We start from the raw sequence: 68,264 nt of genomic DNA, 5'->3' as shown, positions 1-68,264 counted from the left end.
CAGCAGCGGCCCAAAGTCACACAGCAATTAGGCTGCTTTGAGAAACCAGGACCGGGGCCCTCTGAGCCCTGGACACCCCCACCAGCATCACTTGGCCTACATGCCACTACAAGGGCAAGGAGCCCAGCCAACAGGGTGTCCAGCGTTCACAGAAGAAGGCAGCTTAGAGAAAGACTTCTGGGAAGGTGAAATCTCTCCTGGAGAGAAGCATTCCCAGAGGCAGCTGCTCCCATACTACTGTGTGACCTAGGGCAAGTCACTTCACCTCTCTGAGCCTCAGTTTTCTTACCTATAAAATGAGGATGATGAACTTCCCTGGTGTCCAGGGGTTAAGACTCTGCGATTCCACTGCAGGGGGCGCGGGTTTCATCCCTGGTCAGGGAACTAAGATCCCACATGCCGCGCAGCGCAGCCAGTCAATCAATCAATCAATCAAAATGAGGATGATAATATTAGCCACCTTTTCCAGTTATCAGGAGTCAGGAGAATTGAACAACCGTGGAGGTGCCTTGTACACAGTAGTTACTCATACTTTCTCCTCCTTGCTTTCCTCTAGGAACCTGACTTCCCCAATCCACAGGAGTGCTTAGTGAAAGAAATACACAGAGGCACGCCACAGTGGCCAGAAGTCCCGAGTGGCCCACCCTCTTCTGACCATATTCTTCTCCCCAGTAAGAACCTGCCTGGGAGTGAGAGTGCTGGGAAGGTTTCTCTCTCCCACCTGACTGGAACACTCCTTGGAAATGGGAGAACTATATCTGTCTTGAGCAAACAAATCCTTCTCCCCCAACAGCAGCCCACTTAGGAGGGGCTGGTTCAGGGAAGCCAAGCCAAGGCCGGAGCAGTGGGGCGGGGGTCTGGCTGGGTCGGGTTGGGGTTACAGTGTCTGCCCCTGTGCTGCCCGGCAGGCAAGGCCCTTGGGGAACGCCCATCAGGCAGGACCAGTCCTGTGCTCTGCGGGCCCCAGCCATCAGCCGCTACTCATTTTTGAAGCCACCTTAAATTATGAGCATGCTAATCAATCCCAGCACCCAGGCCAGGCCCCACGCAGCAAAGAATCTCTTCTGCATTCAAAACTCTCCAAATGAGGCCCCATACCTCCACTCAGCCCTCATTCCAGGGGCCACATTCCTCTCCCCACCCCGCTGCCCACCCCCAGAAATCCTTTCCCGGACCTGTCCTGAACTCCTGCTGCAACTCAGAAGCCCCTTTCTCTCCTTCTTGAAAACGATCCCAAGAATCTCTGGTTTGTCTCAAAATCACCTTCTCAGAACCTTTATGTTTCTTTCCCAGATTCAAATATTAGGCCAATATGGAGATAAAGAAACCGAGTCTTCAAAAACGGCAAGGTCGGGGGTGCGGGGAGGCTATGAGTCTGGCTTTTTCCTTCCCTCACCACCCTCCTCTCCTTCCTACCCCAGGAGTTCCTTCCAAATGGGCTTTTTAAAGAAGCCACTACCCCCACCTCCTCCTTTTCTTTTTCCAGAAATCTAACTTTTGAAATACATTTTAAAAATATTTGCCTGTGTAGGAGAAATACATTTATTTGGACAGGAAGGATAAAATTTTTTAAACGTCTCAGTTACCAGTTTTTCCATGAAGGCTTCCAGCCCACAGAGGTCTCTCCCTTCTATAAATACTTCAGCACAACTTGGCTTTATTATATACTCTCCCGTTTTATAATGAAATAAAAAACATATTAAAATATGTAATGCTAAAACACACACACCTTTGTGGCTCGTGGTGGCAGACTGAGATGGTGGAAGGAACATAGGCTCAAGAGGCCTGGGATTGACACTGGTTCCAACTATCACCAACTATGTGACTTCAGGGAAGTTACTCACCTTCTCTGGCCTTCAGTTTCTTCATTTGAAACAGGAATAACGACACACCCATCTCACAGAGTTGTCATTAAGAGTGCATCTTTGATAGTAGATATAAGAATGCAGCAAGGAGTCTGGCACGTAGTAGCAGACCTGCCATTTCCACACAGGAGGATTTGGGGGAAGGCAGGGCTGGGACTTTGTCTTGAAGCTGCACATGCAAAGTACTCACCCTGGCTTTGCCAGCCGGTATGTTTATCAGGGGGCTTGAGGAGCTGCACAGATGAGGGCAAGTTCACCTCATTATGTCATGACAGATGTCCAGTAAATTTCAAACCTCTTGTTGTCTCCTTGACCCTGTTAGTCAGCAGCCAAGCCAGGACCACAGCCCCAGTCTTCTGACTCCCAGACCAGTGCTCTAATTTGTATGCACCATATTGTCCCTTCATAACTTAGCCTCTCCTCTTTCTACACAAATTCCAGGAACTACCACAGAGCCCACATGGCAGATGGGAAAACTGAGGGGAGAGAAGGTCAACTCCTTTCACTGCTCAGGAGCTAGGACTAGAGGGGAAAACAGACACCCCAGCCAAGTGCTGTCCCACATTCTGGGAAATTCCTAAGGGAGAGGACAAGATTTTGCCACAGAAAGATGGATCCTAGTCTGATGGGGAAGCAGGACACAAGAGGCCTCCCTGGAAGAAGCGAACATGGGCACAGTGTGAAGGGAGAGACAGGACCAGGCAAGGCAGAGAGAAGGGAGGGTATCCCATGGAGGAGAAAGACTGACCTCAAAGTTCACAGGGATGGGGTGGGGGCAGGGTTGAGATCCTGGGGGTGCAAAGCCCCAGGACCCAGGACAATCAACCAGACCCTTAGTGGTGTTCCCCATATGCCCTTCCATCTCAAAGTAGCAGAAACTCATGACCCAACTCCACCTAGTCAGGGAGACACCACTCCACCTCACCTCCACCCTGGCCCACTGCAGGCAGTGGTAAAAGGATGTCAAGGGGGTTCCCCAGCCCATTTGGGCCCTGAAGGGGCTCCCCTGTCCAGGCCCCAGCCCTCAGTGAGGAGAGGGGCTGTGGAGGGGATTCCCTTTGTGGTTCCCTTCCTTATCCTGAAGATGGAGAAATACCTGGCTTGGGTCCTCCCACCACTCCCCAGGTTTAGGAGCAATTAAAGGGCAAAAAAAAAAAAAAAAAAAAAAATGGGGGCACAAAGACAGGGCCTTCCAGGGGCTGTCGCAGGGATCAGGGCCTTCTACGGACAAAACCCGGATGAGAGTACTTGCTCTGAATTACATAAGGACGAGGAGGGGCCCCGCTGGGAGCTTTTAAAAGTGCCTCCACATTTGCTCTTCCGTAGTTGCCATGGAAGGCCATCAGGGCCAACGTGAAAAAGTGGCCAAAGTCACCAGGCTGGAAGTGACAGAGCTGGAATTAATGTCAAGATTTCTCCTAAATCCAAGCCAGGCTCTTTATTAAAAACAAACAGAAATCCTCTGTAACTTATTTTTTTAATTACAAAATCAAACAGGCTCGTTGTAAACAAATGCAAAACGTTACAGGACTGCGTGATTTACGAAGTGAGAGGCCGGTAATCCACTCCCAGAGGAGTCGAGTTTGATAATCCTCTGCTGTCTGCTTCCAAATTTCTCTCCACGTCGCCAGAGATCAGGTCTGGCCCAGCGGGCCCTCCCAGAGGGTCTGGGACCGGAACGCTAGGCCGAAAGAAACAGGGCCGGGCCCCGCTGCAGCGCTGCGGCCTCGGCAGTGCCCCACGTCGCGTTCCCGGGGGCGGCCGCGCTGCCCAGCGCCGGGCCGGGGTGGGCCGGGTGGGGCCCGGGGAAGCCGCTACCTCACGAGGCGGACCCGAGGGAGTACAGCGCGGGGTCCAGCCGGGATTCCGTTGCATCACCCGGCTGCGCGGAGCCGCGGCCGTGTAAACACCGCTGCAAACCATTGGCTACCGGGCCGCCCTTCCAACCAATAGCACGAGCGTATGCAAATCAGCCATGGGGCTTTTGCTTCCTTTGGATCTGATGTATGCAAACAGATCTCTTTGCCAGGGTGGGGAGACCCTGGGCTGAGGAAGAAGCGTGTCTCGAATCCGTAGGGGGGCTGGTTTGCGACTTTCCATCCCAAATCTGGTCCAGCCACTCCTATGGGAAATAGAGTGTAATTAAGGGTAAGCGCCCTTAATTCTTGAGCTATCTTTCCAGTTAGACCCTGCTTCTTGGAGATTCAGTGAACCTAAGAAATGATGCAAAAATTAAGTCAACTTGGAAACGAAGAGAAGGAAGAAATAAGAAATACAGAGATATACAGAAAGCTGGATCGTACTTTGGAGAACATCTAGGCCAACCCTCTCGCTGGGGACACAGCAAAGAACAAAACCTGTCTCCGCCCCTACTTACAGCCCAGTGGGGGAGACTGCTGTTAAACCATCTTGCAAATAAGTACTAAGCGATGTAAAGAGAAAACGAGTTGCAGGGTGCCAATGCGATATTTAATGTGGAGCTGTAATTTACAAGTGGGGTGGTGGATAAGGGAAGTAATTTTTCTCCTTCCTCAGGAAGTAAGTTTTCAACTGAGGAATATTGATGAGGTGCAGAGTGGGGGCAAGGGCCAAGTGTTCCAGGGAGAGGCAGTATGTGGGAAAGCCCAGGGGTGGGAAAAAGCATCGTGGAGGGCCGTGTGCCTGACACTGTGCTGAGCACTTTCCTTGCTTTGTTTCTTCTTCCTTCGTTCAACAGCCCCCTCAGGTGGGTACGATTTAGTACTGAGAGAATTGAGGCTCCAAGAGGCTAAATAACATGCCTAATGTCATACAGCTGGGAAATGTAAAGGGTGGATTTGCATCCAGGCTGATGTGGCCTCAAGTCTATGCACTGATCCACTAGTTATTGCCTCCCGGATTAGAGTCTGAAGCTCAGAGAGGTGAAGTGATTTGCCTCGAATCTCGTGGCTGCAACAGAGCTAGGACCTCCAGAGAGGTCTGCAGCTTTTTCACTGTGTTGTGAAGGAAGGTGGGGCTCAAGAATGAGGAGCAGGTCAGGGAGGGAGGGGAGGGAGGATGGGGAGACAAAGGGTCCTCCCTGCCCAGACCTTGGCCTAGAACTTGGGGTTTACTGAAGCGAAAATAGGTAGAAGTTGTTTTTAATTTTATTTATTTTTGGCTGCACTGGGTCTCCGTTGCGGTGCGCGGGCTTCTCCCTCCGGTGGCTTCTCTTGTTGCGGTGCGCGGGCTTCAGTAGTTGTGGCATATGAGCTCAGTAGTTGTGGCTCACAGGCTCAGTAGTTGTGGCCCACGGGCTTAGTTGCTCCGCGGCATGCGGGATCTTCCCGGACCAGGGCTCGAACCCGTGTCCCCAGCATTGGCAGGCGGATTCTTAACCACTGCGCCACCAGAGAAGCCCAGAAATAGGTAGAAGTTTTTAAGCGTCTTCCTCTGGGGGTCTGCTGCTAGCCAGCAGACGGCTGCCCTGGAGACTCTAAGGGGACTGGCCCGCCAGATCAGCCCAGATTAGCCGAATCTTGTGTGCTATTCAGGTTGCCAAGCGACGCTGCTCCTCCTCCGGCTCTCACCAGATGATCCAGCTCTGGTTACCAGTGACAACTCCCAGGGGAGGGCCTGGAGAGACAGGGAGGCAGGCAGGAGAACACGGGAGGCCAAGCCCTTTCGTATACTGGTTTACCTGGCAGTGGGGGGTGGGTATCCTTTAGCTCTCTGGCGAACTTTGGGCCTGTCTCCCCGTGCCATGGGCTCAGAAATCCAGGACGCGCAGGTGCACAGGAGGGTAGCAGAGCATGCGCAGCGCCTTGGCACAGGTGGGGCCTTCCAGGGAGAGCTGCTGTAGGAGCTTGGGGAGGGGGTCCTGTCCCCACACCTGAGCACCAAGAAGAGCAGCCGTGTGTGTGTGTGTGTGTGTGTGTGTGTGTGTGTCTATATCTGATCATTGAGCAGGGAATCTCATCAAGCAGGAGAAGCAACTCACCAGCCTTCCATTGCTCCTTTGTAAAATTTCCCACCCTTCTCCAGTTGGCGGGTTCCTACCTGTCACAGGGTTCTGGAGTCACGGAGTAAAGAGGTCCTAACTCCCTGGGAGTGCCCATTCCACTGAAGGATTTGGGGGAGAATAATTAGGCGATTTAACTGTTAGGTAATTTAAATCATTTCTGTACTTTTAGGGAGGGTTTTTTTTTTTTTTTTCTTTTTGAGGGGTAGGAGTCTTAAAGACTAAGAATTGGAATAGCCATCCTCATAATTCTTACCGTATGATCACCCTACACTGGGAGAACACCCTCCCACACCCTGGGTGGTCTTTGAAAGTCTGCCCAGGGTGATCTCAGGAGTAGGAGTGTATGTGCCTTGCCTCTGGAGGGCTGTGTCCTTTCCAGTGGGCATCAGAGTGTGTGGGCACCTGCTTGGGTCCAGGGGTCATGAGCGTGGTGACAGAGCGGGCTGTGACATAGAGGCATGGGGGTGGGAGTGGAGTGTAGCCCTGGAATAATGGAGCCTGCAGCCTCCGGCCTCCCCCTTCCCACCCCCAATTTCTCTGGCTCCTCTTGCTCTCCTCTTGGGGCCCTGAGCAGAGGACGCCGAGGAGCAGAGATCCCAGCCTTCCCTGGTGCTGGCTGCAGAGATTCCAAAACACTTTCTCTGGGCGAGGCGCTGGCTCCCAGCACCCAGGGTGGCCGCAGTGGGCGCATTGTAGCTGTGAGCTGCCTCAGCCACTCTGGCTTGAGAGTGGGACGATCCCTCAGACGCTCGCACCATAAATGTCCAGACACAGAGTCACAGAGGACAGGCAGGGCCTCCTTCCAGAGAGGGCTGGGTAACCTGAGCTGCCGGCAGGCCCTCAGGTCACTTCAGGAGAGGTCAGCTGATGTGCCTGAAGACCATTCATCATGCCCCCAGCCCAGCCCGGCCCTGCCACGGCTATTTCCAGCCTCAGGGTGCGGAGCAGCTTATGTAACAGGCTGGCAGCCAGGGGCTGAGCTGGGGGCACTTGTGGCAAGGGATGGGGCTGCTCCCATCTCCCACGGTCAGGCCAGCCCCTCAGAGCCCCTGTTCCACGTGTGGACGTGTGCGGCGGGAGCTCACAGGCCTGGGTGGAATCGCTGGGGACAGCCTGGGACACTTTCACTTCCTCCCTCCCAACCTGGCCCAGAAGATGACCAGTCTCCTTCCTCCCATGGACCTGAGGCCACCAAGCAGCCTCTCCTTCACCCCTGAGCCCTGCATGGCCTCTGCTCTCTCACCCTCCCCTGAGGCTCAGAGGAAGAGCCAGGTGTGTTTGCTGCTGGCCCCTCTAACAAATGCCTCTACCCATCCCCGAAGCCCCTTTCCTGACTCCGGTGGGGACTGGGAAGTATCCCTTGGAGGTTAAGCAGGCTTCAGATACACGTGTTCACATCACGACTTTGGGCAGGCTTTGTCAGCTTGCTGAGCCTCAGTTTCCTGTATGGGAAATGAAAAATCATATCTCTTTTTCCATGTGCTTGTGATCACGAGGGCTTAGGAACCCAGTCTGTCAAGAGGCAGATTATTCAGGTTTGAACCCCACCCAATCTGTGTGGCCTTGGGCAGTTTATTTAAGCTCTCCATGCCTCCGTTTCCTTGTGTAGAACGCAGACAGTGACACAGCCCATCTCCCTGAATTGTAAGGGTCCCATGAGTTTCTACACATAAAGCACTTAGTGCCTGGCACAGGGCAGCCCCATCTAAGTGTTGGCTATAATTAGACAATGTTTGGAGATCACTTTCCTCAGCCTTGGCTCCTAATAAGCTCTTGGTGAAAGGTAGTTATTTTTAACTTCTTTCTCCTTCACTATTTTAATCCCCTTCATAAACCCACCTTCACTTAGCCTTGCAAGTGCCCTCTAATCTCTCCTCTTTTGTTGCTAATCTGCTGCCACTACCAATAAAGGCATGTGTAAATTATATTCCCAGGTGTTTACATTCAGAAAACATTTCACACACATTCCTGTTTGGGCTTCACAGCAAACCCAGGAGCCAGCCATGCAACTCCTGTCATTGCCCTCATTTTGCAGAGCTCAGGATAGGGTGTGATCTGTCCAGAAGACTCAGCTGCTAAGGGGTGTGTCCAGGACAGCAGTCAGGGTATTCCGACCTTGGGCACCGGAGCACACCCGATGAGGCGGCCAGCCCATGCCAGCACCCCACTGCCAGGGCAGATTAGCACAGGGGTCTCTCCTGCTTCCGGTCCCAGCCTGACTGAGCGCCCACAGAGGGGGAGGAGAGAGGCCTGTGGGCTTTATAAATACCAGCCCTGGGAGACCCCAAAATGCTGTGTGGTGGTGCCCTCTACTGGACAGAAGTGGCTTCTACTGGGCTGCTGCCTCTTTGAAGGAAGAAAGGCAAGTGGTAGATTTATTCATATTCGCACAAAAATCTGTCCAGGGCCTATGTGCCAGGCAGTCTCCTAGGAGCCACAGAGGTGGAGAAAAAACTCAAAAAGTCCCTACCTTCCAGGGAGATACATTTGGTGGGGAGATACAGATAAAAACATATGCAAACTTATAAGCTTTTGTACAGCAAAGGAAACCATAAACAAAACAAAAAGACAACCTACAGAATGGGAGAAAATATTTGCAAATGATGCAACCAACAAGGGGTTAAGTTCCAAAAAATACAAACAGTTCATACAACTCACTAACAAAAAAGCAAACAACCCAATTGAAAAATGGGCAGAAGACCTAAATAGACATTTCTCCAAAGAAGACATACAGATGGCCAATAGGCATATGAAAAGATGCTCAACATCACTAATTATTAGAGAAATGCTAATCAAAATTACAATGACGTACCACCTCACACCAGTCAGAATGGCCATCATTAAAAAGTCTACAAATAACAAATGCTGGAGAGGGTGTGGAGAAAAGGGAACCCTCCTACACTGTTGGTGGAAATGTAAGTTGGTGCAGCCACTATGGAGAATAGTATGGAGGTTTCTCAAAAAACTAAAAATAGAGTTGCCATATGATCCAGCAATCCCACTCCTGGGCATATATCCAGACAAAACTATAATTCAAAAAGATACATGTACTCCTATGTTTATAGCAGCACTATTCACAATAGCCAAGACATGGAAACAACCTAAATGTCCATTGACAGATGAATGGATAAAGAAGATGTGGTACATATATACAATGCAATACTATTCAGCCATAAAAAAGAATGAAATAATGCCATCTGCAGTAACATGGATGGACCTAGAGATTATCATACTAAGTGAAGTAAGTTAGAAACAGAAAGACAAATACCATATGATATCACTTATATGTGGAATCTAAATATGACACAAATGAACTTATCTGCAAAACAGACTCACAGACATAGAGAACAGACTTGTGGTTGGCCAGGTGGGGATGGGGGTGTGGGGGAGGGATGGAGTGGGAGTTTGGAATTAGCAGATGCAAACTATTATATATAGAATGGATACACAACAAGATCCTACTATATAGCACAGGAAATGATATTCAATATTCTGTGATAAACCATAATGGAAAAGAATATGAAAAAGAATGTATATATATGTATAACTGAATTACTTTGCTGTACAGCAGAAATTAACAAAACACTGTAAATCAACTACACTTAAATAAAATAAATTTAAAACACATACGTAGGACTTCCCTGTCAGTCCAGTGGTTGACTCCGCTTCCACTGCAGGGGGCACGGGTTCGATCCCTGGTGGAGGAAATAGGATCCCGCATGCCCCGAGTCGCGACCAAAAAAAAATATGTAACATAATGCCATGTAATGAGAAGTGCTATGAAGAAAAACAGAGCAGGTCTAGAGAATGACTGGAGGCTGCTAATGGTGAAGGAACAGTCAAAGAGACTTCCCTGAGGAGGCAACAAGTTAGCAGGGACCCCAGGGAAGTGAGGGGAGGCAGAGACCTTTTCTGGAGAAAAAGCTAAGGAGGCCGAGGATGAGTTGGAGGGCCCCAGAAGGGGAATTTCTGGGTGGGCTGGAGGAATAATGAGACAGACCCACGTGGCCAAGAATGGTGTCAGGGTGGGGCAAGCTCGGAGATGGAGATTTCTCCCTTTCTTACCATTATAGCACATGGAGAAGGGACAACATCATAAGTGCTCTGAGAATCAGGCGGCTGGAGAAGAGCACTGCGCAAACCACAGGCGGCACGATAACACCGGCTAACAGGTTCTGAGCTGGCTATGCCCAGGGCTTTACCGCAAGCCTGTGAGGTGGGTACTCCTGACATTATCACCATTTTGCTGAGGAGGAAACTGAGGCTGAGAAAAGTAAATGTTATGTGGTTTGCCCAAGGACGGAAATATAAAGTCATAGAGCAAGGACTTGAATCCGGGTTTGTCTGACTTCCAGAAGCCAGGCTTTTACGATGATTTGTGCCCTTGGAAAAATAAAAGACAGGACATAAAACAGCATGCAGAGTATGGTCACACATGTGATATATATGTTTGTTATATAATTATATTTGTATTATATAATAAATATATTTAATGCAAATGTGACCATATATATTACATGTATATTATTTTTTTAAGAAAAGACTGAAAAGCAATGCATCAAAATGTGGTGATCCCAAGGGATGAATTAAGCCTCTCCTTCCAGAAGGCGGGAGAGAACGCCCTTAGCTTTAACAACGACCATACCTCATCCTCAGATGCTCCCTTTCAGTTTACGAAGTGTCTTCTTTCACTGTCCCGCATTTGGACTTCACGACTGCTATTTCACCGGGAAGGAAGCCAAGGCTCAGGGAGACCGCGACTCTGCCGCAGACAGCCTGTAACAGAGTTGGAACCAGGACCGACATATACATAGTCGAAGTCCTGCAAGGGTCAGGTCAAGGAAAGGACAGAGAAGGCCGAGAAGTCAAGGAAGGTCCGATAATAAGTGGCCCAGGGGGCAATGAAAGGACGCGGCGACGGAGGTGAAGCAATTCCCGGGTCTGCCCAGCAGAGGGCGACACCGCCCCAAGCTCTGCAAACTACCCGGGCCACTCCCCCCCCCCCCCCCGCAGGGACAGCCCCTCCCCGAGACCCAGGGAGCCGGGCGGAGCGCAGGGGCCGCTTTCCCCGGATTCTGAAGGGTCTGCGGGCCGTGGGGCAAGGGATGAAGGGCGGGCCCGCAGGAGAGGCTTCCGGGCGCGGGGCGCGGGGCGCGGGGCGGGGGTGGTGGGACGGGACGGTGTGGGCGTCCGCAGTGGGGTCAAGGGTGCTGGGGCACCGCGCGCCGCTGTGGAGCGAGAAGGTCGCGGCGTGGGCGGGGGGAGGGGGTGCGGCGTGTCTGTGGGACTTCCTGAGGCGGCAAGACTTGCTTCTCCGGGGAGGCGGTTACTCGCTCAGGCTTTGCCACCTGCTTCCCTCCCAGCGAAACGAAACCCGGAGTCCCCTTCTCCACCCCCAACCCAGCTAATGGCGGCTGCACCCCTTGGCTGGGACCTGCCTCCGCAACTCAGCCCTCAGCCGCTCGGCCTCAGGGTGGGCGAAGGTGGGTGCTGCCCAGCTGACTCTAGTTTGTGCACCGAAGTGGCGCTCCCACCCCCACCCCATTTCAACCAAGCCCAGAACTTGAAGGTCAATCCTGAAGCCCCTCGGCAGCTCATGGGGCTGCTCCCCCCAGCACCACCACCAGTCTGATCTCCCCCTGCTTGACGCTAATTGCTGGTCTAGACATGAACCCCGGCTCAGCCCCAGACTCCTCTCCCCTTCCCCCACCACCACCATTGGCTACACCCAGTCAGCCAGCAGGTCCTGGATACCTGTGTCGTGTCCCTATGCCCCACTCCAACCAAGGCAGGGACACAGATGTGTCCAGTGGGCTCTCCTTGCTCCCCAAGAGCTCCCAGTTTGGGGGGGAGGGGGCGGAGGCAGGGGAGTGGCCACCGCACACCCCAAAACTTACACCGTGAAGCAGAAAGTGTTTCTGTGCCAGTGGGAGGCTCAGGTCCTCAGCTCCCGCAGGATGACACGGATGACAGGACCTCAGGGGGGGCCTGAGTTCAGTCAGTATTTGGAGTGCCAAGATTCTAGGTGGGAGGGAGCTCAGAGGCCTCTGGAATCATCTTCATTCAATATCCAGTCAATAAACCCTTATTGAGGGTCTGGGGTGTTTTTAAAAATCCTGATGCTCCAGCCCCGACCCAGAACTCCCGAATCAGAATCTTATGGGAGGGGGGGGTTCTTCCCTGGTGGCGCAGTGGTTAAGAATCTGCCTGCCAATGCAGGGGACACGGGTTCGATCCCTGGTCGGGGAAGATCCCACATGCCGCGGAGCAACTAAGCCCATGGGCCATAACTACTGAGCCTGCGCTCTAGAGCCCGTGAGCCACAGCTACTTAAGCCCCTGCGCCTAGAGCCCGTGCTCCGCAGCAAGAGAAGCCACTGCAATGAGAAGGCCACGCACCACAGCGAAGAGTAGCCCCCGCTCTCCGCAACTAGAGAAAGCCCCCGTGCAGCAACGAAGGTCCAATGCAGCCAAAAAGAAACAAGAAAAAAGAATCTTATGGGGAGGGGTAAGGTCCTATCTTTGGTTAAATGTCCCCCAGGAGATTTGTTGCTGTAGTTGGTAACCACTGGTCTTGCATTCACTTAACCAGAGACCATGTTCCTCAGAACTAGTGGGGCTTGATCTGGGCCTTCAATCAGGGTGAAATTTGGAGAAAGCTGAAAGTGGGACCTGGGTGGCCAGTCACTCTGGTGGGGGAAGGGAGTTGCGGAATGGACTGGCCAGCTGTGTGTGTTGGAGGGGGCCCTGTTAGTGACTCTTTAGGGAAGCAGTGGGGAAAGAGGGACAGTGTCTGCATAATTTTTACTTTTTGCATAGATTTATGTGTTCTCTACTGAAAGGCTAAACTCCAGTAACAGAAAATTCGCTGCCATTTAGGAGGTGTCCCTTATAGCAGCAATTCTTTGTGTTGCAGTTTAGCAGCTGTGCTTCCTCCCCTCTCCCCCCTCCCACCCCAGTCCCGGAGCCTCCAGACCATGCGGAGTTCCCTGCAGAGAAGGCAAGCTGGTTGAAATCATTGGAGTTGGATGACTTAAAAGTTCTGAATTCATTGTTCACTCCCTTCAGGCATACTTGCCTTCAGTGTTTTTTGAATGCCCACTCATTACCAGGCCCAGGAATGGTGTCCGAGAGCTTCAAATGGGTTGTGTGGTTCCGAAGAGGCCCCGCCTTGTAAGGGCGTGGGAGCATGGCTGGAGAGGTTGGCTCGAAGGCGGAGAGCTACCTTCACAGCATGTTGGCTGAGGGGAGAACCCTACTTCTGCCCCACCCTGTTTCCCGAGCTCAGGGCTGAGAGGTGCAGTGTTCTGAGGTCACCACCAGGGGTCAGGCGCACCTGCTCTGTGCTCCAGCGTCTGTCTCGTCTCTTGGCTATCTTACTCTCTGAGGAATCTTCCTTGATCCCTTGCCCTTTCTCTCTCACTTCTCTCGGCCTATCACTCCCTCCTTTAGGTCATCCCATCCAGCCATCAGTGCAGGACCAGGGAGGCTCCCAACTCGACAGCCTGACGTTTCTCCCGACACTTGGAGAGTCCCACAGCCCTTCTCACTTCCCCAGCTTCATGAGTGACGGACTGGTGAGCAGAAAGTGTCTTCTACTGTCTCACCTTTTCCCCTCCTGCTGCCGTTCAGCTCAAGTTCTCTGGTTTTGTTTCCAGGCAAAACAGGAGTGTTTATAGGTTCCCTCCTTCTAACAGGTTTTCTTATGTGTGTCCACAAAGCACTTCTCTAAACCCAGGTTCTTCTGTGACGCCCCCCCCCCCCCAGAACCCAGTGCCAAGAGCCCCTCCCCACCTTACTCCAGGACAGCACCCACATCCAGGAGCCTTGATCCCTGTGGACCTGATCTCCTCCTCCTTTTGCTGTCTGGTACACCTCAGACCCTGCTCCCTCAGGTCCCACCTTTCATTTACCCTCCGTGCTCCCACCTTGCTCCCCACGAATGAGTCTTACAGCTTTGGAGGTTCAATTCCTCGAAATGGTTCCTTACCACCTTGACCCTGTCCTCACACTCCTTCCTCCAGGAAGACTTCCCTCTCCCCAGTCTAGGCTCTAGAGACAGACAGATCTGAGAGAATGCTGGCTCAAGCAGGTACCAGCTGTGCTACCTTATCCTCTCCAATCCTCAGTTTCTTCATCTGTAGAATGGGTTGTCAGATATGCTGTGAGGCCTAAGTGAGGTGATGGATGTGGACGTGCTTAGCACAGTGCTGGTACCTAGGTGATGCTCTGGGAGCCAGTCTCCTGTCCTTTCCTTCAGGACAGCTGCCACCCCCACTGTCCCCCAACTCCAGCCTGCTGTCAGGAACCTGCCCTTGTCTCTGTGCACTGGCTGCTTCCGCTCCCCCCACCACCCCTGGGCAGAGCTCTGGCCTGGGCAGAGCTCTGGCCTGGGCAGAGGGGGACAAACCAGGGGACTCAGGGCCATGCAGCCACCATGCTGAGGGGATGGGGCAGATGCAGGGCTCTGTGGGGACCTCATATCTGAACTCCATCTGCAGGGCTGTGTCCTCAGTCTACCATGCATGAGACCTGGGGTGGCAATCCACTCTCCTCCTTCCTGGAATTATTAGGGGCCCCTTATGGCCTGGGGAGGGGGAAGGGCTCCCACAGAGTCCCCTGAGGCTTTGAGAGGACCAGAAGGCTGGTGGGAGGGGAAGGAGGGGAGGAAGGGCAGGGGGAATACCGACCACACAATATTCCGAGTCCCTGCTCCTTTCCCATCCACCCCCACCCCTCCACCAAACACGATCCCTGGGTTAATTTTTAGCATCACAGCTCTCACATTAGTCACTCCCTGTCACCCACCTACACGGCAGGAGGCTGCTGTGCTGGTGCCGTCATTCCGTCAGCTGAGAGGTGGGATCCAGCCCCACCCTGGGCACCCCCTCACTCTCCTCGGGGTGCACACGGCCAGCCAGGAGCCCCCCTTCAGCCTGGGTAAGCGGTGCTGACATCACTGCCAACACTAGCTGCTTGGTGGGGGAGGGGAGGAACAGGCTGGTAAGAGAGGGGCTGGGAATCTATTCTGGGAGGGGAAAGCCAGGGAGGCCCTGGGAGCCCCCCAACCCCAGGAAGGTGCTAGGCTATGCCCAGGCAGCTGGTCTCCTGGCAGCTGGGGGCTCTGGGAACAAAGGTGCGAGAGGGCCCCTCCCCTAGACCTGAGCCCCTGGGAGCTGCTGTTTGTCATCACTACTGAGCAGCTCTTCAAACAGGGAGCTTGGGGAAGCTCCATTTTCTTAATCAAATGTCCTCCCTCCCCAGGACCAAGGAGGGCAGGGCAGCCAGGTGCAGGTGCCCTGGCTGGAGCCGACACCCAGCCCCGAAGGGATTTGGTGAGAAGGGCCCACAGATGCCAGCTACAGATGGAGCAGGGCAGGGGCCTCCCTACCCCACCCTCCAGGGCTGAGAGGTGGGTAGGTTGTGGTCACCCCTGTGCAGGGCTGGCCCCAAGGAGGCAATCCTGTATATTGAGCACCTGCCATGTGCTGTGTTAGTCCCTGGAGGTACAGTGTAACACAGCTGAGTTTCCTGCCTTAGAAAGGCAAAAGGCAGATACAGAAGAAGTCAGTAAAATTACCAATTGGGAGTGTTATAAGGAAAGAAAAATAGAGGGCTCAAGATAAAGAATAATGGGCACAGGGAACTTCTTCTGATCAGATCAGGAACATCTCTTTAAGGAGGTGATGTTTAAGATGAGATCTGAGGATGGAGGAATCAGTCTTGCAAAGAAGACTATTCCAGGCAGAGGGAACAGTATGGGCAAAGGCCAGAGGCAGGAAAGAGCTTGGCATATTTGAGAATAGGGCTAGAAAGAATAGTGTGGCTTAAATATGATGAGTGACATAGAAGGAGAAACGATTTGAGCTTGAAGAGAACGGCAGGGCCCAGATCCTGGAGAGCCTCATGCAGGGCATCCCAGTATAGTCGCAGAGGTTGTGCACTGCACAGAGGCTCGCAGTTGCCAAATTGTTGGGCCCATGTGGCTGCCGTCAACCCACAGGAAGGGATGCGTTTTTGTAATTTGTCTGCCCAGAGGGACAACACATCATGGCTAGGCCATGATAAAGAGTTTGGATTTTATTTTTTTATTCCAGGGGAAGCCATAATGGGTTTTAAGCCGAGGAGGGTTGTGACCCAATTTCCTTTTTGGAAAGATCACCCTAACTGCTGTGTGAAGGGATGGTCCAGGGGTGAGAGAGGAAGCAGGGAGCCATTCAGGAGGCAAGTGCAGTGGTGCAGGAGTGAGAGTACGGGAGGTAGCCTGCCTGGTGCCACTTAGACCTCTCAAAACCACCCCTTGTAGGCTGATTACTGCCAGGGAGGAGCACTGGCTCAAGAGGCTCAAAACTCAGGCCCAACTCTGCCACTTACTTTCTGTGTGACCCTGGACAGGTCACTTGCCCCGGGTCACCTCAAAGAAGGTGGTGACCACCTCTTGCAGATGCTTTGAGCACACACTGTATTTATCGAGGCTCTATTATGTGCTAGCATTGGGCAAGAAATAAAGCAGTGAGTAAGACAGGAGAGGTCCCTGAGTCCTGCTGTATGGAGTGTACATCCTAATGGGGAAGGGAGCCAGGCAAAAACCAAAACCCATCCGGGTCAAGACAGTTTCAGATGGGGATGAGTAGTATGATGGAAATAAAACAAGGCTCTATCAAAGCAGAGGGTGCGACAGTATTTTAGACCAGATGGGACGGCGTTGGGGAGGCCAAGCTGAGTACCAAAGGAGCCAGCTATGGACAGAGCAAGTGCAGAGACCCTAAGGGCAGGGCATCTGAAGTGTACCATGGGCAAAGTGGCCAGAGCAGGGAGCGAGAGGGGAGGCAAGAAAATGAGGCAGGCAGGAGTCAGATATCCCTGCATAAGAGTTGGAATCTTATTCTAGGAGTGATGGGAAGCCTTTGAGGAGTTCTAGAGCAATGAGTGACCAGTGATTGGGCCTGTCACAGGTTGGGTGGGTGATGGCTAACGTCTCCTAAGCAGGAGACCCCAGACCCCTGGGAGAAAGGGTGCCAAGCAGTTGTTTACACAAGGATAGTCAACAACTATAGAGGAGCCTTGACCCCACCAGTTGTGGTATTTGGGGAGGGAAGTTCTAGATACATTAAACATGAGGCCCAAGTTCTGAAGGGGTGTGGGGCCTCTAGTTCAGGCCCATACATGTAAGTTAAACTCACACAGTCTGTTTCCCTGGCTGCACGCTCCGAGCAAATAAGATGTAAAATATAGTGTGTGTGTGTGTGTGTGTGTGTGTGCTCGCACGCGCTGGGGGGTGGGGTGGTGGAGTCAGAGCTTGCCCGGGCCCTAATCCTCCCCTTCAGGCAGTCACCACACTGACACAGATGCAAAAAACCGTCGATTTTATACAGTCTGTGGTTCAGAAGCAACAATATGCAAAACGGTGGAACAGTCTGTGCTGCCTCCATCCCCCCCAGACATGCCCATTCCTGTCCCCCAAGGGGCAGAGGACCCAGGACCCCTGCCGGGCAAGACCCCACTTAGTTACAGGCTCCTGGGAGGGGCCAAGCCCTTAGGGGTCAAGGCTGGGAGGGAGGGGGACCAGCGCTGGTTAACTGGAACTATGTCTGTGGGGGGATGGGGAAACGACTGGGCATAGGCCATCTCTCCCCAAGGCCCAGGGTGGGGAGCAAGTAAAGCTGAGGAGAGGGCTTCGTGGGACAGGGTCCTCTCACCCGGAGAAGGGGTTTTCTTGGACACCCCACAAGGCACTACTGACCCAGATGTAGGATGGCACGCCCCATCTTTGGCCCCCGAACCTCTCCCAACCCCGAGCTCGCCTAGTTCTCCCGTGCCCGCCTCCCACTGTGGTTTTGGGGAGGAGTAAAGGGGCCTGGGGCTCGGGTTCATTCACCACTCTGCACAAGCCAGGAACCAGGCAGGCCAGCTGGGGCTGGCGAGGACCTTCTCCCGCCGCCTTGGGCTCCCAGAGTCTCCGCGGCCGGGCGCCCGCCCCCGCCCCCTTTTTGCACTGGCTGGAAAGAATAAATAAATAAATACCTTCCCCCGCCCGCCCCCGCCCCTACAGCTGGCTCTCCTCCTCCTCCAGGGAGCGGTTGAGTCCGGGGATGAACTTGAGCAGCCGCCGGCGGAAGCTGCGGTACTTGGTTTTGCGCAGGCCGGGGCCGCACAGGGCCTGCTCGCGGGCCTCAGTCCAGAGAGCGCTCGGCGCGCCCACGCCGCCGCCGCCCCCGGGACCCGCGCACCGCACGCTGGCGCTGCGGCTCAGCACCGCCCGGGGCCCCGGGGCCGAAGCGTCGGCGGGGCCCGGGCCGGGAGCGCGCGCGGGGGGCGGGGGCGGCGGGGGCTCAGGCGGTTCAGCGCCCCCGAAGAAGCACGTGTGGTAGACAGCGTCGTCCGCGTCGCCCCCGGCCCGCCGCGCGCCGCCGCGGGAGCCCCCGGGGGCGGACAGCAGAGGCCCGAAGGGCAGTGAGCCCGGGAGCAGGCCCGCACCGTACAGGCTGGAGCGCACGGACTCCAGCGTGTCATAGATGCTCGGGTCCTTCACCACGAGGCCTGCCGGGGCAGAAGACACGAGGGAGGGCCGTCAGAGGGCACGGGTAGGAGACCTCAGCTCCTTCCTGTTGACCATCTGTGTGGCCCTTGGGCAAGTCACAACCTTGAACCTCACTTCTCTTGTCTGTAAAACAGGAATTATACACTCAGATCCTTAGGAGGATCACTTATGACACAAGAGCCACGGAAGGGGTCTGAAACAAACTCTTGGAGCCTTCCTGTTCCCACCTGTAAAATGGAGATGGTACTATCTTGTACTTTCCTTCAGGGGACAATTGTGAGAATAAACTAAAAACGTGTGCGCATCAGCCTGGGGCAGCATTGTACCCAAAGTAGTAGCTCAACAAACCTTTCTTCACTTTGGAGGGGGAAGTAACCCACTAGTTCTGAGGGGGAAGCAGGAATGGGGGTATCGGTAGGGGTGCAAGTGGCCCTTCACACCCCTAATCTACTCACCGTGCACCAGCCGCTGCTCCTGCACCATTAGGGACCTGTATTCTCCCCACTTCTCATACAGGGTTTGCTGTAAGAGACACCCCCCGCCTCACTGTCAGGAGCTAGCAAGAAACTAGCAGGAGGTGGGTACAGACGGAGGGATCAGGGAGTACACAGAAGAAACCTTAAGGTTAAAAGGAGGTTCAGGACCCCTGGTGGTGCAGTGGTTAAGAATCCGCCTGCCAATGCAGGGGACGTGGATTCCAGCCCTGGTCCATGAAGATCCCACATGCCGCCGAGCAGCTAAGCCCGTGCGCCACAACTACTGAGCCTGCACTCTAGAGCCTGCGAGCCACAACTACTGAAGCCTGCACGCCTAGAGCCCGTGCCCCGCAACAAGAGAAGCCAACGCAATGAGAAGCCCGCGCAGGGCAATGAAAAGCAGCCCCCGCTCACCGCGACTAGAGAAAGCCCGCGCGCAGCAACGAAGACCCAACGCAGCCAAATAAATAAATAAATAAAATAAAATAAAAGGAGGTTCAAGCAGATAAATGACCCCTAAAAAGGAGTGGGGCCGGTAGGGGCAGGGGCTTGGGAAGAGGAGGGTGGCGACTGGACATTATCTGGGCTGCTTTACCTTCAGGTACTGCAGACGAGCCTCCAGTTCCGCCTTCCGAATTGATGTCCCATACAGAGTTTCCAGTCTGAGGAGGTTGGGGAATCAAAGGCTGAGTGGGCCCACAGGGTGGGGAAACACTGAGAGAAGCTGAGCTCAGGAATCCCTCAGGGACCGCGGCACTTGGACGTACCTGAGAACGTTGCCAGACGCCTTAATGATGTCAACAATTTCCCGATGCCGGATGCCTTCCACATTCAGGCCGTTGACACTAGCGATGGTGTCCCCTGCCAGGCAGAGAGGGGATCAGAATCTGCTCCACAGGTAGTGTGGAAGAATTCCAGCCACCTTCGCCAGAAAGGGTAGGGGTAATAACCCCACAAAATTCTCCTGAACTCCCTACCCCCAGTCATCGTTCCGGGGAGATCTTGTCCAGGCCCGGCACCCCAGCATAGGGGCCAAGGCCCTCAGACACCCACATCCTCACCTCACTCTCAGGAAGCTCTGTCCTCAAAGGCTGAGCCCTCCTGGCAAGCCTGGGCTGCCCCCAGAGCTGGTTATTTTGGTCCAGCCCACAGGCTGTCATGAGACCCAGCCGAGACAGGAAGGGGGCAGGGTGAGTAGCACCAAGCTGGGAACTAACACTGGCCCCAGGCATAAGAGGCCTCAGCTTCTGATACCCTGGGCCACTGCAGAGCCCCCTGACCTCAGGCAGAGCAAGGCACCATCTCCGAGGGCCCATTTCCCATCTGGAAAATGGGGTGTGGACCCCTGCTGTGGCTACCATGGGGATTAGGAGGGAGGGTGGATGTGAAACTACTTTGCAAAGTTGCAGTATACCACTTAGCTACCAGGGGCTGCTGGTAAATAGGCAGGGAGGTAAAGGGCTTAGGGAAGGAAATGGTGACAGGACTGGGTGGGGGTCAGTTTGTGCAGTCGCAGGCTGTGCCTTCCTGGGACTTGGGACTCTAGATTTGGCCAATCCGAAGGGTCTCCTACTGGTGGCACCATTTCCTTGTTAGAGGAAGTATCACAGGTACCCCAGTTTTGGGCCAGGTTGGGAGCAAGATAGGCCCTGATCCTCAATATCAAGCAGATCTAATGGAGTTGTTCCACCCCAACTCCTGCCCATGCTGGATTGCCAGATCGCCAGGGGGAGGAAAAACAGCAGCAGCAACACCTGCCATTTACCAGGCCCTGGCTCTGTGCCCAGGGAATTCCCTCACCACACTGACGTGAGGACATGTTATTGCCCCCAATTTGCAGATGGGACTGCTCAGCGTCACACAGTAAATGGCAAATTTGCCTAAGTCCAATCCATTCTTCTTTCTGGCCTTCCCAAAATAGGAGGAGGAAGGGAAATTGTTTTCAGAAGAGATTTCTTACCCCCTCTGCTTGGGAGTAAGGTCATACCCCTTTTCCCAGAGCCCTGTGTCCTGGGTTCATGCCCCACCTGGTGTGAGCCCAGCCAGCTGGGCAGGGCTGGACTCATGAACCCGGCAGACAAAGGTCACCATCTCCACGCGCTGCTCCTCCCGGTGGTGAAGGCCATAAGTCTGTAATAAACAAGGGGACCCTCAGCCCAGGGGTGGGGCGAGATCCATCCATCCCTCTGACCAGCCTCCCAAGCCCGCCCCTCCCTCCCTCTGCACTCAGCTTCTCCCACCTGGATCTCAAAGCCGAAGGTCTGGTTCTCCTCCTTCTCCAAAGTCAGCACTTTCCTGCAGGAGACACAGGGGCCATCCCATCAAGACTGTCAGGACTAAAAGGAGCTTGGCAGCCCCATAGCATGGCCCTCCGCTAATGCTGGGAGTCTGCTCTGGAACATCCACGCAGGGCTCTGCCTCCAGCGACAAGTCACACTCATCACAGGTTGTCAGAATGTCCTTTTCCCATTCGCAGCTGGAATCAGCTTCACTGAGCCACACAGCATCAGTCCAGCCCCTGGTGGGGGAGGCACTGGAACGGCTGACCCCCAGAGGCGGTGGACTAGCTGAGTTTTTCAGCCACACGCGCAGCTTTCTAGTGAGCCCCAGAATACTGACTAGCTGAGGCCCCAAATTCGGCCACAGCCTGGAGCACCGTCCGCTCCAGAGCCCTGGGGAGAGGGCTGGCCCCACCCCCAGAGGCCAGTCACGAGGCTGAGCCCAGACCACAGCTGCTCCTCCCAGCTGCGGTGAGGCCAGCCCACCAGATGTGAGGGCTGGGGGGAGGGGAGCCTCGAGGCCGCCCCTTCCCGCACTGCAGGCCTGCCCACTGGACACAATGGTCTGGAGTAGCTCCAGATTCTCGTCTGCTGGGGGAGCCCAGAGTTTCCTCTGCCCACCCCCACACCCCCTTCCTTCCCGCCCAGCCAGAGGCAGAGTTAAAGCAGCCTGCAAAGGCCCCTTTCAAGCCTCACGGCCTCAGAAAGGCCCTGGAGACCCAGGCCTCTCAGTGCCCAAGCTGACCCACATACCCCCCAAATGCTGAGTGGCAACACCCAGCCCCAGCCTGAGCTCCTCCCTACTTTGAACGCAGGCCTTTCCCCCTCTACGTGTATTGGGGCGGGGAGCAGGGTGACTTCTGTGTCTACTCCAGTGCTCTCTGGTTTTCTGGAAGGGTTGGCAAACTTTTTCTGCAAAGGGTCAGACAGTAAATATTTTAGCCTTTCTTTTCGAGACCTAAATTATTTGACAGCCTCCGTCCTATATTGTTCTTTGTTTTTATTTGTACGACCCTTTCGAAATATAAAAACAGCTCTTAGCTCCAGGCCAGTCTGGCCGGCGGGCCACAGTCTGCTGATCCATTTTGGAAGAAGCCAGGCCCAAATCAGGATGGTACATGGGCAGAGTGGGGCCTGAGTCAGCAACTACTTCTGCCCTCACCTCAGACCCTTCCTAAGAGGCCACCACAGGATGGGACCAGCAGAGGACTGAGATTTTGGATGCACGGGGCAGACAGACTGGAGCAGCTGGACATAGCTTGGCCATGGTTTGGGCCCTCGGAGTTTGCTGGGCTGGGAGGGCTCAGGGTAGCCCTGAAGACTTCTCCTGCTTCCCTCCTCCCAGATCCAGCTCTCTCCGGGGAGGGGTAACTGGCAGGGACTGGGGGTGGGTTGAGGAGCACCTGATGACTCAGAAGTCCCTATCTCCTTCCTCTGCCACCCCCTTCACACAGCCCACACCTCCACCTGCCCCTCATTCCTAGCAAGGGTGCTGTGCTGAAAGGGTGGGAGAATGACTCCCCCCTGGCTGGGCTGAGATGCTGTGTCGTGCTGCCCCCAACCCAGCGCCTCACCCTTTTGGACCAGGGCAGGGGCTGGGGTAATGGTGACTCACCGCTGCTGTTCAGGACTCTGGCTGAGATTCTTCCAGCGCAGTCCTGAGCCCTGGGTGGGAAGGAGAGTCAGGAAGGAGCAGGTGAGAGGGAGCTGTCCTGGAGCAGATGGTGACAGCCCTCCTTTGGGGGTTTCTCACCTGGGCTCCGGCCCTAGACCCAGCACCCCACTCACTCACTGTTGCCTGTGTGTCCGGCCCCAGCTCCACACCTACTCTGGTGCCGGGGTAGCTATCTGCAGAGTGCCACCATCAGCACCATTCCACAGCTTTCTCCCTAAGCTCTATCCCCACAGCTGGGTGGACTGTGGGGACACAACAGTTGCCTGGGTCCCAGATGCATGAACCTCTAAGCCCTGTGCTGGTTCCCAACCTGGAGGGTAAGGGGTTTCATTACTCTAGGTAGAACAGTCTCCACCCACAGGGTGCACGTCTGCGGCGGCTCAGGCCCCCTAGACCCCACAAGCTGAAGCAGGGGCTCTTCCCAGATGTTATTCAGGGAAGGGCAGGGGGCCCCTGGGCTTGCCTATCAAAACACTCCAGAGGCCCCTGGGCCGGTCAGGTCTCTCCTAATTTCTCATTCACACCGAGTGGCTCGGGGGAGCCGGGGTCAGAGACCCAGGTCTGGAGGGCTGGACTATCAGCCTGAGCATGGAAAGGCAGGTGACAGAGGGGTCCAGCCTCCTCCCTCAAAGTAGACTGTTTCAGGGACCAACTATGGATTCCAGCTGCAGGTGGCCAACTGTGCCCAGCTCCACCTGGGTCTCTCAACATTGCCATACATTTTGTTGCTTTCTGGGACAAAAACAAACAAAAAAACAAAACCTTGGATCTCAAACTTGTTCTTAAGTCTCACTATACTTAAGGAGAGACATTGGGAGTTCTTTTTTTTTTTTTTTTTTTGGCATGGCGGATGACAGAGCTGAGGGTCCCTACCTCTTTTGGGTCCTTGAGAAACTAAAGCAGTCTCTCTCCCTCCCTAAATTATTGATCCTTGGAAGAAGCCCAGTCCCAGACCAGCCCTCGTCCTGTGTGCCCCAAACAGCCCAGGGCCTTCCTGGTCGGTGCCCTTGTTAACCCTCCCCCCAGGCTGCCCCAAGGCCAGGAAGAGAAGGAAGCTCTCCTTCTCCAGAACCAAAGATTGGCCTCAGGGGTGGGGACAGTTCCCAAATGGGCCAGGGAGGAAGGACTGGGCCGCATAGAGAGACCCCTTTGTCTTTCCACCCGATTTTCATAAAATGCAAATTCTCAACAAGCTGTTCATTGTGTTGGGGGGAGCCAGGGGCCAGGGGGAGAGGAGGGGGGCTGAGCTGGGAAAGGCCACCAGCCCCCTCTCCTTAACCTGGGTCTTGAGTTCCCCTTTCTGAGCGCTCGGGTCCCCCTCAGGCCAGAGGAAGAGCCCTGCGCAGGGGGAGACTCAAAGGGCGGGCGCGGCCCGCATCCTTCCTGCCCCGCGGGCGCCCTGCGACCCCTCCCACCGCGTCCGGTCGCGGCTGACTTCCAGGGAGCGGTGGCCTCGAGCCCCGCACCTCAGACGCAGGGCAAGGCGGCAGGCCCCGAGTCCAGGAATCCGGGCGTCCCCTCGGAAGGGTCGGCGGCGCCGCACGCACTTCCCCCGCTAGAAGGCACGCGGCGCGTCCGCCGCCCTCCTCCCCACCCGGAACCCGCGGACTCTCAACTTGACTGGGCGAGCGGCGGGACCCCAGCCCAAGGCCTCCCCGCTCCCACGGGAGAAGCCCGGGCGAGGCGTCCTGGGGACCTCGAGACGCCTGGACGCGGGGAGGCGGGGCTCGGGGGTGGCCGAAGACCAGCTGGGGCGAGGGGAAGGGGACCTGGGGAGGCGGCAGGAAGGAGAGCAGCGACACGGGGCGGGGGCGCATGGGGAGTGGAGAGCCGCCAGGTCGGAGGCGGCGTGGAGCCGGGGTCGCGGGTAGGGGGGATTGCTCCTTCTGAGCAGAGGGTCGAGGAGACCCAGCAGGATCTGAACGTGTCCGTGGGGGATCAGCGGGCTGGGGAGGAATGGGGGGGCTCGGGGACCCCAGGAGAATGGTGGGGGTTCGGCAAGCGCGAATGGGGGCTGCTGCGGGTTGCGCGGGTCCTGAGGAAGGGACCCCGGAGGGTACCGAGAGCCGAGGGGGGGCCGCGGGATTTGGGGGGGATACGCACCTTTCGGCGGGGCAGGGTACCTCCGGACACGGCGAGCGCGCGATACAGCTCGGCCGGGTGATAGTCCTCCAGCGCCGCGTACAGCTCGTCCCCGGGGGTCCCAGGGCTGGCTGCTGCGGCAGGGGGGCCCGAGGCCGGGGTCGGGGTCGGAGGGGCGGGAGCAGCTTCCGAGTCGGGGGCCGGGGCAGCGGGGTCTGGGGTGGCCGCCGCCTCCTCTTTCTGCTGCAGCTTCCTGAGTCGGCGGAGGGTCATGGCTCCGGCGCTCCTCGGAGGCGGCGCTCGCTCCGCGCGGCAGGCCAGGCGGCGGCTCGGGGATGCCAGCCGGGAGGGTGGTGTGTCGCCTCCCTTTATAGGCTCGGGGAGCGGGGCGAGCGGGGAGCGGCCTCGCGGGGCCTCGCCCCCCGCACGGCCGGCTCCGCCCACCCCCGGGGGCCACCCCCCCCCCCCCGCTGTCCCGGAGCCCCGCCCACAGCTCCCGAGGCATGCCAGGCTGGGGAAACTCTTGGGGACCGGAGCGCTCAATAGGGGAAAAAGCTAGCCGCGGAGGGGAGAGGAGTCCAGGGCATCCCGGGGCGGAGCATGGGTCTCCGTGATACCTGAGGGACGGGGAGCCTGTGAAGGGGCTTGTGCACGAGATTTGAAAATTTAGGGATGGATATCTCTGGAGATTCAAGGAGTCTGGCCGTGGAGCGACCGTAAGGAGTCCTTAGGAGGAGGTTTGGAGGCTGCCCAGAGTAAGATTCTAGGAGACCCAGGAGGCTGCAGGAGACTTTAGGCAAGGAGAGGGAGGCAGGGGGAGGGGTGAGGTCCCTGATGGGAGGGAAGCGATGGCCCTGAACTAACTGTGCAGAAGCCGCTAGGGAGTGAAAGGGTCCAGGGTTTCCCCCTTACACAGCTGTCCCAGAAGAGTTCAAAGAGGCTGCCTTTCCTTCCCATGACATGGGGAAAGGGAAGAGGGGGAAACCCCAAAAGTAGTAGACTTAATTCTGGCCTGTCCCCTCAGAAGATCAGGAGTTGTTCCTCCTGGATAAACCTTTCCTCACCTCCTGATGTTGGAGCTCAGGTATCCTTTTCCCAGCCGATAGATCCTTTCTATGGGGTTGACTCATGGCAGGGGATGTGACTGCGCTGAGTGGGTGCTCAGGGTTGGGGGATGGTGCTCAGCCATTATCTGACCTTTTTTGGGGACCATCTTCCCCCCACCCCCAGCTGTGTTGCCGGTGGGGTGGCTGCCAGGCCATGGGAGAGGTGGGAATGGCCCAGCTGAAGTCTCTGTCGTCAGTGGTACCCGAATAAGAAGTGAGAGGAGGAAGTGGAAGGCCAGGTCTGGCATCTGAAGAGTGGCCAGCCACCACAGGGCGTCAGCATCACAAGCTGGGGGCTCCACATCCCTACGTCTGCCACTGAACAGAAGCCAGGAATGTCCACATTGTCCCCTCCTCCAGTGTTCCCAAATCTGTTGCCTTTATAGCTGACATTTATTGTGCTGTGCACACTGTTCTGTGTATTCTTTTACATCTTTTACATCCATGAATGAATTCATTTGGTCTTCATAACAACTCTATGAAATAGATACCATTATCATCCCTTACAGAGGAGAAAACTGAGGCCCAGAGAGGTTAAGTAACTTGCTTTAGGTCACTCAGTGGCAGAGCTGATTTGAACCTAGGCAGCCTGGTTGCAGAGCTTGCAATCTAACCGCTATGTGATGCTGTCTTCCGCTGTTCTTCATTCACCCTATGTTGAAGCCCTGCTCCGGGCCAGGTTACAAAGGCTCTTGGTCAGGTAGGGAGTGATGCATGCACCGGTGCTGTGTTAGATGCATGGCCTGCGGAGTACAGAGGGGCTAGTGGCCCATCAGCCTGCGGAGGCCAGGAAAGGCTTTCTGTCTCCTGTCTCTCTCAGTCCATGGGTCTGTCTCCGTCTTCTAGCTTCCTAGTCTCCTTGACTCTGTCTGTCTCTTCCCCACCCCCAGGCCCCTGGGGCCCCAGCCCCTACAGGAGGTGTGGGGGGGAGGGGGTGCTTCTCCACCCCGCAGTGATTACACAAGTCCAGATGGCAGGATGCTTGTTGGGTGGGGGGCAGGGTGTGGACTGGGGACTGCCACGAGCCAAGTGCTAGCTCCCTTAGTGCCTTCCTCTCCCTCCTCCCACCTTCCCCCTTGGCATCACCAAGTGGCCATCAGCTGAGGGGCTGAGGGGGCGTTGGTGGGGAAACACGGGACTCTATTGTGAAGCATTAGCACAGATGGACCCCTGGACCGTCTGCTGCCTGCTCCTGACAGACGGCATCTGCAGCGGGGGTGGGGACAGGGAGGCGGGCAAAGGCAGCAGAGGCAATGGTTTCTATCCTCCTCACTCCGTGCTTATTCCTGAAGGGACCCTCCAAAGGGCATCTTGTAAGCTCTTCTGTACCGCCACCCCACCCATCCCAGAGGGTTGCCTAAGGGACACCTCCTCGCCTGAAACCTGGAGGAGCAGACACCACGGGTGTCACAGCACCTGTGTCTGCCAGCCCTGTAGAGACATTCCTCCTTCAGACTGACGTGGAGACAGAGACTGCCCGTCAGTATCCAGGCCAGTCTGCCTCTCCACCTCCAAGTCAGAGAACAGCACCAGAGAAGTGAAGCTCACACCAGTTTCCGCCTCCCGCCAGGCAGGGTGCCCTGGAGGACCCCAGAATAAAGGTGGGTCCAGGAGATGCAATTTCTGTCACGTTCATTGCATGATTTCCTCAAACCCTAGAACTTCAGAGCCAGGAAGGGCCCCATGGTCCGGAAAGGACACCAAGTGGTCCAAGCCCTTATTCAACGGAGGAGGTGAACTGAAGCCAACCAGGGAGGGAAAGACGGTGGCAGAACAGGCACTAGAACCCACTAGAGCCCAGGTCTCCCGACTCTGGAGACTATTTAACTCAGCTGCTGGTAGCTCCCGCTGAGAGCTCAGAGACCCGTGCCTGCTTCCCCCTCCCAATCTTCCCAGTTTCTCCAGGGAGGTGACGGGGAGCCCAGGATGCCACACTGTGGGGTGGTGGTGCCCTCTGGTGGCCATGAGTCTCGGAAAATCTTCCAATCAGACTCTGAAGGGCTGTCTGGCTGGTGCTAGACCCCCTCCTGGAATCCCATTGAGGTTTAAGGAGCCCCCAGAGCTCCTCTCTGGCCTGAGAGGGTCTGTGTTCAGCTGAGCCACCAAGCCCCACTTCGGTCACTGAGTTCTGGAGCTTCACACCTGTTAGGGAGTTGTGTGTTTGTCACCCGGCAGCAGGTGACACTGCTCAGGGAGAGGGCAGACAGCTGGTGGGCTTCCTCCGTGCAGGAACCTGCACACGTCAGACAGTACACCAGGCCTAAAACTTTGCTTTTTCCGATCCTCCACGACTTCCTCCTGAGCCTGAGTCCCTGGTCTAGCATCTGCTCTCCTCATCCCATCTTCTGCAGCTCTCTTAAGGCTGGTGGTGGGGGGAGGGAGGAAAGCATTCTGCACGCCACCTGCAGCCTCATATTAGGACAGCTCCCCCTCTGTTCTCCTCCCCCCGGAAGCCTCCTTGCAAAAGCCCCATCGCTCTGGCTCCCGCAGACATCTGCACTCAATCTGTACCTTATTCCTGAGCAAGTCCCAGGCTTTCAGAGTGAACTCTCCAGGCTTTGCTTCCTTTGGCTCCAGCTGTCCTGGCCCCTGGCTCTCAGGGTAGGCAGGGCTTGGCCTGTGGTAGGGGCACAGAGAGCGGGGGCTTGGCTAATGGACAAGGCCTAGGTGAGATCCCTTCTCTTTGGGACAAGCCCTTGCCCAGGTACCTAACAGTCAACGGTCCCCTGAGTCCCGTCCTCGCCCACCTGCTCAAGCTCTAGGCTCCCATCAGGAGGTCAGGGCACTCAGGGCAAGAGCTCCAGAAGCCCAGGCTCCTCTGGCGTCTGAGTTAATGTCAGGGCTCTCGCACAGTCATTTCATCCCAGGACTGGTGGGCTGACCGGTCCGCTGGGGCTCCTCTCTGGGTATTGCCACTGCTTCTGAGTGGAAGGTGGGAGGGTGAGGGCCTGGGAGGGAGCTGGCTGTGTGGGCAGGAATGAGGGGCTGGGCCCTGGCTGTAGGATGCTGAGGGAGGCCTGGGCAGCTGGTAGGCAGCTGACTGGGCAGGGAGTGGTTGTTTTCCTTAATGGCTCCTATTGCCCAACTGTTTCCACGGGCTAGTGTCTGTGTGTGGCACTGGGGTCCAGGGGAGCCCAGCAGCAGAGGCGGGGGCGGAGGGGGGGTGGATCCATCACAGTCCAAAGAGCTAATTCTAGGGGGTCTGGGAGCAGGAGCAAGGCGGATATGGCAGTTTATTTGTCTTGGATACTGTGGCTTCTGAGTCTAGTCGCAGCCAGAGGCCAGGGACCATCTTGCCTCCTAGGTGGGATGGCAAGGTATCTCGGGCTTGAACAGGTTAGACTGGTAGAAGGGAGAAAGGGTCATCTCTCTAGTTTTCCTTACAGTATCCACGTACCACTTCTAGGACAGAGGGCATGTATTATTTTACCCCACCTCATTTCAGACAGGTACAGATAGCTAGGACAGAAAATGACAGCTTTTAGGGCCCCAGACTCCCCAGATCTCCTCTCTCTTGGCAAACACAGCTGCTCTGGTGGTCCAGCCCTGGTTCCTTCTCCCCAGGGACAGCATGGTACACGAGGCTGAGATTCTCCCATGGATTCCACACTGAAGTCGGCTGCTCCTCCCTGTCCCCATGTGATCACACCCCCAACCTCTGCATCCTTTCCACTGTCTCTCCCTGTCCCCCAGCTTTTCCTGCTCTACCGCCTCGGCAATTACCTTCTCAAGTCAGCACTGTGTTCTTCCCCCAGTACAAGTAAGATCACATCACTCCCCTGCTCAAAACCCATCAACGGCCTGTCATTCCTACATCAGGAATGAAAAAAGAGGTGTTCATTCATGGGACAACTCCACATAAGCCTGCTGTTGAGAAGAATTTGGAGACCAGGTCGAGACTCAGGAGGAAAAATTACTGAGATTAGCAGTCTGAGGCAGCTGTCACAGGGGAAGTGATGGCACTGGTGGCTCTCGGGATACAGTCTTGACGGCTTAGCACAGGATGGCTCTAAGAGATTTCCCGTGTGCACCCTTGGCTCTCTTGCTCTAGCCATACTGAACCTGTGGTTCTCGAACAACGCACTTTTTAGAAATAATTAATTAATTAATTAATTTCTGGCTGCGTTGGGTCTTCGTTGCTGTGCGTGGGCTTTCTCTAGTTGCGGTGAGCGGGGGCTACTCTTCGTTGCGGTGCGTGGGCTTCTCATTGCGGTGGCTTCTCTTTGTTGCGGAGCACGGGCTCTAGGCGCGTGGGCTTCAGTAGTTGTGGCACACGGGCTCTAGAATGCAGGCTCAGTAGTCGTGGCGCACGGGTTTGTTTGACCTGCGGCCTGTGGGATCTTCCAGGACCAGGGCTTGAACCTATGTCCCCTGCATTGGCAGGCAGATTCTTAACCACCGCGCCACCAGGGAAGTCCCAACACACTCTTTTGGACCAAATCTCCCTCCTCCCCCAGTCAGCAGGCCAGTGCCTATCCTTAAATAGATGTCACCTCTCTTGACCCCATCTTCCTGTCTGTTCTGTGTTTCCAGAGGATTGTGTGTCTACCCCACCATAGCACTTACCTCACTCCATTGTAATTACCTATTAACTAGTCCATTCCACCAGGTAGGGAGCCCCTGGAGGGCTGGCTTTCCCTAGGCACCTCACCTGAGCTTCCATGACGCATTACATACAGCTCTGTAATGGGTGGGACTTGCTAAAACCTGCTCTACTCTCTATTCTCTATACAAATCCTCTCCACCTCGAAGGGCAGTGGCCACAGATTGTTCGTCCTTGTATTCTGCCTACTGCTTTACACACTAAGGTTGCTGAACACATGCTTGTTATTTAATAAGAATGTATTTTGAGCCCAGACCATCCTATTGTTCCTTAAAACTTCCTATCCCATTATCCTCCATCCTTGGCCTCCAAGGAGCATTCCCAGGTGGATCCAGAGCTATCTGCCATATTCCTTAAATCCCACCCTGTCTGGCCATGGGATGCCTAACACCTTTCAGGGTGTGGTGCCAGGGGTTTGGTCAAAGACCAGTCTGGATGTTACTGTGAAGGTATGATTTAGATGTGATCAACATTTAAATCAGTAGACTTGGAGTAAAGCAGGTTAGGTTACCCTCCACAGTGTGGACGGGCCTCATCCAATCAGTTGAAGGGCTTAAAAGACTGAGGTCCCCTGAGGAAGAAGAAATTTTGCCTCCAGACTGCCTTCAGACTCAAGACTGCAACATCAATTCTTCCCTGGGTCTCTAGCCTGTCAGCCTGCCCAGTAGCTTTCAGACTTAACAGCCCCACAATTGTGTGAGTCAATTCCTTTAGATAATCTATCTACCTATCATCTATCTAATCTATCCAGCCCTCCTATTAGTTTTCATTTCTCTGGTGAATCCTAATAAACCATTCCTGTCTTGATCCACAGCTTTCCCTCCCTTTCCCTCACCTTCATTATGCATCCCTCACATGTTCCTCAATGTCTCTTGAACTTTACTACCCTACCTCTCATTTTGTTTTGGTTGTATTTAGCAAGCATGTTCTCCAGACTATAGATCAGAAGACATGGCCTGGGGTAGGGGGTGGGGACAGAAATTTAAAATGTGTGAAACAAAACCCCTAGTGATACACCATTAAATGAACGCAGGTCTCCTGGGTCGTGGGCCTTACAAAGGTGAAACGTTAGTAACCTTCAAGGGCACATGAAGAGGTCCCAGAATTGCTGCCTTTCTGATTTTCAAAACGGTAAGGTTGAACCTGCAATTCATAGCCTAATGAACTTTAGGTCCATGCTTGGCAAGATGACTGATCACTGATTGGCTTTTGAACTAGGTTGAGATCCACTTCACCTTTCCTTCCGACAGACAGATCAAAGAGATGCAGCAGCCACAAGAATACCTTGCCACTTCAACAAGGTACTTGGGCTTCTGCTGTTATCTTTGTCCAAAAAGAATTATGGCCAGGGTGCAAGGACAATTTAATTAGCAGCCACTCTGGGTTACTAGGATATATGCCAAACTTAGAGCCAGCTTCTACAGGTAAGTTACTTGATTTTCTCCGGCCCAACAGTCTCCGATGGGAGGACAATGGAAAACTCTGGGCAACGATCAGAATTCTAAAATATTGACAGGCTGCAGCAATGGAAAGGTTCTGTGGTAAAATTTAACAGGGTAAACATATAAGGCATATAAGGTCCTGCACTTGAGTTCAAAATACCAACTTCTCATATACAGGAAAGAGGAAGGGGGCTGGATTTTACTCAACCCAAACATAAGATGCAGCCCTGGGATGTGACCTGAAGGTGTCAAGCATAGTCTGGGATTCTCGTTCTAGTCTGTGCTGCCAGTGAATGCCTGGGTGGAGTGTCATGTGCTCTCCGTGGCCCCAGGCTTGAGCCAGGTTCTCGGAGAGCAGCCAGCGTGGGGGAAGGGCATGGCGCCATGGAGGCAGGATGTGCAGAGGCTGAGGGGCTGCAGTCTCTGGCCAGACACCCTGGACCCAAGGTCTTCTCCACCCTTGTGAGCTATGTGGGCAATTTATTTGTTTTCTCTAACCCTCAGTTTCCTAATCCAATCTCATACATTGTTTAGAGGATGAAAGCAGTTCATGTACGTAAAGCCAATTTTGGCACAGGGTGTAGCACAGAGTAACTTTTTTTTTTTTTTTTTGCCGCTGCACAGCATGCGGAATCTTAGTTCCCCAACCAGGGATCAAACCCATGCCCCCTGCAGTGAAAGCGCAGAGTCTTAACCACTGGACCGCCAGGAAAGTCCCACACAGTAACTTTTTAATAAGTATCATCTGCTAATATTAACTGAAGAAACCCTAAGCTTTGCCAGATTCATAGTAACGTAACAGCTGCCTTCAAGTATTTCAAGGGACCTTATATGGAAGAGAGAATAAGTGCTCTGAACCACCTTGGAGATAAGTCACAGGGAGGTTTCCCAGTTCTATGTAAGGAAGAGCTGCTCACTGAGCAGATGGCCGGCAGGTGGAGGTTGTGGTCCTGAGTGTTACAGCACGAGGCCCAAGCCACTCGGCAGGGATGCCATGGGGGGGGTCAAGTGCCTGATGGGTGCTGGACCTCTGGAGTCCCATCTAAACTCGAGAGTCTATGATTCTAGGACTTGCTCTCTTGGTTCCTCAGCCTAGAGATGTTGGGTTAGGGCTGTTCCTCACAGCCACCCACACACTGAAAACCCCGGAGTCACCACTGAAGACTCCCATCTCCAAGTCACTTAGCCAACCCCAAATTCACATTTATACTCCAAGTCAGGAGGGGGAAAGCTAAAACTGAGGAGGGCCCAGGCTGCCTTCAAGACTGGGTGGTTTGTGACTTACCAGGATCAAGACCCTCTTTTATATAAAGAGAAAAATGCTGAAAGACAAAGACAAATACAGATAAAGCCCAAGAAAAGGTGCTGAGTTCGTCCTCCGCTCCCTCTCACACGCCAGGCCCTCCCTCTATGAAACAGAGGAACAAACAGCCTCAGGAAGACCCCGGATGTTCCGACGGGGTCCTCTTCTGACATGACCTGCTGCAGCTGGCGTTAACGTCGTATCCCAGCAAGTGGCGGGAGGGACGCTACCTGAAGCACCTGCCCAACTCCCCTGATAAAGGCTGGGCAGCCAGTCCACAGATGTGAAACAGATGGCACCAGAAAAGCTCTGTGAATAAAACTTTAATAATGTACAGCAGAAATTGGACAGGCTCATTCTTATATTAAAACAAAAGATTTCCTATATTACAACTTATTTACATTTGCATACTGAAGAGGTAAAGTGTCTAAGTGGCTATTTTACAGTCCATTCTAATAAAATGTACAAAAACAAACAGAAGTACCGAGAATGCCGTTCGGGGGCCTTGACGGCGACCTCAGAACGGGCTTGGACTTGGTCTGTGAATCCAGAATCCAGAGGTGCAGGTAGCCCTATGGATCAGGGTTAGCCTCAGGGGGCCAAAACCACGGCTTTAGTTTCTTCCCAACTCTCTCACTCCTAACTCTTGGGTTAAGAGTGGTGGTGGTGGTGGGGTTGGGAGCTTCCCCCCAGAACTGCTCAGTCTTCCCCGGAGGTGGAGAAGGAGTGTGTGGTGAGGACAGCAGGGCCACTGGGGGACTGGGCTAGTGGCTTGGGAGTCCCTGGGTCAAGGAGTGTTGGCAGATCCCAGAGGCTGGCTGCGGCGGGGGGGGGGGGGGGGGGGGGGGGGGGTGCGGAGAGGAGTCTGAGTTCCATCATCTCCTCTAAACCGCCAAGTTCTGCCGCAGGGCGGACAGATGGGACGTCGGCAGGGGTGGGGAAAGGTCCCCCTAATGACACAATTGGTATTTGAGGGAAATTAGTCAGTAGCCAGTAAATTGGCTCAGAGGGCTAGGGGAAGATCTCCTTTAATGCAAGGAAAGAAGCGATACAGCAGGAAAATAAATAGGAAGGCCAGGGCACTGGGGAGACCAGTGGAAGTGGCGGGAGGGCTCTCCGCTCCTCCACAAGCTTTGGCAGAGAATCGCTGGGCTGGAGGCAGGGATGCTCTGAGGCTGCACACAGTCTGTGCCTCCCCTGGGGGCAGGAAGGGGGCTCCGGATGAACGCAGCGACTGGGGGGGTCTCACTGCCCACCACCGGCCTCTTTGGTGGGGGACAGGTGGGCATCCTCACTCCTCAGTGGTCTTATATAAGAGCAATCACTCCGGGCTCAAAAGGCTCAGAAGCAAACACAAGAACTTCTGGTCTCAAAACAGTCACCCACTAACTTGAATGGGTCCCACGGTCGGTGCTCCAAGAGTAGGACCCAAGCCTGTCTTGTTCACAGCTGTATTTCCCAGCGCCCGGCGTACTGCCTGGCATCCAGCAGGCACTCAGCGATGTCTGTAGCGTGAATGCCTGCAGGAGAAGCTGCAACCTGCTGGACGATGCACAGAAGGCTAGGGCCCCAGTGCAAAACCCACTTGTGGAACTGGGAGGGGAGGCAGGATGCAAGCGAGACCAACCCCCAGGGCAGAGGAACTCTTGCTGCTGAGTGGGGGGAGCAGGCTCAGGTACAAGGACAGACATTTCCAGTGTGATTGAGCAGTGTGCGTTTGATTGAAGCATTTTTTTTGTGGTTGTTTTTATAGGGATTTCCTTAAAAGCAAATAGATTGAGAGGTAATCATCACATAGAGATGGTTTTCCTTTTATAAAAACTTAACAATATTTAAAAAAAGTTAAAATCCAGACCCTCCCAATTAAATTAAAAAAAAAAAAAAAAAAGAAAGAAAAGAAAACCAAACCACTCCAGTTAAGTTATGGCTTCAAAGTTAATATATACCTAAGATATGCTGACGGAATCACCACCCACAACCGTGCTTCCAGACGTCGTTAAATACTACACTCAGGTTAAACAACAGGTTCAGCTTGGGCTGTTCCCTTTAGTAAAGCCCCTGAAGTGGATGCAAGTCTCACATCTTCCCTCCACCATGATCAGATAATCCAGTAAAAGACCCATGCAGATGCCTCCCTCCCGCCCCAGACTCCCTCCCCACTCCTTGCCCCCCCCTGCCCTTCCCCACCCTAAATCCACTACCACCAAAAATATACACTGCTGTTTCCAGAATCTGGGATATGAAAGACAGATGTGACATTCCGATCTGAGTCCCAAGATCTGGGCTTCAAATTCCTCGGCCCTTCCTTGACGCTGCCGAGGACGATGCCCTTAGGCTGGCTCATTTCCCACGGTGGCCGCTGACCACAACACCCCAGACTTCCACCAAGATTCTCCCCCTGCCCATCCCACCCCGCCTCCCTCACATTTGGACCCAAAAGCCTTGCCTGCCACAGACAACCGGGCCAGCTTTGGTTCCACAGTCTGAAATGGAGAAGGAGGGCCAGGCGACACAGGGGAGGGAGACCCACCGTGGAGTGGGGCTTCTGGAAGGGAGGGGAGGGAGACCTCCGGGAGGGGCCCCAGGGAAACCAGACGCTGCTCACTACTGAACAGAGGCCCCAGCACGCAGAGCCGGCATGACGACCACACCCCTGACCTGCACATGCACAGAAAGCTCAAGCAGGTAAGTGCGCACCTACAGACACACACACACACGCACACACACACACATGTGTAAGGGCGTGGCACAGACCAGGCACAACAGGGGACGCACCTCGGCACATGCATACACGGCTGGACAGACGGGCACTGGCAGTCCCTCCAGGTGTCCCGACGGGGCGGAGGGGAGCACGAGGCCCGGCGCTGCCGAGAGGGGCCATCCTTCTGGTTCCCCGGGCTGCCTCGCTGCGCTGGGGTTGGTCCCAGAGGAAAGCCCTCGGTGCCGCTCAGCAGGGGCCACGCTCGCTCCTCCCGGGCCCTCCCAGGCCGCCCGTCACCACGCCAGGCTTCTCCCCAGGTGCACCGGGCTTTGCAGAACTTCCCGCTACAGCCGGTCCAGGCTGTGGCACTGAGTTCTCCACACCATTTGCTCTCAGAGGCTCCGTGCCACTAGGAGGTAAATATAAAAGGTGTCTTGTGTCTCAAACCCAATGTGGGAGTGAGCGAGTCTCCCGGGCTCTGTCCCTCTTGCGGGCCAGGCTCCTGGCCACAGAGGGCTGGGCAGAAACGAGAGGTAGGCCTCCATCGGACGCTCAACACGGCAGCTCGGCTGTAGGTCCCGCTGCCCGGCAGCGTGTGGGGAGGGGCAGCTAGATCTTCACGTCCTCCTGCACGCTGAGCTGGGAGAGGGTCTTCTTGATGCGCAGCGCGGTCAGGCGGGCTGCGCCGTTGGCGTACCAGCACTCCCGCATCATCTTCCCCATCACCCGCAGCGCCTGCACAGAGACCCGGCGTCACTCGAGCCTGCCCCTGCCCCACTGAAGCCTTCCTGGTCCCCAGGCGGTCGTCTCCCCCACCCGTCCTCCTCCTCCGGACCCCAGGGAAATGCCCGCGAGCTCCGCCCACCCCCCAGGCCCCGCCCCCGCCCCCGCTCCCGCTCTCCCTTCCTTAAGGGACAGCCTGGGGAGGGGGACCTTCTCGGCAAGCATGGTTGGTCAGCCACTCCCCGGCGTCTGGGTGATCCTGAGAGAAATACCTGCAACAGCCTGTGATCTGAAAATCATTTCTGGAAGGTTTGAGTATCCATGTTTATGACTGTTTACTGACTGTTTTTTTAAAAGTAGCGCACGAGCCAGGCACAGCAGGGACATCCCCCAGCATGAGCGCGCACGCAGCTGTGACCCCACGTTCACGTGCAGAGACAGGGTGGCGGAGGAGGAGGCGGCAGCAGCCCCTGAGAGGCAGTCTCGTCAGAGGCAGAAGCTCACGGCCAGGGCCCGGACGACACAGGCCAGGGGCAGCCAAGGGGCGGACCTGGAAGGTCACCTGTGGAGGGCTACGGAGTCCCCAGACTGCTGCCTCAGGCCAGTGTTTTCCAGATTCCTTTTAGCAGTGGGACCCGTTTTCCCCAGCGGAGTCCCAACACATAAACAGCCCCGACTGAAGAGGGAGTGGGGTGCGGGCAGCTGAAGACCGGCTCTTTCTGCTTCCCTCACCCTCTGAAGTGAATAAACCCTGAGGGTTCCAAGGAACAGTTTGGAAAAGGCTGCTCTGTCAGGCAAAGAGGAGGCGTCACCAAAATGTGAGCTCAGTCATTCTGTTCTTCAATGCAGGCCTGCCCTCCAGTGGCTACACTCCTTAAAGCAGAGCCACGAGTGGAAAGGAGGCCCAAGAGCACTAGCTAAGCAAACCCTGTGCCGCCAAAGACTCTAAGACCCCACAACTCCATGTTTATTAGGAATCTAGATCATAAATTTGTCCTCATTTCTATTATTTCCATCGAATGTCATCCCCTCCCCGCTTCATCCGCCATCACTCCCCAATCCAAATTCTCTACACCCTCCTCGCTTCTGAGTTTTTAGAAAGGCCACTTCCCTCGCAGACATGTCTTCTCACTGAGTCCCACCCCCTCATTCTTCTACACCCTTCGTGGACGCCTCTTCTTAACTCTTCCACGAAGCTCAGCTCACCCCTGTGGCTCCAGAGCCATTTTTCTAGTTGGACAGGTCTAACAGCTCCCATTCAGTCTTTGTTTTCTCTCTTATCTGTGTCCTGGGACCAAGCCTTTTTCTTCTTCTAGGCTGTCAATTCCAAAGGGGACCCTACAGTGCCCAGGACAAGGGCTCAGTATATAATACAACAGCACATTAATAGTCTGTAATAACCGACACGCTCAGCGGGTAGCCCTGGGGTTGGCCCCATTTTCGGGAAACCCTTTTCTAAGGGAGAGAGATCGGGCAGATAGAAAGGCCACGGGAGAGAGGGGAGCTTCCCACCTCATAACTCTGCCACCAGTTGGGGATGTTGGGGCGGAGCTTCTGGTCGCATACGACCTTCCGCATCTCCTCAATGGAAGGGTCAGAGGGCACTAGGTCATAATATGGCAGCTGATATTCCTCATGGACTCCTGGGAGAAAAGAAAACGTCCACCGGAGTTATCAAAAGAAGGAAGAGATTACTCAAAAGCCAATGACAACACCCATGTTGTGATCTGTAAATACCACTTCCCACTAAAAGGAACTAGGGCTCCTTGGAGAGCCTGGCCAATGCTAGGTATGGGACAAGAGACACACAGGATTAGCCAGGAATATCTTTTTCGTAACAAAAAGCAAGGAAACTATCAAGGACTACTGAGGCCATGTCAAAAGGTACCGACCTGAAAAGCTCCCAACTGGCCAAAGATGAGAACATTTAAGCAACAGTAAGACCTATGACTTCAATGGAAACAAATATTTTAAATCACCAATTCGTGATGACACTAAAAACAAACAAATAAACCAAAACCTCAGTCGCCTTTGTAGGATGATAGGGAATAAACTCATTATTTTGAAAAATGGCAAATAAATGGAAAGAATCAAGTATTTTTCCTGCCTTTCCTCTTCAAATTATACATCTTGGTAACCAAATAGATAATAGGGGAAGTTTCTCTTTAAAGAAAAAATCTAGCTAATACATGAAGTTTGACAGGATTGGAATACTGGCATTTTTCAACCTCTAATCAATTTGGATTTGGACAATGATCAACAATAGCTGTTAACATCACAAGAAGAGAGATAACCACCGTTATGTGTGTCTTTTAATAGAAGGATTTTGGGGGAAACAAATGATTCTAGTCTTTAGATGGAACTCTCATAGGAAGTTCACAGAAACAGTAGAACGTGTGAACTCCGTAAGAGGCTACCTGGAAAATCTAGACAGGAAAACCCTACAGGACAGAGGACCTGGATTCTCCAGCTTTGAAGATTGCAGGAGAGGGGACTTACCTGGTGTTCCAGTGGTAAAGAATCTACCTTACAATGCAGGGGATGAGGGTTCGATTCCTGGTCGGGGAACTAAGATCGCACATGTCGTGGGGCAACTAAGCCCATGCGCCACAACTACTGAGCTCTCGTGCCTCAACTAGAGAGCCCACGTGCCGCAAACTACAGAGCCCACGCGCCCTGGCGCCTGCGTGCCACAACTAGAGAGAGAAAAAACCCGCACGCCACAACTAGAGAGAGAAAACCTGCACGCCGCAACCAGACAGAAGCCTGCGCGCCGCAACAAAAAGATCCCGTGTGCCTCAACGAAGATCCCGCATGCTGCAACTAAGACCTGACGCAGCCAGAATTAAATAAAAATAAATAAATAAAGAATAACTAAATCTTTAGAAGAAAAAAACTGAGGGGTAACCTGTAGATTATGAGACTTGAGAGTTGTATCAAATCAACTGCAGTGGATGGACATTATTTAAACCCTGATTTAACAAGCTGTTTTTTTAAAAAAATTCGCAGACAATTGGGGAAATCTCAACACTGGCTAATGTTACATGATATTAAGAATTACTGTCCATTTTTTAAAGTGTGGTAATAGTACTATATTTTTGAAGTCCTTATCTTCTAGAGCTACAAACCGAAATATTTTCCGTAATAAAAAGTTAATTTAAAAAAATCCAATGTAACTTTCTTATGCCTTTTTCCAGAAAAAATTCTGCTGTCCTGAGCTGATGGGACAGATTTTTATTTTTATTTATTTATTTATTTATTGAGATTAGCATTTATTTTATTATTTCTAAAAAATATTTATTTATTTATTTGGTTGCGCTGGGTCTTAGTTGCGGCCGGTGGGCTCCTTAGTTGCAGCTCGCTGGCTCCTTAGTTGTGGCACGTGGGCTCCTTAGTTGTGGCACGTGGGTTCCTTAGTTGTGGCATGCGAACTCTTAGTTGTGGCATGCACGTGGGATCTAGTTCCCTGACCAGGGATCGAACCTGGGCCCCCCTGCATTGGGAGCACGGAGTCTTACCAACTGCACCACCAGGGAAGTCCCGGGACAGATTTTTAAATAGAGTCTGACTTGGTTAATTATCTAAGGAGCAATTAGCTTGAACTCTGGCCTCAGTCTGCCAGAGTCTGAATCCTAGTTTATTAGTGGTGTGACCTTCGACAAATCACCTAATCTGTGACTCATCTTCTTCATCTGCAAAACGGTGACAATAATAGTACCCACACAGACCTGTGTGACCAGATTTATCTTGATCTGTTTTATCTGTATATCATGATCAAAATTTAAGATGTACAATACCTGGGTGCCTCCTCCATAATTTGGATCTTACCAAATGTATCATAGATGGAAAAAGGCAGTAAAATACAGAAAAGGGCTCTGCTGGAACACTCATCAGTTCTTCTTAATTAACTTAATTTAATTCACTTCCACTGACCTGGAATCTCTTACATCAAAGATAAATGGCTGAGGGCAGGCTTCTAGTGGTTCTTGAACTTGATCATGTGGCAGAATACTTGGAAGTCACCATAAAATTCTGATATACTAAGCTGATGATAAAAAATGTTTTCTGCTAAATCTGATACTACCTTTCATTGAGTTCTGACGTGGTTGAACACTTGCAAATGCCAAAGACTTAAGACAAAATTGCATAAGAAAAAACTCATTGTGAGAAAATTCTATGCATTAGTAAGCTTTCTCCCACAAATTGAGAAATCACCACTATTATTTTATCAACGAAACCCCACGTTCCCCAGGAACGTGGCTTGAGAGCCAGTGTGTTAGAATACCCTGCCTCCTGTGTAAAAGAGACCCCTGCATTAGTCCTGTGCTATTCCTGCCCAGGGCTTTCCCAAGCTCGACAGACCAATAAAGACAATGTGATACCAAAAAACCCCAAAAAAGCCCAGATGAGTCCCCGGAACGGTCACCACAACATAAAACACTATTCAACAAGCTGGTCCAAAGAGTAAACACACTCTTAGCCCTGCTGCTCCCCGGTCCCCTCCCTCCTCTTGGATGAGAACCCTAAGTGTGACGGGTTCTGGCGCTAGGCATCGACAGGCTGTTAGGAGAAAGAAGGCAGGAAAACACTAGCCCCTCAGGTGGTCCGGCACTCTGGACTGCGAGGTAGGAGCCAGAGAAGGCAGGAAGAAAGGTACCTCCAGAGTTGCATCTTCGAGCAATCTCCCAGTACACGAGCCCAAGGGCATAGATATCAGCACACTTAAAGGAGTCGAAGTGCTTCATGTTGATGGTTTCATCAAGTACTTCGGGGGCCATGTATCTGCAACAGCAGAGGAAATGTGATCACGCATAGAAAACGATGACTTCTTTCTGGACTCAAAGTACTGATTCAAGGGCCCCCTGAATGTGGGACTGCATCACCCCAAGACAGCCCCTTGGGGAGGAGGAAGTGATGGATTCTTATTATTGCAAACTCCCATGCTTTGGATTCGAATCTAAACACCTTAGCAAGGTTTGGTAATACTAGCCTACTCTTATTTCTACCTCTATTTTTTAACTGCCAAGATTTATTTTAAGCACGTTTTGATTTCTTGGCAGAGGCATGTGTACTGTAGGCCACAGAGCAGGAACAGTACATAATATCTGGTTGCTACTGGGGGCTTGGACTTTATTCAATGCAGCCAATAATGGGTTGAGCTTAAATTTCAGTCTGAACTTCTTCTGTTATCTTACCCGTGCAGATAAATGAGAATTAATTCTAGGTAGTCATCAGAGTCCCACTCAGTTAGTTCATGAGTACTGCTTGAGCCACTCCCCACTCCCCACAGAAGGCAAATCAGCTCACCTCAGGCCTCACACTTTGGGGCCTGGGTGGCTGCAATCATTCAGGTCAAAAGGAAGGGGAAAAAAAGCAGCAGCACAATTAGTGAAATTCACTGAGACTCAGCAGAGAAACAGCCCTCCTCTTCCATCCTATGAAAAGTTGCACTTCCAGCTCGTGAAGTCGATCTGGAGTCACAGTCAATCTGTTCCTTATTTCCTTTTTTTTTTGGCCATGCCATGTGGCCTGTGGGATCTTAGTTCCCCGACCAGGGATTGAACCCAGGCCCTCGGCAGTGAGTGCTCGGAGTCTTAACCATTAGACCAGGGTATGCCATGTTCCTTATTTCTTACTTCACTTCTCTACGACGCGGGAAAGAGGCCCATAATCCTTACGGGGGTCCCTCATCTCCACCCTGGACGACCTCTGCTCTAGCTTGGCAAACCTGCTCTCTACACCCTAAGCAAAACACGCTCCCTGCCTCCTCTGGGGTCCTGCACAGGCCACCCCTTCAGACTGCAACATTTTCCCTCTCCCCCAGCCAAGCCTGGTGCCTGTCTCCCTTCTAAATCTTGCTCCAGGCTCTCCTTCTCCATGGCCTCCCCTGCCCAATGCACCAGCACTTATGGGTACAGGGTCCTCTGGAGCTGTGCCGCTGGCACCTGTATCTGCGCGATGCAGCCTGTGTGGCTTTCCAGTGTGGGGAGCAGGTGTTCAATTCAACTGCCAGCTGTCAGAGTAAGGACCACACCGCCTTCTGCCGGGCAGATGGGCAAGGGCTACTCAGTACAAGTGTCGGGCAAGCGCGAAGGCCCAGGGCCTTCCTACCGTTTGGTTCCCACCCTCTGGTTGGGGGCAATGTCAATGGTGTCCGTGACTGCATCGTGACGGACAGCCAGGCCCAGGTCTGCGATGGCACACATGCCATTTTTCTTCACCAAGATGTTCTTTGACTTTAAGTCTCGATGAGCAATTCCAGGCTTCCCTAGCAGAGAAAAAAAAAAAACCAGGGATCTTTGAAGAAAGACAGTACAAGTGTTAAAAGCATAGTCTCTGCAGCCAGACGTATGGGTTCGAGTCCTCGTTTTGCTCCCCACTAACCCAGTAACCCTGGAAATGCAACTTAACCTGTCTATGCATTGGTCTTCTCATCCATAAAATGAGACTAAACACCAGTACTTACGTCATGGGAATGTTGTAAGGATTAAATGTATTGTATTAAGTCAAGAGCTTAGAAGGGCATGTGTATGAGCTAATATTACTATATTTACACTACTCCTGCCCGCCTTCGCTGAACTAATAAGCTCCCGTATAGAATTGCTGAGGACTTCAGAGAGAAGCTGCTGCGCTAGCTAGGTTCTCAGAACCAAACGGGGGAGGTAAGGACTGCTACTTTCCCTGGAGAGCCTAGCAACAGGGTCAAACTTTCGTGGCTGGTTTTCTGTCACGGCCAGCAAGAGCTGCTGCCTGGTCGACCAGCCACCAGGGAGCAATGTGCCACCTGCCAAGCCCCAGGAGCTCCCAAAGAGCTGATGTCAGTCAACAAGCAGGGGTGCCCGAGGTCGTCTTCCTCCAGGAGGGCCCTCCTAGATTAGTAGGGCCCAGTGTCTGACCCATCAAGCTGACCCAACGATGAGCGTGTGAACTCACTGAACTGATGCTCGGCACAGTAGGTCATGCGATTTTCTCAGTCCCTTCCTTTACCAGCGAACCGTGGGCGTCTGAGATGACCACTCAGTTAACGCCAGCTCCCCAACCAACAACCATGCCAGTCCATCGGGGACAAACAACCAACATTTCCGTCAGGAGTTCCCCCGAGGAGCTCTGAAGGCAGAGGCACCTCTTGTTCTCGCTGGAGTGAGGCCCAAGCTCCTCTCGCTTAGACCAGACCCCGGTCCCTGAGGCCCAGATCCAGCATCCTCAGTGAGAAGGAGTTCTGGGAGCTCGGTGGGGATGGGACAGGTCCACTCACCTTGGGTGCCCACAATCTCCATGTGCAGGTGCGCCAGACCGCTCGCAGCAGACAAGGCCAGCTTAATCATCCCCTCGATGGTCACCGTGTACCGGTTTAGATAGTCAAACAGGGAGCCGTGCTCATGATAGTCTGAGACAAGCCACAGCTGTGTCCAGGTGCCGTTATCTGCAGAGAACCACAGAGGAGTTCCAGAAAAGGCACAACTACCAGCAAAAAGGTCAAGGTAGGAAAGGAAGAGTATGTGTGCGACACAAACCCCAGTTAGACCCCTGTACTCCCCGCTCCCCGCCCCTACGCCTCCTGAGGCCCCTCTGTGCCCGTCTCATCCACCACCGTCCACGGCTTTAGGCTCCAGGAAGGACAGAACAGGCTTTCTTTCTTAGACCTGCTCCCTTACTTCCCGTAGGTAGGATTCTGAGCCGCGCTCCCTGATTACACCCAAATTTGAAATGCGAGGCACCCCGAAGAGGAAGCACATGCTTAGGCAAAGTGACAGGATCATCTGTTTCTTTTGCAACACTGCTTCTGATCCTGACAAGACCCGCTCGTCAAAACCATGACTGGCTGCACCCACCCCTGCCAAGGAGGCTTCGCAGGCCCTCCTCTGTGCTCTAAGACCCTTCGAGCACAGCCCAACCTGAGCACCAGGCTCATTTGTAGCGGGTCCTTGAAGTCCATTACTCTTACCAGGCTATGAGCTCTCTGTGAGAGGAGGAAAGAGCTCCTTTGTGCATTATTGTGTTCCAGGCCAAAAATGCTTTTCAACGCATGAAGAGCACACTTACAAGTATTCCAGAGAGGAATCTTATCATCTTATCCTCAGAAGAGCAATGGGAGGTGGCGAGCACACACTTTCGTACTAGCGGAGAGGGGGATGCAGTGTAAAGCGGGAAGGAGGAGTGGGAAGAAGGGAGGGAGAAAAAGAAAAACCAAAAGCTGGTAATCTAATTAGCTTGTGCTGTTGTCAGTAAGAAGACTGGAAATTGGATTGAGATCTCCCAAATTCCAAGCTGGCCCTAGCTCCAGGACACTATACTATCCACGTCATGTTCAAAAGACAAGAACAAAGGAGTCCGATCTTCCTCCTCCCCTGGCCCTCGTGTGGGTTTCAACAGCCAGATCCTACTCACACAAGCTGCCAGAATCAATACAGGGAGTGGCTCCTGGAAAAGCACCAGCCTCTGTTTCCCTGATTACGAACGAGGGGTCCACCAAACACACCTCTTTACACTCAACTAGCCCTGACATCTTGAGGACCCTGCCCATAAGTTAGAAGGGAAGACATCTTTTGACCCTTTAAAATATATGTCAGAATTAAATGAATAATCAAAAGGTAATGCTGTTTTAAAAAGGCACAGCTTACTCAGAGGGAGTAAGGAATTCTCTCTTCCCCTTCCTCCCTTGCGTGAGAGGTCAAGTCTCTTCAGCCTGGGGGCAGCTGAGGCCACTACAAACCGCCATGGCAATGTGAGGAATGAGCAGCCTGCTGTTGTTTTAGGAAGGAAAAACAAACACTTAGCATCTTCCATAGCCTCTGCCAGCACCAACTTCTAAAAACTGCTGGACCATGGAGCAAACTGTGTCCTGACCGTCGGAGACACTCTTCTAAAATGTAAATGCCTTCACCCACGGTCTTTCTGACTTCAAGTGCACTACCTGCCCAGGTGTCGGCTGTCCCCTCCTCCTGGGCGCTGTAAGGTCAGGGACTGTGTCTTGTTCTTATGTGTGATGATTCCAGGACCAGACAGTAGCCAGTGAATGTTACTGAATAAATGAATGAAATTTCGATTACTACCCACTCTCTATAATAAAATACAATCTTCTCAAAAAGGCCCTTCCTAATCTGGCCTCTGCCACCTCTCCACCCATGTCTTTGGCTGGAACATCCCAAGCTACCTGCAGGTTCCCAAAGACACTTCCCCTTGGCACATGTGTCTGGAGTGCTCTTTTCATTCGTTTTTCTTTCTGACCAACTCCCTGCCACCTTCGCCTCAATCAAGCTCGGCTATGATATCCGTGGTCCCCATCTCACCCCCAATTTGTGCTCACCAGAACAGCTGTTGTTTGATTACTTCCTATAATCAATCATTAGTTTGTCTCTTTGCTAGTCAGTGAGGTCCTTAAGAATGAGCACATGCCTGGGCACACGAGAGAGACTCAAAAACTTCAGCAAAATCAGCAGAGAGAGGGAGGAGGAAATAAGGAACCTCAGGTACAAGCGGACCAAAAGCTGAGCTTGAAGGCCACGGGGGAGCACCTGGGGGGAGGCAGGCTGTGTCTCTGCTGCGCCCGCTCCACTGCAATAGTGTGTATGATGCTGGTCTGTCACACAGTGTGGATCACATGCTTTTCCAGGGCCATCCTTTCCTGGCAGGGGTTGAAGCCACCCTTCTTCGTTCCAACCGGAATGAAGGTAAATTTACTGGAGCCCCTGCAGGCACTACCCTAGGGGTGGGTTTGGGAGTATCACAGAAGGGAAAGTGAGCAGGTAGGATGAGGGGTTATTTATCTGCTTAATAACTGCTTATTTACTTGCTTAATAACCTGGATTTCTGCACAAGCTTTTCATAGAAGAGAAGTTTGAAAACCATCGCCTTACTCAGATCCTCTTGCTATGGGTAATAACTATAAAGGCAAACAAAACTGTGCTGTCGCACAACCGTTCAGTTTCCGCAGTCACTCCTCCATCTGGGACTACCGTTGGCTTTGGGACACCCTGTATCCAAACCCAGCCCTTTACCTTTATTGTCAGCAGCAATAAACCCAAGGATGTTTTCATGGCGCAGCATGACTGTCTGGTATATCTCTGCTTCCCGGAACCAAGACCGCTCTTCACGAGAAGAGAATATTTTCACAGCCACATCACCACCCCTCCAGCGGCCGCGCCACACTTCTCCGAACCGGCCCTTGCCAATAATCTCCTGTAAAACGATGGTTCGGGCCACTGTGCGTTGGACAAAAAGGGGTAACCCTATGGACCAAAGAATGGAAAGAAAGCAGACATTTGTGTATTTGCTGAACTTTGCAATGCCCACTCTCACTGCCACACTGGAAAAGCCCTTATCACAGTGCCTCCGTTCTACACTGGTCCACTGACCACGGAGAGCTCGGCTGCCCCTGCATCACGTCCAGGTAATCCTCCGGAGGTCTAAGCTGTGCAGCACTGAGAGTGAGTGAGCGAGGACAGGGAAATGTATACGATTAGCTCTTCCTCATCTAAGCAATTTCTCCTCCCAGTTAGTATGGACGACAGATCTGAATATAAATGTCTGACCGGATTTACTAACTCTTCAGCCAGCCTCCCGGGGGCCAATCCACCTACAGCTGCTTTATGTGGAAGAGGAAAGCGGGGGTTTGAGGGCTGGGAGCCGCCTCTGGCTGCTCTGCTCATTGGCCACTGGAGGGCAGTGCTGCATGGCCCATGAAAGCCGACGTGTGGTCAGGGCCCACCAGGCTCCCACCTCTCTCCAGAGAGATCAAAGTTCTGCTCACTGGGAGCTCCAGATGCAGGACGGGGGACTACGCAGGCTCATTCTAAGATTACCTTTACTGTCTCTATAGGACTCGTTTATTGCCTCATTTGACCCATGCAGTAAGTGTCTCCCTGTCTCTCCAATCACCCCCACCATCGTGACCCTTAACTCTCCCCCTCTCCCTGACCAAACAAACAAACGTGTCATCAACCCCTAAGTTGTTTACTGTATGTTTAATACTATGCAGGAGGCACTTGCATAAATGATCTCACTTCCTCACAGCCACCTATACGGTAGGTGTTGTTTTTATGCCCATTTTACAAATGAGAAAACTAAGCATCAAAAGGGAAGGTTAAGTAACTCATTCGAATTCCTACAAGCTGTAAATGGCAAAGCATCTAGACTGACTCCAAGGTGTGTGCTTTCAACTCCCACAGTACAGAGCCACCAAATGCTTCTCAGTTTAGCCCCCTCCTCTCCAGGTCCCCCCTCGCCGGCCCTCGTCCCGGCCCTCCTTTGGAAGACTTCCAGTGGGCCTCTGTGCCTCCCAGCTCACCCGCCTTGCCCTGCCCTCCCTAACAGGGGGCATAAAGCACAGCAGCCCAAGGCTTTCCCACCCTGGCCTGGGGACAGCATGCTGGCCTCTTGATCATTCCCTAAACACCCAGTGAGCGTTCATGCCTTTCTGTCCTTCTTTTGCTCAAGGGTTTTTCCCTTGGCCTGGAATGTTCCCTGCCCTCTTACCACTCTCAAAACGTCCGACTCCTGACCCCTTTAGACACGACCTCCTCTGTGAGACCCTTCTCCACAATCTCTTCTCTCCAGTCCTGGCTCGGCCTCTTTCTCATTTTGTTCACCCTGTATCACCCAGAGGGTATTCAGCACATACTTGTTAGTGTGAACTGCAAGTCACACAAGCAGCAAGGACTTATTACTTTAAGTCCACAGAATTAAAACCCCAGCACCTTGGAAGCTTTGCATATTCTGAATTAAGAATGGACTAACCCATCCAGAGAGGAACAGTTATTAATCATTTTACTCCAGATGACTGGGTAACTGCCCTGGACCTGCCCTAACATCAGCTAATCCTGATCTCAAAAAAGACTCCAAAAAACCCGAGCAACCCTCCTCCAGCAGCAAGTCAAGTCACAGAGTCAGTCAGTTCTAACCACTGCCCTACCCTCTTTCAGCAAAGAACAAGCCATATATTTTCCCTCTTCCTAAAAATATGCAGCTTTTAAATATATCCATCATCTTGGCACTCTCTACTGCAGAGCTTAATAAAGGCAAAACCACAGAAACTCAGGAGATGTCAGAGCTCAAAGTATTCCTGTGCTCAAGAAGGGCTGTCTGGCCATGACTGATGGTATAATTTCCCTACAGAAGAGTCTTGTCACATGGCGAGAAAACATACATAAACACGCACAAAACTCTCACAAATACAATCCTGTCTGTCTTAGTTAGAATGGCAACAGTGACCTTTGTGGATGATTTTTTTCTATAGGAACAGAATACCACCGTCACTAAAATAACTGTTTATCTTCATAAAAAGACTCTTTTGCAGTCATAGCCACATCTACTAGCTAGCTGAGCTCTACCCTGAGACTGAGACAACCCAACTCCCTTTATCCTAAATTCTAGTCTCAAGTCAAGGTCCACCTAAGAAAGGCTTGGTCACTAACAGGCAGCTCTGGAAGTGGTGCTGACGCTATGCTGGAGGCCCCAGCTGCCTTTAGTTCAACCGCCACCAAAAACCCTTGGGCAACTGGCACAAGTCAATGATTCACCCAACCCTGGCTCTCGGCTTTACTCAGTGTCCGTAAACTCCCCTTGCGGTTGCTCGCAGATCAATGATTAGCTGCCACTGCCTCACAGGAACCCGGCACACTCCTGTTTCTCAAAAGGGGCCCTGAAACTGAGTACTCCACTGCTCAGGTGGAACCAGGTGAACTTTAATAGCTGTACGGTTACGAGACTTGGAGAGGCAGGGATTCTGGAATGGAGAGTTTTGCACCTGACCTTTGGAATTCCAGAGAGTGAAAGATTTTCTGTGAACCCCATTATCTTATCTTATTACGTGTCAGACTCCAAAAGAAGGGGAATTATGAAAGCAAATGGCCAGCCTTCTTCCTGAACACTCCATCCTGCTGGGAGGCAGTGATGAAGGCCAACAGCAGACACGAGGCCTGAAGAAGCGGTACCTGAGCCAGACCCCGACGTGGAGAGGTCGTAGACGAGATCCTGGAGCGTCTTGTCCTTGGAGAGACACATCTCACACGAGGGGTCCTCCATGTCCAGCCTCTGGCGGTTGTGATAGACGCGCTGATGATAGTTAATGACAAGGAAAACAATGATGATGATGAGAAACAGGAGGAACACTGGGCCGGCAATAATGCCCACCAGCTCCACAGGGCCCCACATGGACGGGTGCTCAGGCTCCTTGAGGTGACCTGGGTCAGGTGAGAGAGGAGAGGGAAAGAACAGAGTAAAAATGAGGGAACGCCACGGCCTCATTTTTCCCCGGCTCCTCCCTCCAGGTGGAAACGCCCTTTTCCTCTCCCTGTGATCAAGGTGCCCTTGATCTCTCTGGTCTTACTGGGCTTTGCATCTGCCTGGATGCTCTCAAATGCAAACCTCTCTAGTTAAGGTACCCTTTGCAACAGCCAAACCCACACCCCGCTCTGTAATTTCACAGCATTTCATGGTGCTCTTCCCACCTCCACGCCCCAGGCACGTGCCATGTTCTGCTCCTCCACTTGTGACGGCCTCTTGAAGCTCGGCCCGGTCTCTCTCTTCCTCCTCTGATCTCCCCAGTCATACCTCCTAAATGGCGGACCTTCGAAGGGTGGTGTCTAATACTCCTCAGCCTTGATGGCCGTCCTTTCCAGCTCTAGGTCCTCTTCCCATTTTGCCATCACCATCACGCCAGAAGCTGCCTTCAGATGGCTTAGGGGCTGCCTCCTTCGGGATCAGCCCCAGGCCCTCCCGTGGGGATCCCTGCCTGGCTCTTCCGCATCTCACCAGCTGCCAATGGCTGCTCAGCCACGACCCAAATCGCAGCTTCCACCTCTGTGGCTCACTCGACAATCTGTTTCCCCCTTCCTCGAATCTACAGACCGGACTTGGGAGGAATGCCATCCCATGTCACCTCCGGGAGCATCAAAAAGGCACCTTTACCTATCCTCCAACAAAGGGATGGGGGCAGAGTAGAGAAGGATGAAATGACAGGGGTGCCCTACCTCCACGATGAGCCAATAGTCCAACAAGGGTGTCCACTCACCGCTGGGCACCCTCAGGTCAATCTTGTTGCAGAAGTCAGTGTAGCAGCAGTGCGTGTTGCGCAGATCCTCGGAGCTCAGGCAGTAGAAGGGCTTCCCAGCGGGGACCAGCTCCACTTTGGGGATGCAGGTGCGCACATGGTGCTCCATCCCGTCCAGGTTGAAAATGGAAACCATGCAGGCCCCATCTGTCTCACACGTGTAGTTGGCCTGTAAGCAGCTGGTGCACGCACAGAGCAGAGCTGCGGGAGATTCGGGAGTGGACACTGACATCAATGGTGAGATCGTATCCTAGGTCCTTTTCCAGACTTAGAATACAATCCCCTAGCATACTTGATGTTCCAAAATAAGGCGCTTTTATAGAGATGGGGCCAGAAAGATGACATCGTCAGTGGGGGCCCAACCTTTTCACCTGTTTATTCTGCTCACAACAAGGCTTTCTGGGTCCCACCATTGTCCTCTAAGTGCTCTAGTTTATGCCTACAAGAAACAGAGAAACTGCCTTTTTAACTTTGCTTTAGACTTAAACTTATTAAAAAAAATTGTTTTGTGGCTAGGAAAGAGGTCTTCCTTTAAATTTAGAAGCCTGAGGGTGGGAGGAAGGCACCTTCCCTTCGGAGACTAGAGGACCCCTCTCCCCACATACTCCATCTGACACCACCCGGATTCCCTGGAGCCATCATCAACCCCATCTCCTTTCTCTGCACCAGGAACGCCCACAGTTTCCTGAATGCAGTGTGCGTGCTCTCGCACATGCTTTTGCTGCAATGCTTTTTTGCCTAGCTAATTCTTACAAGTTCTTTAAAATTCAGCTTAAACGTCACTTCCTTTGAAAAGCTTCCCGACTAGTCCAACAACCTCCTCCTTCCTTTAGTCCTCAGCAGGTGCCCCTCTCAAGAGGGGGCAAAAAGAACACCCTCCAAAGAAGATAATATTAGTGCCTACCTCATACAGTCATTGTGAGGATTAAATGAGCTAATGCATAGAAAGTGCTCAATAAATCTAACCCATTCTGAAAGGCCCCTGGATATCACTTTATTTTTTTATTTATTATTTTTTTTAAAATTTATTTATCTTATTTATTTATTTTTGGCTGCATTGGGTCTTCATTGCTGTGTGCGGGCTTTCTCTAGTTGCAGCAAGCGGGGGCTACTCTTCGTTGCGGTGTGCAGGCTTACCATTGTGGTGGCTTCTCTTGTTGAGGAGCATGGGCTCTAGAGCGCAGGCTCAGTAGTTGTGGCACACAGGCTCAGTAGTTGTGGCTCACGGGCTCTAGAGCACAGGCTCAGTAGCTGTGGTGCACGGGCCTAGTTGCTCTGCAGCATGTGGGATCTTCCCACACCAGGGCTTGAGCCCGTGTCCCCTGCATTGGCAGGCGGATTCTTAACCACTGCACCACCAGGGAAGCCCTAGATAGCACTTTTAAAAGTACTATATATATATATATATATATATATATATATATATATACACACACATAATTTTTCTTTTTTTTTCCTTTCAGGTAGGTAGTGCACACAATCATCTCTGGAACTAATGAGTTTGGCTGGGTGTGTATTATCCCTAAGTGTGCACTGTTGACAGGAAATTACTGTAAATGAATTTGGTGCCTCTGAAAGCCAGTTCGGCAGCCCTGGAATCTGAAATCCTTTATTTATCCGTCTAACAAGAATAGCACAGACAGCAGCCGCTGGTTCTCCCCAGCACTGTCTCCCACGAGCCTAACCCAGCCCTGACCCCTTGGGATGGGCAGGAGGGTGGCTTGAGCCACTGGGATACTGAGGTTGGGACTCACAGTGCTGAACAAAGCATTCGCCCAGCGGGGATGCAGGTGGCAGGGCCCACCCGAGGCCCCGACTGGACGCTAAGCGAATACTATCTGGATCCCAAGAGGGAACATATTCAAACTATGGCCCCTGGAGAAGAGACATTTATGACCAGTCCCGTGCAAAACTAGCCTGTCGTAACTCACCCCTTTCGGCTGTAAACAGTCTATCTTCGTCTCTTCCTCTAAAACAATGGAAGGCATCTCCTGGCTTTTCAAGTCCAAAGACAGATTCTAAATATCTCAGGGTCCAACCCCCTCCTTCCCCAGGCTCTCTGCAAGTGACACGATCCTTGCCATCGCCACCAAGGAAACAAAGGAGGGGGAGCACAGACAGGTAAAAGGACAGTGTGGATCTTCACTGCACGGCCTGTGGGATTGTTCTCACAGTGTCTGATCAGAACCCTTTCTTCTGGGAGAAATTCCAAGACACGCAGCTACCTGCTGAAGGGCTCGGGTAGTGTCATATTTTAAAGGCAGGAAGTTTAAAGCAGGTACTCTTTAGACTAGGATCCCAAACATAAAAGGAATTTTAAAAGTAAATTCCTCCTGAATTTCCTTCTTCTTGCTAACTGAAATTTACTTCTGCGACTCTCAGAACACTCAGCCCAAACCTCTTTGACTCACCCTGGAGTCCTGACTACTCATCCACGAGTGCAAACGCCCATCCCTCTTTGTGTCAATGGGGACATTCGGGCACAAAAGGGGTCCCCGTGGCGCGCACACCTCTCAATACACGCGCCCCGACGTCCGGCGATGAGAACAGCCTCAGGTCTATTTTGGGAAGCAAGAAGGGGAAGCGAACAACTCCCAGAGGGCTATTCTGAGCACAGTGGGACACGCGGGCCAGACCCGCAGCCGCCTTTGGAAAAGCAGCTCACTTCAGAGTCCGTCAATTAGCAGGCAGGGAACCAGAGCCTCTGCTCCCAGACACACGCACTCTCCTCTCCTTGGTTCATGGCCTCTTTCACAGTGATTCATTCTGGAGAACGAGCACACCCACACGTGGCTCATTATTTTTGGGAAGTACTTAAACAATCTTGGTGTAAGACAGGAAAGAACAAAAGTGGTGAAATCTATGCTAGACGGGACGAAGAACGGAACTGGGAGCGGGGCCATGCGGCTTCGTGATAAGGGATTGGGCAAGTCCCTGACTCTATCTGGGCCTCGGCCGCCCAACCAGAAAATACCATTTATGTTACAGAGATGGTATGAAGATCAGCCCACATCTGCTAAGTGCCGTGGGTACTCTGAGAAGACTGCTCACATCTGTGTACACCTCTGCTTTTACAGAGTGAGAAGTCTGAAAAAGCTATTTTTGCGATAACCATCACTACTGCCCACACCCCTGCAGAGGTTTCAGTTACTCTCACTAGAGCCACAGCAGAGCATCACGGCAGGAACAGGCCACACAGACCCAGGGCTCAAATACCAGCTCTAGTGTTAGTCACATGGCCTTGAGCAAGTTAGTAACCTTCCTGCACCCCAGCTGCCTAATCTGTAAAGTGGGACTGTTAATTACTTCACAGGACTATGTAAGAATTACGTGAAATAAGAGATTTAAAAAGTGCTTAGCAAATGGATGCTCAATGAATTTTAATCCCTCCCTTCAATGTAAAACTCAAGTAAACACATCCACGTACAATGTGTCTCTCTAACCACTAATTAGGAAGTGCCAAGTGACAGCAAGACCACAGCAAGGAACTTCTGTTTGAGTCTCAGCTCTGCCAGTAACTGGTCGCGTGGTTTTGGGCAATTCATTTAACCTTCCTGAACCTCATTTTCCTCACCATTAACCAGAAAGAAGGGGCTGAACCAGATGACCTCTAAAATCCTCCAGTTGAAATCTGAATCTAGTTTGTTTTTAAATTCACATTGTTTGGATCACTGATTCAACACTGGGAAGTTCTGTTTTAATTCCATACACCTTTTCCTGAACTTTAAAGACAGACTAGTCTTTAAATTGTCTTCTGTTGATATTCATTTTTCATTGAAACAAAGTAAGTGACAATAAAATTATAAAAACATCTGAATTTACTAAAACTTTACTAGTACACTAAATCACAAACTTAATTTTGATTTCTTTGAAAAGTTAAATCTGGACTAATGATAACAGCCCTTTATAATCTGTTTCACAGTGACTCATCAGGTGAAATCCGCCTACTACACATGTGTACATAAACAACACATACCTAAAACTCTCAGTGTTCCATCACCAAAGAGTTACGTAGTAGAAACAACACAATTAGGAAAGCCAATGGCAGAAGAGTAACAAAATCAATCTACAGAAAAGCAAGTTAAAAAGTGGTCAAGAGTGAAATTCTCACTAGCACAGCATTTTGTTACTAACAAGCTAGTCAAACCTGAACTAAAGACATTTTGGCAGGATTTGAACGTGGTTCCAAAGTATGATTAGAAGGCGGTCTGTGGTAGGATGTCAAAGCAAATTTGGTTTGTGAGACAGGCTGTGTTTGGAGGAAGGCTGACAAGTCCCAACCTGGGCAGACTCTGTCTCACTGCATGTTATGGAGGCACTAACACACTGGGCCTGAGCAAAGGCAACCCCACCGCAGGCCCCTCTCTCCTGCCCACAGCCTACTCTAGGAGGATACAGTGAGGCTGTTGCTCACTGGAAATTCCCAAGAACCACCATCCAGGACTAAACTCACAGCCACTCAATCCACATCACCGGGGAACAGGACGTGGGAGGAGCAGGGTGGGGGCACCGACCTCAAACGGTAAGAGGCATGCTGCAAAACACCCACCTTTGTCCTGGGAGATGAAGGTCCACGAACGTTTTAAAGCTACAGTATCTATGATTTTTAGCTTATGTATATGCTCCTTGGGGATGGTAAGTTTCATCAATTTAGCGTGGAACGGTGTCCCATTTAGGGACACTAAACCTGCCTCTTCCAAGCTTCACTGGGCAACCTTCTAGTTCTACAGGAGCTAAAATGTGGTGCCCAAATAGCCCATGCCACCCTTCCTCTTCATGATTTTACAACTTGATCACAAGCTGCCTCTGAGCCCTCATCTTACCAGATGACAGCATCCATCACGCAGGCCAAACTGATAAGAACAGCCTATTACAACCCATGATTATTTTAATTATTCTTCCGTGGACCCTATCCAAACTCCCTACAGCTTACTTGGGATAGAACAAAGACTACAATTCTACACAACTCTGTGATCCTGAATAGCCAAGATGATCTTGGGAAGAAAAAAAAAAAGAGAAAGAGAACAAAGTTGGAGGGCTCACACATCCTGATTTAAAACTTACTACAAAGCTACAGTTATCAAAACAGTATGGTACTCCCCGAAGTACAGACTATAAATCAATGGAATAGAATTGAGAGTCCAGAAACAAATCTATACATCTATCATTAACTGATTTTCCACAAAAGTGTCTACAACATTTTGGGGGTGGGAAGACTAGTCTTCAACAAACGGTGCTGGACAACCAGAAATCCACATGCAAAAGAACAAAGTTGGACCCTTACTTCACACCATATACAAAAATTAACTCAAAGTAAGTCAAAGACCTAAATATAAGAGCTAAAACTTATATTCGAAAACTTCTAAAACTTTTAAAATGAAAATAGGGGTAAATCTTCATGACCTTGGATTTGGCAACAGTCTCCTAGATACCACACCCAAAACACAAGCAACAAAAGAAAAACAGATGAATTGGCCTTCACCAAATTAAAAAATGTTTGTGTCTCAAAGGACAATATCAAAAGAGTGAAAAGAGAACCTACAGAATGGGAGAAAATATTTGCAAATCACGTATCTAGTAATGGTCTTGCACCCAGAATATGTAAAGAACTCTTAAAACTAAACAACAACAGGGCTTCCCTGGTGGCGCAGTGGTTAAGAATCCGCCTGCCAATGCAGGGGACATGGGCTTGAGCCCTGGTCCAGGAAGATCCCACATGCGGCAGAGCAACTAAGCCTGTGTGCCACAACTACTGAGCCTGCACTCTAGAGCTGGCGAGCCACAACTACTGAGCCCTTGTGCCACAACTACTGAAGCCCGCACACCTAGAGCCTGTGCTCCGCAACAAGAGAAGCCACCACAATGAGAAGCCCGTGCACTGCAAGGAAGAGTAGCCCCCACTTGCCACAACTAGAGAAAGCCCACGTGCAGCAACAAAGACCCAATGCAGCCAAAAATAAATAAATAAATAAATAAATTTATATTAAAAAAAACCTCAACAACGACAAAAAATAATTTTAAAACGGGCAAAGGACCTGAACAGACATTTCTCCAAAGATATACAAATGAGCAAAAAGTACATGAAAAGATGTTCAACATCATCTCAAATGCAAATGAATTTCAAATTCAAATGTAAATCAAAACCACTTCACACCCACTAGGAAGGCCATAAGAAAGTGTTGGTGCAGACTCAGAGGAAACTGGGACCCTATACACTGACAGTAGGATCATAAACCGGTGCAGCCACTACAGAAAACAGTTTGATGGTTCCTCGGTAAGTTAAACATTGAATTACCATATAACCAGCAATTCCACTCCTAGGTGTATATCCAGAAGATTGAAAACAAGTGTTTAAACAAAAACTTGTACTCGAATGTTCATAACAGCACTATTCACAACCGTCAAAAGGTGGAAACCCAAATGTCCACCAAACATAGAAAGGATAAACAAAATGTGGTATATTCATATGATGGAGTATTATTCAGCTATAAAAAGGAATAAACTACTGATATTCACTACACTGTGGATGAACTCTGAAACATTATGTTAACTGAAAGAAGCCACATACTGTATGAGTCCATTTATATTAAATATCCAGAAAGCATTATTAGTGGTTGTTAGGGGCTTGGGGGAGAAGATGGGGAATGCTGGCTTAATGGGTTACTGGGTTTCCTTCAGGGTAAAGAAAAAGTTCTGGAACTAGAGAGTGGTGGTGGTTTGTGTAACATTATGAAGGTACTTAACACCACTGAATTATACACTTTAAAATGGTTAAAAACGGTTATATGTGTTTTACCACAATTTTTAAAATACCATAAATCTCTGTAAAATAGTATGTATAATATAATCTCAATTACAAAACAGTAACAACAAAAACCTAACACGAGCATACCAAAAAAAATGGAGGTACAGTGTCCTTCCCAAGTCCCTAGGCTCTCAGATGTCCCAGGAACCTGTAAACTCCTAAAGGAGGGAACCAGTGTCCTTCTCTTCTTCATTTTCTCACTGGTATCCAGCACAGTGATCAGCAAATAGCACCACGCTTAATAAATCTCATTCAGTAGATCTCAGCCTAGCAATGTGAGAGGGAAGGGGCTCTGCCAGAGTCGACATGCTTTTATCCGTTTTATATACCTGTCTACATTTTCATTTTTGAAAGAGTTTTACTGCTTTAAGAAGACAAAAAGAAAAAAGAAAGGGCTTCCCTGGTGGCGCAGTGGTTAAGAATCCGCCTGCCAATGCAGGGGACACGGGTTCAAGCCCTGGTCCGGGAAGTTCCCACATGCCGCGGAGCAACGAAGCCCATGCTCCACAACTACTGAGCCTGCGCTCTAGAGCCTGTGAGCTACAACTGCTGAAACCCCTGTGCCTAGAGCCCGTGCTCCGCAACAAGAGAAGCCACCGCGATGAGAAGCCCGTGCACCACAACGAAGAGTAGCCCCCGTTCGTTGCAACTAGAGAAAGCCCGCGTGCAGCAACGAAGACCCTACGCGGCTAAATATAAAATAAATTTTTTTTAAAAAAGAAAGAAAAAAGTTGTTCAGTAACTACTGACTTAGACAACTGCCAAAATGTTTATGAAAATCTTGAATTGGGTTTAAAAATGGAGGTGTCTGGCACTAAACTATCACAAAGTAGAGGTAATGTTTGTTTCTCCGGGGTGGGGGTGGAAGACAGCCGGTGAGGCTGCGGAACTGACACAGTACCAGGCAGAAAAGTCCTGCTGCATTAAAACACAGCAATCAGATGCTATTGCTAACAAAGACTCAAGTTGCATTTCCAGCTTTCACAATCATCAAAATTAGATTGTAAAACTACACTAAAATAAAACAAAACAAAAACTCTTAAGTACCCAAGAGCCATAATAAAGTCAAATTTTACATGTGTAGTTGATGGTATCTAAAACATCCAAAAAGTATACTGGTAAAAAGCACTTATGAAAAAAATGTAACTGACTTAATAAAGGAAGCTATTTGTATGACGAAGGGAAAAAACGCACAGATTTAACAATAAGACATTTGATAAGCTTGGTATTTAATTTCAATCTGGGAAAAGGTCTCGGAGTGGGTTTTGCATAAGAGAAAGGTGTCTGAAAAGCCAGCTCCACACTATATCTATTCTACAAACTGCCTTTCTGACATTCTACTTGGAGACAAACCCAACCCCAGAGAGCTGTTTAAACAAGTTCACCCTTAAGCCTCAGGTCTAGAGAATAAAAGCTTTGTTCTCACTCAAAAAAGACGTTTGATGTTTATGCTAAGGAGACCTGTCATTGTGACTTAATTTATGGCTGACTGTAAATGCCTGAACATCTAGCAAGGGCCCACCTGCTGCCCAGGAGAATGTCAAGGTAAAGCTGGAAGGAGTGGCGTCACTATGACAGAGCATGTGCAGTGTTCCTGGGACCTAAATGTACAGCCTGAGCCGTCACATTCAGACTGCCTACTAGTAACTTGGTATTTCTCCTTTACTGACAAGTTTATATTGACATGTACAACCATTCTGTTTTCTTTCTTTGTTGTACTTAAGCAGACACACTCGTGGCTCATTAGAGCAAGGGAGGGTATTTATCAGTGGTAGTCCTATTTGCTTCCTGACCTACTTACTATACTATGGATGTGTGGAGAGGCCACAGTGTACATCACAGTTTTGCGGGAGAAGAGGGATAGGAATGGTTGTTTCAGGCAACTGGGACAATGAAGGAGAAAACAAAATCAGCCAGGACGGAGAATAAAACTAATGAGGTTGAGATCAAGTTCATCTGGCTGGAATAAAATGGGTAGGTGGTAGAATAAACAGAGTAGAATAAACAGAGATGCAAGAGGTGAGGTAGGAAGTGTAATTAGGATGTTCCAAGTAACTCACAAATGTTTGCAGCGTTTTGAGAGACTGGGATAAAAACTGTATATACAGGAGATAATAAAATTACAGCAGGACAGAACTAGAATTATTTACCTAGGATTTTGCTGAGAGGATGGAAAAGAAATGAGTGAATTCAATTAAATTATTAAGTACTTAAAATACGCAAGGCTCTGTGATAGGACAAAGACATATAAAGAAAAATAAGGTAGTTCCTAGCATCAATTTTTAGGGGGTAGAGAAGGGAGAGTGGGAGAAGCAGAAAACTATAACCCAGTGTGAACCTCTATACCACTGATATGGACCAAAGAGAAAAGCAGAGAGGATGGAGTCACTGGCTGGGGGATAGGAGGAAGACAAAGTGGGTCCCACACTGGAGGATGGCTGGATTTGGATTTGGCTAAGAAGAGAAGGCTAAGACCAAGAAAAGCACAAGGCATGTTAGGTCCAAAGTAAATAGATGTGACAACAATGCCATGGTTCCAGTCACAGACAAGGGCAGTAAGGGAGACTAGGCCAGACTGCATGGATTGTGATGCCAGGCTAAGGGGTCTGGAGTTGATCCTGGAGGCCACATAAAAGTGACACAGAAGGTGCACTTTCCAAAGTTAAATCCAGTGGTAGGAAGGATGACAAGGGAGAGACAGGAGGCAGGGACTGGTTAGAAAGCTACTTTAATAGTCATTACAGTACATAGTAGAGTACAGGATTTAGAGCATGTGCTTTGGAGTCAGACAGACTTTAGGCCCACTGCTTAACCTCTCTATGTCCCAGTTTTCTCATCTGTAAAATGGGGATGAGAGTGCCTCAGAGAATAGTTGTACAGAGTAAGCAATGTAGCACAATCGCTCAGTGTTAACACTTGAGTAGATAGTATACATTCAGTAAATCAGATGCTTTTATCACTACTGTCATCCTAGTGAATGAGAAGGGTCAGAGCTCTTTGTGGTTTTATGGTTCTTCTAACAAGCAGAAATCAATTTGTGTGTAAAAGTCTCAATGGCAAGGACAGATTCGTTCCTCAGTATCCCTCTCAACATTAAGCTTGGCCCTGCGTATTAGGAATGAACATTGACTGAATTTGATTCAAGCTTATCTACTACAAGTGTAGAATGTAATGTATACAAACATACACCAAGACAATACGCAAAGGTTTGGGGTAAGGCAGGTTCAACACAAATACTTACTTAAAAAAATATCCTTCAATTCACAGATTCCTCAACTCAAAACATCAAAACCATCTAAAAGACTTATCTCCAAAGCATCCACAATCTCCTCTCTCCTCCAAACACTCACAAATATCTAGGAAAAGGTAACAGGCAGTAGGTGAAAGCCACATGTGGTCAAAGGACTTCTTTCCACATGCAAGGTCCATCCATGGGATGACAGGGTACCAGGTCTCAAGGAGCTTCAAGCCCATCTTGGGAGAGAGCTCTTATTTCCCTCTCCTGTTTTCCTTCTCCTCACATCACCATCTGACTCACCACACACACATTTTTAAAAACAACACCTATTTACTATTTCACAGTTTCTGTAGGTCAGAAGTCCAGGCACAGCATGACTGATGTCAGCTGGGGCTGCTTTCTCATCTAGGGCTGGGACCTCTCTCAAACTCACTCATTGCTGCCAAACTCTAATGCCCTGTGGAAGAAGGATTAAGGCCCCCATTTCCCTCCTCGCTGATGGCCAGCGACCACTCAGCTCCTGAAGTCAGCCTGCAGTTCCTGCTCATGTGGCTCCCATGGGCAGTTCAAACATGGATGTTTACTTTCTTCCAAGCCAGTTGGAGCATCTCTGCCTTCCTCTTCTGCAATCAGCTGAGAAAATGCTCTGCTTTCAAAGGGCTAGCTTGATTAGGTCAGGCCCACCATGATAGCCTGCCTATCTGGAGGTGCACTGATTTAACCCCTTCACAATACAGTTGACCCTTGAACAACTCACGGGTTAGGGGCACTGACCACCATGGAGTCAAAAACCCAAGTATACCATAACAATCATCCCTCTGGATCTGTGGTTCTGCATCCACGGATTCAACCAACCTTGGACCGTACGGTACTCTAGTCTGTATTTACTGAAAGAAATCCAAGTATAAGTGGACCCGTGCAGTTCATACCCATGTCGCTCAAGGGTCAACTGTACTACCTGCATTCATGTGTGACTGAGTAACTGGGAAAAGGTGTGTATATACCTAAGGCTAGGAAACTTGGGGAGAGGAGAGCAGAGGGGGGGCTGTGGTAGACAGAATCACCTTGTATTTTTTCTTTATTGTCTATTTCACCAGCCAGAAGGTACACTTCACCAAGGAAAGCATTTGTCTCCTTGTGTTTACTGTTGTATCCCCGCACCTACAACAGTGCCAGGTATATGGTAGGTGCTCAAGGGTTAAAGGAACCTTTAGATCACCATAGCAGTCCTCGATATACGTATATATACCTGTTTAGTTTATTCACAGGCTGGAAACGGGACTTCTAACTGTATACATTAAACTTTTGGTTCAGTGAAACCATTCAGGAATCCTGGGAATTCCACATGATATAATTTTCTCTCTGCCACAATCACTGTATGGCTTTTAACAAAATACAGTTGATTCTCGTTATTCATGGATTCGTATTTGTGAATCTGCCCACTTACTAAAATTTATTTATAACCCCAAAATCAATACTCTCAGTGCTTTCATGGTCATTTGCAGACATGCGCAGAGTGGTGAAAACTTTGAGTCACCCAATGCACACGTTCCCACTGAGGTTGAACAAGGCAATGCTCTCTCTATCTTCTTGTTTCAGCTCATACTGTTAATACGTGTCCTTCTCATGGTATGTTCAGTGCCAGGCTTTTTGTCTTTTCGTGTTTTTTCTTGGTGATTTCACTGTTTTAAAACAGCCCCCAAGAGCAGTAGCTTAGTGTTCTGAAGCTCGAGAAGACAGTGACGTGCCTTACGAGAAAGAAAATGCATATACTGAATAAGCTTCATTCAGGCATGCATTATAGTGCTGTTGGCCCTGAGTTCAATGTTAATGAATCAACAATATAAATTAAATGAGGTGTCTTTAAACAGAAACACGAACAGCACAAGGTTATGTACCGATCAGCTGATGAAAACGTGTGACCAGCAGCTGCAGGGACCTAACCCTGTAGCTGCTCCCCCGGGAGCAGTGGTCCAGTATTTGCTAATCCTGTGTTCAAGTGGGCCTCACAGAACACAGTTACGGCAAATAACACGACCTGACTGGATTAGCCCCATTTTACAGATGAAACAATGAAGCGGACAGGGATGTGAAGTGGCAGCCCCCAGCGCACTCCAGCACACCATCCTGTTTTACTTCCTTCACAGCCCTCATGACTGATAACTGTGTTTACTCATTTATTTTCAGTCTGAGCCACTGCAAGAGTAAGTTCCATGAGCGTGAGGGATTTTTGTCCATCTTGTTCCCTGTTACCTCCTCATGCCAAGAACCATTCCAGGCACATACCCAACCGAATGAATAAAGAAATCTCCTATATGTAATTGTGTAAATATTAGGGGGATTGATACTTTAAAGGGAAAGGCAGTTACTTTCATTATGGTAAATTCAAAATATTCAGCAAGACAAATTCAGGCTTCAGACTAAGTGGAGAGAGAAGAAAACCAAAAAGAACACCAGAGCTGCCTGAAGCGGCGCCGTCTCAGACACCCGTGGGCAGGTAAGGCTGCTGGGGATGGCAGCCGCACAGCTGCACCAAGCTCCCGAGACTCTACAGAGGAAGAAGAAAGCTACACTCTGGAGCGGTATTTATCTGCGACGGAAAAGCCAGCAAGCAGAGAGAACAGGCAAGAGCAGAGATGCTGCCTCCAGGCCCAGCCGCAGGTTGAACCACGTGTGAGAGAGAGAAGCTGAGGAGAGCAAAACCCGAGAGCGGGATTCGAACCTGGCCGTGATGCCGCCCTGCAGAGTGACAGAAATGTAGCCGAGACGGCCGGGGACTGGCGGCTCCGGAGCCGATTCCCTTCAAAGGTTTGGACACTCCTAGTCCAGGCGGAACTGATGGGCTCCGGAGGCCCGCAGCACTTCCAGCATCGGGGGGAACTGAGGAGCAAGAGGACTCCAGGATTTTCTTCTTATGAATACAGAGGGGAAAATGAGATAAGACCCTCTTACATCAACCCTACTGTAACAGACAAATAGCACAAGAACTCGAGACAAAGAGGCGGGATTCCAGAATTAATGTTCACGGCTGCTCTGAGCAAAAACTGAACAGTAAACAATAAGGATTTCAAAATTAAAACAAAAGAGCCACTTCAGTATTCTACTTTAACCTTCAGAAATAAAGAAGATCTCAAGCACCGTGGACTGAGAATTCCATTCCACCTCAACACCCCGTACTCCTGAGTTATTATGAGAACAGACTGCGACGCAATTCAACTCGTGTTCCAAAATGCAACAAGCAGCCTCAACAGGCCATGCTGGAAGAAGCAGCACGCCTCATCATCATCTCCTGATTCATATTTTGGTAGCAAGGTTACAATTAGCTCACCGGTGGAGAATAAACCTATTTATAACACAGTAGTCCACCTGAAAGACACAATCATCTAAAAAGGTTTTTAGACAAAAATGAAGTGCAGCTTTTTCCTGTACTGACTGCAGATTCCCAAGGTCCTTTCAGATGAAGTCCTCAGTCTAACCTTCCTGTGTTCACAGGCACCATTCTGGCCACCTCTCAGCCTCCATCTTCTTATGTAACATTTACATAGTGCCATAAACATACCCGGAGTTGCGTAAGAATTAAAACGTTGCCAAACCAATAAAGCCTAAAGCAGGTCACTCCCTCCAGACTGCCTTTGATTAGCAAAGGTATGCTGCCCGGCCTAAGATGTAAGGGCCTGTCAAGAGACAGAAATTAACTTGAGGAAATCTGAAACGGGTCCACAAAAATGCACAAAGAAGAAGAAATTAACCACACTGTGACATGTGATGCTTCTATCAATCCCAAGAATTATTCTGCCCCATAAGATAAAAAGTAACCCAACATTGCCTGGTCCCTGAAGTCAGAAACTGTGTCTAAAAATACCTCCCAGCCAACTGGCTATCAGTAAGTCAGTCTCACAAATGTCCCAATAAGAGCGACACAGACTAGTTCCTTACTTTACAGAGGCAAAACTGAGGTAGTCACAGAAAGGTTAAGTAAGTGCCTTATTCAAGGACAACCTGCAAGGGAGCAAAGTTCAGGGACTGGAAACCAGCCTCCTCCCTCCATCTGGCTCTAACCTTTAACCAGAGTAGCCATTTTATTGTTTTAATCACATCTGTTCCCAGAGCTCTTAACAAAACTAATCTGAGATTCTCTTTTTCTCTATGAGAGTTCACTTTCACTGTAGTTCGAATTCATGTCCACTCAACACAATTACAAGACTTGGCCTGAAATTAAATTTTTAGTTTACTCACAGAAATTAAAAATTTTCCTATCAGAACCTCAAATGTCTCCCTTGTTGCTTTTGTCTTAAGAAATAAATATCATGCTCTCCTGCTACTAATTCAATTTTACATTTTCAAGTACTAATGTGAAAATTCCAAAGGCAGGCCTTAAAACATGGCCCACCTATCAAACGATGCTGTTTATAACCTGGAGCTCCTGCTTCTTATCACTGGCCTTTTACTAAGTCGACATGAGTTCACTATTTAACGCAGACACCGACCCCTTGCTGCCCTCATGTCCTGTCCAAGCACCAGGCATCAGGGCTGGCTGGTTCTGCCATTCCTCCAGCCTGCCTAGAGGAGCACAACAGAGGAAGTGCAGGGGAGGACAGCAATCAACTTCTTGTTATCCCACAGCCTCTATTTTCCCAGAACTGATGTCTTACTTGAAGCCTTTTGCAACAGTGGTCTCTGTAGCATGCACTATTGGCAACTAGATGTGTCCCGGAAAAAACTGTAGTGTCTGGCCAAGTTTAAAGGCCTTCGAGAATGTTTGCTGGACACACAACCTAATCTCCAATTTACCAAAAAAAGAAAGCAACTTCCTATTATGCCCACCCATCCTCACGCCAACAACATCCATTTCAGGAAGGCTACAGAAAATGAACTCTGCCCCATTCAGAACCAGCTGGATTATCAATTAAACGTTCAAGGCTCACAACAAGAAATATCCCGCCAGACACTACACCAAACCTACAGGGACACGGCTGTTAAAAATCTTGGATATATTAGGAACAGGATAAAAATTCCTATGGAAGGAATTTAAAGATTTATTCATCACATGTAAAATGACAAACCTGAAGGCTGAGTCTCCTTACTTACTACCCTACTAGAGAAATAACATTGTGTTACACACTCCAAGAACATGGCCCATAATAAGGCCCAGCAAACATTATTCATGAAAACCATTAATTTACCACCAATGTCAGGCTGTGTTCATACGCCTTCACCATGTCTATCAGACCCCACGGCGCATTACCTATGCCACAGAGCAGCGAGACCCAGGAACACGCATGAGGCGCCTTAGCAGAAGCATTAGCCTGTGAACAAAGACCCCACCGCACAGGCTGCACCACTGGGAACAAATATCAAGGCTGGAGGTAATGAACTTGTTTTTTAGACTCCAAAGTGGGATGAGGTCTTTTGTTGATTGTCTGGTTTACGAAGGAAGCCAGAACCCACCTGAGAACCATTCATTCTAGTGGAGAGAAGAGAGCCCCAGAACACACATTTGATCTCCCACTGCTGGAAGGTTAGGGGCTGCTGAGAAGTCAAAGCAGCAGGCTTTGTACATCGGGAGCCAATACAGACCTGATCAGCTCTCCCAGATCTATCTGTGGGTCAATAATCACTTCAATATAACTGCCAAATATAACCTTCACCTGCTACCCCAATGCCAACACGCATTTGAGACGAATCGCTTAAGTTAAATATTTTAGGGTTTCATCTGCTCTCCTCAAGCCCCCAAAGCCTCACAAACAAGACACCCAGCTGAGTGTCCCACAGAAAGGGGCTACTTCTGCAGCGGGAAGGGTGTGGGTGCTACCAGGGAGCAGAAGCCTGTGGGGTTTGGAAGGTAAGGGGTGTGTGAGGTGGGGGAGTGTGCAGGGAGAGGGCTGGGGAGAGGGATTGTGCAGGAAGGTAAATAAATCCTGCCCAAGGGCCGGGAGCCGCTCCAGTGCTGGGGTCTTTAAATGATCTTGGGGGTGGGAGGCAGGTTCTAGGATGTCACCTGAAAGGCATCCACAAAGTGACGAAGCGAATGGGCCCCCTGGGGTAGGGTGGGAGAGGCGAGGTGAAAAGCAAATACACCTAGATGCAGATTAACTGTTCTGGAACTAGGTTTCCTAGGGTTCGAGAGATTCCAAAGCCAAGCTCCCAAAACATTTAGGGCCCTGTTCGTCCCACTGCCTCCACAGAGCTTCCGCGGGGCATGTGTATTGGGGGGGGGCCCACTGAACTCAAGGGACTGCACGAAAGGGAAATGTGACTCGCTTTCCCAGAACATTAGAGAGGAAGGAGAGGGAGGGGAAGAGGCACCCCAAGCGCAGGAGCTCAAGGAAAGGTTTGAGACCCCTTCCCCTTTCATCTGAGGTGCGCAAGGACTCTCAACATCAGGATACCTCGGAGAGGCAAAGACCCCATCGCCCGAGCCTCACAATCTTGGCGGGAGAAAAGGCGCCCCCCAGGAGCATCTGGAGGGAGGGAATGAAGACCACCGCCCCTGGACATGCTGAGGGGCAGAAACGTGGACCTCCAAATCCTGGGGAAGGAAGCCCGCACTCCTCTCTATGGAACATGGGGGTGCTGGGAGCGCGACCCCCGAGAGCTCCCCGAATCCAGTTTCGCCGGGAGGAGGGATCGGGTCCCCAGGGGCCCGGCGTGAGCTCGGTCCCGGCTGGGCGGCCGCGCCTCGGGGGTCGGGGAAATCCGACTGGGGGTCACCGCGACTCCCCCGCGCCCCCCGCCCGGCCATATTGAGTGCGTGGGGAGGGGGCGCGCTGTAGCCAGGGGCCGCGGCGCGAGGCCTCGCCCTCGCCCGGCCCTCTCCATCCCGGCCCCCGCCCCGGGACTCACCCTGGATCCCCCGGGGCCCGGACCCGCCGCTGCCGGCAAGCAGGAGAACAACAAGGGGGAAGAAGGAGGAGGCTCCGGCCGACTCCGCCATAGTAACCGCCGCCGCCGCCGCCGCCGCCGCCGCCGCCGCCGCCGCCGCCGCCGCCGCCGCCGCCGCCGCCGCCGCCGCCGCCGCAGCCCAGCAGCGCCCAGCGCGCGCGCGCGCGCCCCCGGCGCCTCCCCTCCTCCCGCTGCCCGACTCCCGCCTCCCTCTTCTCCGCCCGGCGCCGGCACGTGCGCTCCCGGCGGAGCCGGCGCCGCGGCCGCCGCGCGCGCCCCCGAAGGGCGGGGCCGGGTGCGCGCGGGCGCCCGCCTTAAAGGGGAGTGTCCCAGTTAAAGGGGTGGGAGGGGTTCGCGCCTCGGCCAACCTCACCCGTGGGTGCAGAGCGCGGCGCGGAGGAGGCCGAGCCGGACACGCGGCTTCTGCTCTGTCCTGCGCTGCCCGCAGCGCAGCGTGATCTTAACGGCACCGACCCCCATCCCCCGCATCGAATGTTCTACGAGTGCCGTGC

The 68,264-nt window shown here is 51.6% G+C and overlaps 2 protein-coding genes across 3 annotated transcripts; both read right to left on the bottom strand.

The window, feature by feature from the left end:
- Positions 1-17,195: 17,195 nt before the first annotated feature.
- Positions 17,196-25,229, bottom strand: TAMALIN (trafficking regulator and scaffold protein tamalin). Of its 2 annotated transcripts, none has more exons than XM_068561662.1 (8): positions 24,921-25,229; positions 22,758-22,807; positions 21,104-21,158; positions 20,891-20,993; positions 19,631-19,724; positions 19,459-19,525; positions 18,843-18,909; positions 17,196-18,386 (listed from the first exon to the last, which is right to left on the bottom strand). In XM_068561662.1, exons 1-8 carry the CDS (start codon positions 25,170-25,172, stop codon positions 17,893-17,895), a joined length of 1,182 nt encoding a protein of 393 aa, XP_068417763.1. In that variant the 5' UTR covers positions 25,173-25,229; the 3' UTR covers positions 17,196-17,892. The 2 variants fall into 2 exon arrangements, with proteins under 2 accessions (XP_068417763.1, XP_068417764.1); XM_068561663.1 differs by lacking the exon at positions 24,921-25,229 and adding an exon at positions 21,947-22,054 and having other exon boundaries at positions 21,104-21,381; positions 22,758-22,809.
- An 11,131-nt stretch (positions 25,230-36,360) lies between these two features.
- Positions 36,361-67,835, bottom strand: ACVR1B (activin A receptor type 1B). The gene is made up of 9 exons (XM_068559913.1): positions 67,714-67,835; positions 50,789-51,028; positions 49,710-49,958; positions 46,776-47,006; positions 44,033-44,200; positions 42,889-43,045; positions 41,435-41,559; positions 38,290-38,420; positions 36,361-36,789 (listed from the first exon to the last, which is right to left on the bottom strand). The coding sequence occupies exons 1-9, from the start codon at positions 67,802-67,804 to the stop codon at positions 36,664-36,666; spliced, it is 1,518 nt and encodes a 505-aa protein (XP_068416014.1). The 5' UTR covers positions 67,805-67,835; the 3' UTR covers positions 36,361-36,663.
- Positions 67,836-68,264: the final 429 nt, after the last annotated feature.

Source organism: Eschrichtius robustus, chromosome 13, assembly GCF_028021215.1.
Source record: "Eschrichtius robustus isolate mEscRob2 chromosome 13, mEscRob2.pri, whole genome shotgun sequence".
Classification (NCBI taxonomy): domain Eukaryota; kingdom Metazoa; phylum Chordata; class Mammalia; order Artiodactyla; family Eschrichtiidae; genus Eschrichtius; species Eschrichtius robustus.
This window is presented reverse-complemented; position numbering and strand designations above follow the sequence as displayed.

Coding starts and splice junctions, on each gene's coding strand:
- TAMALIN (XM_068561662.1), bottom strand. CDS start 25,172: ATGACCCTCCGCCGACTCAGGAAGCTGCAGCAGAAAGAGGAGGCGGCG. Junction 22,808..24,920: donor GTACCCTGCCCCGCCGAAAG/GTGCGTATCCCC, acceptor CTTCCCACCCAG/GGCTCAGGACTGCGCTGGAA. Junction 21,159..22,757: donor CAGAGTCCTGAACAGCAGCG/GTGAGTCACCAT, acceptor TGTCTCCTGCAG/GAAAGTGCTGACTTTGGAGA.
- ACVR1B (XM_068559913.1), bottom strand. CDS start 67,804: ATGGCGGAGTCGGCCGGAGCCTCCTCCTTCTTCCCCCTTGTTGTTCTC. Junction 51,029..67,713: donor CGGGCCCCGGGGGATCCAGG/GTGAGTCCCGGG, acceptor AATCTCCCGCAG/CTCTGCTCTGTGCGTGCACC. Junction 44,201..46,775: donor TATTGCTGCTGACAATAAAG/GTAAAGGGCTGG, acceptor GGTTCTCTGCAG/ATAACGGCACCTGGACACAG.